Source organism: Juglans regia, chromosome 15 (assembly GCF_001411555.2).
Source record: "Juglans regia cultivar Chandler chromosome 15, Walnut 2.0, whole genome shotgun sequence".
Classification (NCBI taxonomy): domain Eukaryota; kingdom Viridiplantae; phylum Streptophyta; class Magnoliopsida; order Fagales; family Juglandaceae; genus Juglans; species Juglans regia.
The window spans coordinates 17515616-17572070 of record NC_049915.1 but is presented as its reverse complement, the minus strand read 5'-3'; the positions used below and the strand labels follow the sequence as shown (position 1 = coordinate 17572070).

Sequence of the window (56455 nt, the reverse complement as noted above, 5' to 3'; positions counted from 1 at the left end):
TGGGCACAAGATCATCCACCGTGACCTCAAACCCTCTAATCTCTTGGTGAACGACGCGATGGAGGTGAAGATCGCCGATTTTGGAGTCAGCAAGATCATGTGCCGTACGTTGGACGCGTGCAACTCCTACGTCGGCACCTGCGCCTACATGAGCCCCGAACGGTTCGACCCGGATACCTACGGCGGGAACTATAACGGCTACGCCGGTGACATATGGAGCTTGGGGCTGACCTTGTTGGAGCTGTATTTGGGTCATTTCCCGTTCCTTCCGCCGGGTCAGAGGCCCGACTGGGCGGCCCTGATGTGCGCGATCTGTTTCGGAGAGCCGCCGAGCTTGCCGGAGCAAGCGTCAGAGGAGTTCCGGAGCTTCGTTCAATGTTGCTTGCAAAAGGAGTCCAGTAAGCGGTGGACGGCAGCTCAGCTTTTGACCCACCCCTTTGTTTGTAAAGATCAGAGATGAGTTTCCGGATCTGACAATTTTGGACTCCGGCTTCTAGTTTTATTGCAGCCGGCTCTCTGTATATTATTTCAAACTCTTGGAAGCTTCTGTTGCTTTTAGCACTAGTGAAGGAAACTACTTTCTAGTTCTACAGCAATAAGCTGTTTTACAAGAAGTGATACTATATTTCCAGTAATTATTTCAGTTTTAAATTCATCTAAATTTATTATTATAATTTTTTTATATTTTAATATAAATATAATAAATAATTTAATTTTTTTAAATTTTAAAATAATAATAATATTAAAAAATTATATTTTAATAATATTTTACTATCTCAATTCAATTCAGTTCAATATCTAAATGCAGTCTAAATACCCAAATCTCGCATGATCTCTAGAAAAAAAATAAGTAAATATGAAATTTATATGATAAAAATTAATTTTTTAATAGTAAACTTTACTTTTTTTTTAAATGATTGTGCGGCGTTTACACATTTTACGACTGTATCTAGTATTACTCATTTAAATCTTTATAAATTTATGATTAATTATAAAACCTAGAATATAAGATGAATATACAAAATATTTCTCATAATATTTATAACTTAAGCGAATATGAAAGAAAAATATTCACTTAAATACCTAAAATTAACATAGAAATTAGTCTACAAAATGGAAATATGTATTTATCATTATATATATATCACTTCCTATATAAGAATTTGTGTCCACATTATCCCTTGATATTCAAACGAAAGTGGCTAAAAGCTATATTATTCATAAATGAGAAATGCTATAGAGTATCATTTTTGTCATGATCCTTTTATCATCCTCTAATGTATTATGTAATATTAAATGATATAAAACTGTTTATCATTCATTACTTATCATTCAATCAGTGAATGTCAAATAAGAAGATGATAATTAAGAGGATTGTGGATAGAATTTTTCTGCATAAATTGATAAGAATCTTTTAAGTACAAGTACTAGGTGAAATGTAGCCTTAAGTTGACATATATTTTCTCAAAACTACACTATTTGATTAAAAAATAGAAACCGCGCGCACTACAAGAAAACTGTTTATTTGTGACCATTTAATTTCAGCGAAATGACTATTTACAGTCAAAATGAGTCTGTTTTGATCACAAATAACTTTTTCACCGCAATTAAATGGTCACAAAAGTCCATTTTTCTTGTAGCGCTAATTTCACAAAATCTAGCCCTTCACTTTGAAAATAATAATGAAAAATTATAAAATTTTTATATAAATAATGTTAGATATAATCATAGGGTTTGCAAGTCTCGCACACTTTTTTTTAAAAATTAAAGTGAGATCTATTATTAAAATTTGAGTTTTTTTTACGAAAGTCTCATATTTATTTATTTTTTAAAAAAAAAAATATACGAGACTTGCATACTAAAAAAATATATAAATTATTTCTCATTTTACATAATCTCATGCTTTTCAACTTTCTAGTAAGTGAAATTGAGAGCTCGCAAAATTCCTAGCCTGGAGATGATGACGATTCTGGCCGTTCAATTTCTTGAAAGTAAAACTGATCTGTAGTCTTCAAGGAGATCTACGGTGGCTGATTCATGTCATGAATTGAAAAAATGCCACGAGTATGTTACACGTAGGACTCTTATATATAGAAAGTGGATACATATACATACATACATAAAAAGGCGATACTCTTTACGTACCCTTTACAGAAAAATGAAAAGATCTCAATCCTCTGCACAAAAAGGCAAATCATGTGTCCAAATCAGTATGGGGATGGATGCATGAACCTTCACAAAATGGTTGCATTCATGCATGCATGCTGACATCATGGGTAATCTTCTTAATTTCATTTATATTGAAAGTCATTTTTTCTGTCTATAAACATGTGATCGATTCCATCTATGTGCTATTTTTTTAATAAGTAATATAGCATGACGTGATATATGGGTTTTTTTTATTTTTATTTTTTATTTTCCCTAAATAAAATCCAAAACAAATTATATAGTAACTTGATCAAACCAAAGAGCATGATTTGGACATTTCCCCACCATATTTGAATATCAAAAACTTTCAATGCATTTCAAACTAATGTGTGTGCAACTCCATTACTCATTCGGTTAACATGCTCAATGCTAACTTCTTGGAAATAATTCATTAGACTTTTTGCCTCTATAACTAAGTTCCCATTAGCTGAGAAAGTATCATGGGCAACTTGTAATTTATGTACCATAAGCAAACAATCACTACAAGAAAATTGGTTATTTGCAATCGGTTATTTCCAACAAAGTGATTATATCTAACTTAAATGAGTCTGTTTTCGTTATAAATAGTCATTTTCGTCGTATAAAAATGGTCATAAATACCCATTTTTCTTGTAGTGAATCAGACTCAATGATCAGTTTAAGAATACCAAGAGGAATGCAAAGCTGCAACCCTTTTGGCACTGCAAGTAACTCGACTGTTGCATATTCATTCACTTCAGTTTTTGAAATAGTTGTTGTTACCACATTTTCATAGCTATCTCTTAAAATCAGTCCAATTCTAATTTTTCTTATATCCGAGAAAATAGCTTCATCAACATTAAGCTTCAAATAACCCCTTAATGGAGAGTGCCATCTACATATCTTCCTCACCTCAGCAGTAATTGATAAGCTTAAATCTGAATAAGACTTATACAGAGACATTACCAAGTTAGCTGGTGCAAAAGGAGTAATAAGCTCTTTCTCCATTTTTATCTTATTCCTCCAATACCAAACACCCCAACATAGCACAAAAAGAAGAGTAAAATCTACATCATTTCCTCTAGTCAAAACAAATCTCACATTTTTCATAATTAAAACACTTATCAAGTTTAAAAAGCAATACCATTGGAGTAAATCTTTGCCAGACTACTTGAAGCTAAGGACAAAAAAATAAGGCATGGTTAATATCTTCTTTAGTTTTTATTAAAAATCTTATCAATCTCAAACATATAGACTGATATGTTTAATTTTAAGTGAATTTCTATTTAATTGATTAATAGAAGTCTCTAATTAAGTGATTAAATAAAGACAATTAGCATTACTTCATGTAATTTAATTAGTAATAGAGAAGTGTTTTGGCATAAATAAATTTTATAAAAATAAACACACAAACTTATATAATTTGATGTAATAAGTTAAATTATTACTTCTATTAATGTGTATTACATAAAAAAATAGATCAATTTCAGTTTATAAGTTTATTTCTATGAAATCTTTTCGTAGATATTGCACTTTTATTATTAATATACCATAAATATGATTTTCTTTTTTATTTGTTGCCAAAAGATGACGTTTCGTGCATGACATTGATCTCATGAAACATTTTCAAAAGAAATATATATATATATATATATATATATATATATATATATATAAACAAAATTTTCAATGAATTGAACTGATCCATTTGACTTGTTTATTTAGCCACGAGCAAAAGGTGACCTTTGATTTTAATTTTTAGGTTTTGTAAAATAAGTCAAGTTTGTACATAGGTTATATATTTGACTCAATGATTTGGTATGTCACCACTTTCCGGTATTTAATTTGGTGGAGAATAAACTACCACCTTCATTTATCTCTATGGAATATATTTTTATAAGTTTCCTTTAGATTTTTTTTTTTTTTTTATTTTCATAAAATCTTTTTTTAATTTTTAAATATTCAATTTCATTTTCATGTTTTAGTTTTGAACAATGCTATCCGTACGCACAAAAACTTAAATATCTACGTGGCTTTTTCACATTTACACCACTTTCATTTTAAAAAATAAAATATAAAACAAAGAAACAGTGAAAGACCACGTGGATATGTAAGTTTTTTATACGTTTTTTGTGCATATAATTAGCATTTCTCTTTAGTTTTATTTTCTTATTATGATTTTTTTTTAATATTTAGAATTCATTTTTTATTATGTAAAATCTTAGAAACGGATATTAATTAGTTATATCCAGAAGCAAAAAGTAACTCAAGTTGTCCTAGCATACGGATATATGACTTTATATTCTCAATCGACATAAAATTCTTAGGGCTTGTTTGGATTGAGAAATGATCTCATCTAATTTTATTATTATAATTTTTTTAAATTTTTACATAAAATATAATAAATAATTCAATTTTTTCAAATTTTAAAAGAATAAATCTTCACAACCTCCTCATACATACTCCACACTCTACATTTTTTTTTAAATTTTTATTATTTTTTTCTTTTATCAAATATTTATTATATGAATAATAAATAGAAAATTTGAAATAATTTATAAAAAATAAACTCAAAAAAAATATTATAAAATTTAAAAATTTTAAAAAATGTGAAGTGTAGTGTGGTGAAGGTTGTGTAGCAAATAAAACTCATTTCAAAATAATAATAATATTAAAAAATAATATTCTAACAATATTTTATTCAACTCATCTAAAACCATCTCATCTCATCTCACTATTTAAACGAGCCTAAAGTTACTTATATAAGTATTAGATTTAACGGCATGATATCATATGATAAATTGAATGTATTATATATCTGTATTCCTACACTACCTAGTAATTATTCTATAAATTTAAACATGTAAAAATATTATCTAATTACTCACCAAGAAAAAGAGAATGAAAATAGTGTCTATTTTGGATTGGATTAAATTGTACAATTCTTCGAAAACTATGAGTCTATGACATACATTTATAACCATATTATATATATATATATATATATAACTATATTTTAAATCGATTACCCATTACATTATAGTTGTAATTCAGGTAATAATTGCATTTGGAATGATTAGAGGTTATTTTAATGTGACAACCTTGCCACCTTAATTTTTACACCTTTGGTTGCATTTTATAACAACTTATTTTCAATTAGATTATTATATCCTAAATTAAATCAAAACACCCTAAATTTAAAAGGAAAAATACTTTTTCTCCGGATCTCAAAGTTCTCCCAAGAAAATCCTCTTGCGCTTTTGTCTTATGATCTTTAGGAGGATGGATGACTTCTCTCCAATCCTCTTCACTCTCTGTTATATATATTATAGATTATGATATTAAATATATAAATTTATTAAATGTGGATTATTACTTATTTACATGAACCACTATCTCAAAAAGATGTATTAGTTCAGTGGTAATGAAGTGTTGTTTCAAATAAAAGAGAGTAGGAGTTCAAAATTCTACAAGTGTAATTTGATTTATTTTGTGAAGTGTTTGATTTGAACAAACATAATGTTTGGGCCAGTTAAGTCTTGCACGTGGGCCAAAGAGTCACAACACTTGAAGTGCTTGCACATATGCCGAAAAGGTATTTTGAAAGGATGCAATACTTCAAAAATATATTTAATTGACAAGAAACTTATAAAGATTTGAACTAGTGCCCTCCCTTCCCCAAGGGAGGTGCCTGTTGACCACTAGGCTAGACACATCATACATTTTGATCTTTAAGTGAAATATCATGATTTTTAAACCAGTAATTGGCAGTTGAAAAGTCACAAGTTAAGAATTGTGATATTTCACATGGTATCACTTCATTCTCTATAATAAGGGATGAGACCCACAAATTTATTCATTCCATTCTCTCATATTTTCAATCACTTACACAATTTTATAGAGAAATTATGAAAGAAAAACTTTAGAATTGCTATTTGCAGTTAGTGATTTTGTTGTTTTCTGGAGGTGAATTGTTTGTAACCCGGTAGCAAACTCTTTCAAGTGGAGGCAATTATCACCTTAAAGATAGTGTTCTACACGCTTCAAAGTTATACTTATTTTTCAGATTACTGTATCGACACAATTTTTCTTCAACACTCTCTACCCTTTCTTTCTCTCGTTCTTTTTTTTTTTCCTCTCTCTCTCTTCCCTCTTTATTTATTTCTAAGTTTTGTTGGATTTAGAAATTAAAGGCTCGTTTGGACACTTTGAGTATAGCAAAATGTTATGAATAATAGTAAAATTGTTTGAGTTAAGACAATGCTTTATTGAATTTTAAGAAATAAAAGAGAAAAAATTGAATAAAATATTATAAAATTAAAAAATTGTTTAAATATTATTTTTATTTTAAAGTTTGTAAAAGTTTATTGACATTTGTGTTTTGTTTTGAAATTTGTAGAAGTTATATTAATTGTTGTGTTTAGATAATTATTAGTTAATGATTAATTAAAAAAATTAAAAATTAAAAAGTAAAAATTAAAAAATATTTTATATTTAAGTGATATTTAAGTTTTTTTTTTTTTAAATATTGATAATATTTTATATCTCACCTCGGTCTCAGTGTCCAAACATCCCTAAATATACATAGTGGAATGAAAATCTTCAACCTATGCTACCGGATCCTTCCGTAACAGATGATCTAAAATAACTGTTTCAATAACTGTCTTCGTGAAAACTCGATCTATTTTTGTTGTAAGGTCAACAAACTATAATAATTGACCAATTCTAAGCTCCATGTTTTGATTTAATTTTCTTTTGGCTGTAAGCAATTATTCTCAAGTGTTTGTTGAGTCACTCCTCCTTAATTCCTTTTCTTTAATCTTATTATTAATTGTAATAATTATTTTAAATAATAAATAAAGAAATTTATTCCTATTGGACCAAACTAGTTATCCGAAATGGTACGATACTCCTTGAAACAAATCCACGTCACTTCCTTGTGTCTGTTATTCACGGCAACATTTGTAAATAGAAATTAAAAAAAAAAACAAATATTATCTAAATTATGATATTAAATATTGTAATTTGTATCGTCCAAGAATTACGTAAACGCATTAAGGGAATCTCAAGTCATATCTGTCTATAAATAAAAAAAAAAAAGGAAATTAATTATTAAAAAGTAAGAAAATCTTATTCCGAAAAGTTAAATGTTATTTAAAATAAATTACATAAAAAATAAATTCATAGATTAACATGACTTCATATAATACGTTAAGACTTCATTTGGATTATTGAATGAGTTCAACTCATCTCAAATGAGTTTTGTTTTAGACATATCCTAACATCTAAACATACAGCTTTCAAATCACTAAACAATGAGTAATGCTATACATACAACACATTGTACAACATATTACACAACACATTATACAATAATGTTATAAAATGAGGGTATTTTTGTAAAATGATGTTATTTTGTAAAATATATCAAAAAATATTGTGTGAAAATTATTTTTCCTAAATAATACTTAACTCAAAACTTCTTTACACGTGGAACTTATAATATTTTTTTAACTCAATACTCATTTACATATGAAACTTGTACTTTTTTTAATTTTTCATAAATACATATAAACTCATCTTAATATCTAAATACATATAAACTCAATAAATTTCACTCTACCATCTTAACTCACTATTATTTATAAATAACTCAAATAAACTCATCAAACCAAAACTAAATCTAATTTATTCTGCGTAACATATCAAATAATTTATGAATTTAGATAAAATATTTCTCTTTTCAAAAGATGTGAATCCATACGCCACGTATTCTTGTCCACCGTTACGAAGTCTCACAATCTCCATCATTCTCAATTATAAAATAAAATATTAAGAGAATCTGTGGGAATCGGATCCCATATCTGCATCTGCATGTGCATTGTGCAATATAATCAATCTTCTAAAATTCTTATTAAAATTTTCAGATATTTCGGCTTTTGATTAATCAAAGCCCAAATGCTACTACATGACGCAAACGACCCCCACGATTCCACGTTTCTCTCAGATCGCAAAGAATATTATCTTACAGCGCAGATTCAGCTAGCTTCCGTCTCTTCTTACTTCCGTGTTTTCACCGGCTTCAGCCCAAGACTTCTGTGAGAGCTTTTGATCCATGGCGTCCCTTAGTTTGACTCAGATCAGGAGCAAGAACTCGATGGCTGACTTCGCCAGGCCTCGTCCGAGGACCACCTGGGCTCGTCCGAATAGAGTTGGTTTGAAGGTGTTTGCGTCTTCAGAGGCTCGGGCAGAGCCCGATCTTAGTGTGACTGTCAATGGGTTGCGCATGCCCAACCCGTTCGTTATTGGGTCTGGCCCTCCGGGGACTAACTACACCGTCATGAAGAGAGCCTTTGATGAGGGATGGGGTGCTGTGATTGCCAAAACTGTAAGTTCTTCTTTTTCTACGCTCCGTATCGGCTATGTTTTGTCTGGTTGCCGAGACGTTGCAAGAAAAAAAAAAAAAAGCTGTGACGTCTCTTTCTCTCTGGATGCTGATATGATATCGAGTATAAAGTACTTGAATTTGGGATAATCTTAATGTTTTTAGTTACTTCTTTAGAAGTTGTTATTAGACTTTCTGCAAATTCTCAAATTAGTTAATAATAGCATCGTCAAGAGCTGCTTTTATCGTGTTGGCACGTATTCAATGTTCTCTGATATTCACAGCTCACAGAGTTTGGTGCTGTAATCAACCATGAAAAGTATCCTCGCGGACCCTGAAATTGATTCTTTTGGATAAATTATGTAACTTGTAATCCCATAAGTTGAAACTTTTTCCTTTTCCCAATTTCAACAGTCAATGCTTTGGCTAGAGTTATGTTCTGTATTCAATTTCATCGTAAGAGTTCTGCACCGCCTTTATTTTAAAAGTAACACATTGAAATGGAACCCGAACCAGGAGTTTATCCTCCTTGCATTCTCCCATTGCTGGCTTAATATGGAACCTGAACCAGGAGATTAATTTCTGGATCTTGAGCTCTGCTCAATCACTGGGATCTCTTTCTTAACAATCGTCAAAAGTACAAGTTCGATTCTGTGATTAGGGGTTACACGGGGTGAAGATTTTCCCTTAGGTTTCTAACAAGTTGTAGTTGGAGTTTCAAAAGGCCAAAGTTAACTTATGGGGATGCATAAGTAACGATTGCAGTGGTGACCATAATGTAGGGGAGGATTATAGATGTAATTGAAGAGGACTTGGATATTTAGAGGCATTTAAGGCTAAAGATCATTTGAAGTCTCAAAAAACCCGGGGAAAATCGTACAGCACAATATTAAATATTAGGTGCTTTGCACAGGACACAGCCTACTAGCCTGTAATTATCTACCTAGTGTATGCTGCTTTAAGCCTTTAGGCGATGCTCTCTTCAATATTCTCCTCTTTTAAGGATGTTTAATCCAATATAGTCAATATCTAGAAAATAACTACTTTTTAACTTACAGACATTAAGGTGATGATAATAAGCTAATATTTGGATTTCATGGATTAAAAAAAAAAAACAAACTAGTCTTAGGATATCCTTTTAGCCATGTGCTATGAAGACTGATCGATGGCACCAGTAATTAGTCATCTTTTCAAGAGAAGCACACTCCAAAAAACATGGAAGTCCGAACATTACTTGGTTAGTGTTGTTGTCAAAGGACTGTTGTTGTCAATGGACTTTGTGGTCTATGAAATAGAAGAAAACATGACCCTAACGCGAGTGGAATTATGAAAAGTGCTATTCATGGCATTTGCAGAATAGTTTAGATGGGTACAACTCATATAAATTAAAGAAGCCTGGTGAAAGTATTTGGTTGGGTGATATATTCTCAAATGTTTTATCAGTATATGTTGTAACTTGATGCCAAAACGTCAAAAGCTTTATGAGAATTTGTATGTGTTTAGGGAAACTCTCAAGTATAGTGGCAATGATGCCTTTACTTTTTATTATATATATGCATAATTTTTTTTTGTTACCGGATCTGAACTGTGCTGTTTTCCTCCATTGGGAAATTTAGCCCTAAATCTTAATTGTTTTGCTAGGTATCACTAGATGCTGCCAAAGTTATAAATGTGACCCCTCGGTATGCGCGACTACGAGCAGGTGCAAATGGCTCTACCAAAGGGCAAATTATTGGATGGGAGAACATAGAACTCATAAGTGATCGTCCTCTTGAAACAATGTTGAAAGAATTCAAGAAATTAAAAGAAGAGTATCCAGACAGGATTCTCATTGCTTCAATTATGGAGGAGTATGATAAAGCTGCTTGGGAGGAACTTATCGATAGAGTTGAGCAAACTGGAATTGTAAGCTACAGTCATTGCCTAAATTCTTTCTGTGACACAAACTTCTTTTGGCAGAAGCTTTTGTCATCTAAGATTTCTGACATTTTCCTTTAGGATGCCATAGAGATCAATTTCTCATGTCCCCATGGTATGCCAGAGCGCAAAATGGGTGCTGCTGTTGGGCAGGATTGTGCACTTTTAGAAGAGGTTTCTGGGTGGATTAATGCAAAAGCTACAGTTCCTGTTTGGGCAAAGATGACTCCTAACATCACTGATATAACACAGGTTGTATTGCCATTTTCCCCCCTAGATTATTCCATAAGGTTTATGTGTGAAGTAGGTAATATGTGATGCATGAGGCACATGTTACGCATAACAAATTTGAATGACATTCTGCAAATTTGTGGTCCCATATCTTTGGCCTGTATTGCTCTCTCTAAATTATGCCAGACTAACATTTTGCTTGACCCATGCATTGCTAGCACTGATACTAGAATTTTTGTGGTTCCATATCTTTAGTGATTGAAGCTGCAAGTGCTTGGATAAGGAAAGTTTATCGAGTTGGATGACTCAATGACGAGAAATTTTTTAGAAATGACTAGAACTAGTGTGAATCATGTCAAGTCAACAGCAATGGTGTATTAGCTGGGTCATTTGATCTGCATTTGGTACTTTCCGTACATTTGGTAGGAGATAATAATTGTTTTCTTATGTAACCAATAACTAGTCTGCGTACTGTTTTACATCTTTGATTAAAGTGGGTAAGCTTTTGAAAGAGCCCTTCTTTAGAAGTACCTTTTGTATAAATAAAGAAGTACCTTTAGTATAAATAATGTAGCGTTGGTGGGATGGACTTTTGGCATTTCAGCCAGTGTTTTTCTATTCCGTTTTGGAAATTTTCCCTGAGTCACACAATCTTGTGGGATTCAGTGATTCATTAATGATAAGGGTTGTAGAGATAATGACTTAGTCCAATCTCAAAACTTCAATGACATTTCAGAGGATGGGGGATGAAGCATCATTCTTCACATTCTTCCTTGGTCTTTTTTAAGAGCTGATCTAGATAAATGAATCAATCAAAATGTAGTACTAAAGAACTTACTTTTTTTTTTTCTTTCCATTTTCTCTCTCCCTTTTCCTCTGGATGCCTGTCAAAAAATATGTTTTCTTTACTTTCATGTACAGTAATATGTTGGTTGGTTTCTTACTCTGGTGATAATAATCATTTCTGTATATAGCCAGCTAGGGTGGCTCTAACATCAGGATGCGAGGGGATATCTGCTATTAACACAATCATGAGTGTAATGGGAATAAATCTTGACAACTTACGTCCAGAGCCTTGTGTTGAGGGGTTTGTAATCTTGAATCAATATGGCACTTTTGCATTTACTTATCATTCATGGGAAATTCATATGCTTAAATTTTGTTAACAGATACTCAACTCCAGGGGGCTACTCTTCAAAGGCAGTCCATCCTATTGCTCTTGCAAAAGTGATGAATATTGCAAAAATGATGAAGTCAGAATTTGGTGATAAAGACTTGTCGCTTTCTGGTATTGGAGGTGTTGAGACTGGTGGAGATGCTGCAGAGTTTATTCTTCTTGGAGCAAATACGGTTCAGGTACAAGGAAATAGCTTATTGTTTCTATACAGAAAAATTTCATTGCATCCAATGACCACGTGTTTGGAAAATCAAATTAACGCCATAATTGGGATAAAAAGATCTCTCAATTTGGCTTGATGCTCATAGTGCAATTAATTTACTATGCCAATGATTTTTTTCCATATCTATTTTAGACTTGCAAAGACGTAGTGGTTCCTTTCTTTTTTGGGTCATACTTGAAAACTGACATTAGTTTTTTGTTTTGTTTTGAGATTTGTCTTCTGCTCATGTGCAAATTGATATATAGGTCAGGTTCATAAATTCCTGACCCACCAGTTACTGTCTGGGGCCACTCCAGAGAGGAGTGTTAGAAGTGAAGTTATTTTACAATGAATCATGTTCCCATGACCATAGGCCTTTTCCTTGGAAATTATTTGGCAAAATAAGGCTTCCTGAGTAATTTTTTTTTTTTTAGTATGGACAACCACCTTAGGGAAGTTTCTTACCTTGGATAACTTAAGAAAGCGACAAGTTGTAGTAGTTGATTGGTGCTGCTTCATCGAGTGGTGGATCTCTTTGCCTGTTTGAAAGGGTTGTTTGGTAGTGATTGGTGTGCTTTATTGTGGACTCTCTCGATCTTTTTACAATTCTTTGTAGGTGTATCTCTTGTATACTCATTGTGTATTTGGGAGCACCCTTTTTTCTTTAATAAAATTTGTTTCTCTTCTCAAAAATGTTTGTAGGTCTGTACTGGGGTTATGATGCATGGGTATGGCCTTGTGAAGAAACTAAGTGATGAGCTGAAGGATTTTATGAAAGCACACAATTTCTCTTCAATAGAGGATTTCAGGGGGTATCTGCTTTACTTGAGAAAAACTTTTCATGAATGAAAATTGTAAACAGAATAAATGAGTTCTTGATTGTGGAAATATGTATTCATTTCATTTTTGTTTTGTTTTTGGGTGGTTTCCAGGGTTTCTCTTCAGTACTTCACAACTCATACGGATTTGGTACAAAGGCAACAAGAAGCAATTCAACAGAGGAAAGCTATAAGAAAGGGTTTAAAATCTGACAAAGACTGGACGGGAGATGGCTTTGTGAAAGAGAGTGAGAGCATGGTTTCTAATTGAGTACTTGTACAACAGTTAGCTCTGTATGACTAAAAATAAAATGGTGCATTCCTCTCACTTCCTGCTGGCAAGTTGCTAGTCGTGTAAAAGAACTTTTCTCAGATGTGTTAATAGTTCAAAAGCATATAATGAAATGAAGATTGTGCAAGAGTTACATGACATATGTAAGTATCAGTCCAGTGTTGAAGTAAAAAACATTACTAAATGCAGTTACATGTCATATAACTCTTGACATATGAAAAAAAATAGAAAATTTAGATTCTTCAATTATAAATCTCGAGTTGCAACGATTGAACGATGAAATTTGGTCATTGAAACTGAAATGTTTGAACAATGAGAAAACCTTTAGAGTTATTTTGGATACAGTTCCAGAATGTGCAATTGTTGTACACATTTAAAAAAAAAAAAAAAAAAAAGATTTTCTCACGAAAGTTTTGTATTTGTTAACTTTTTTTTAAAAGAAGTATGCGAGACTTATATGTCTTAAAAATGGGTTCAATGTCTTAAAAATGGGTTCAATCTGAACTCTTTGCTGCCTCGGGGGCGTGGCTTCTGCTACTGCCATCTCTGTTTCCTGATCTTCTTCCTCCTTCAACTGTACTCAATAGGAGGTTGAATCGAAACAATATCAAGAAACTCAAAGGTCATCTTCTAGAGGTAGATGCCTTTCAAGTGGTCGATGATATTGAAGGTACTAAAGTACAATAGAACAGTACAAGAATGCTAGTAGCTGACATAAAAAAAAAAAAAATTCTTCTCGTCAGTCACTATTCACTATCCCAAACCCCACACCTTATGGAAAACACCCTCACACCCAATGAAAAGAAAAAATTATAGGTGTGAAGTGTGAAAATGAATAGTAACTGATGCATAAAATTCCTTTAAAAGAAATGTTTGTAATCTATACTTCAACATGTTAACAGGGAATCAAATTTAGTGGCTCAGGTACTACCAAAAAATGCTTTAGGAATATCTGAGGATATTATTAATATGGAAGGACCTGCTTGTATTCACTCCTTGTATTCACTCCTTGTATTCCTTATTTCTTAAAAAAAAAAAAAAATTTATGTCTCCTTCTCGTGGGGTAGGGGAGACTCAGTGGCGGACCTAAACAGGGGGGGCCATGGCCCCCCCAAAGTTTGAAAAAAAAAATGTATTAGTCTTTTTATGATTTAATATGATTATATTATCTCATATTGTGTTGGTTTTCTCTCTAAAACATTATCTTAACCTCCTCTACAAAATTATTTTGATCTTATAAATTATTTTGACTCAAAAATAGAATAAAAAATATTTTATTATAATTTTAACTTTGCTCGGCCCCCCCTATAACAAATTTCTGGTTCCGCCGCTAGGGAGACTTGCTCATGGATATAGAGAAAACAGAGCCTTGAATCTTACTAAAATATATAATGAGGTTTTATCAATGCTTACATTTAAAGATTTTTCATTTATTTAGTATGTAACTGTTGAGAATAATTCTTGCTTCCATCCATATAGTTGACTACTTTATAAAGAATGAGACTTTAAGTAAGGATATGTAGTCAATAAATGAGGAGAAAATTTAAGAAATGATAAAAGGTCCTATTGCATGCCTAAACAGTGGCAGCAGCTTCTTGTGCCTATGCAAATGACAAATACAAGTTCTGATAGTGAATCATATGTCAAATGAATGAAATTATGTTTTGGAATTAGTGATTTTCAATTGGATGATTATAGTGATGCCAACATTGGAGGCGACGTAGCTTATAAAAAAGGGAAATGATATTCCCGCCGAGACACCGAGTTTGTTTTTTTACTTAATAATTAAGAAAGTCTTTAATGAGCTTGTGACTTTTTTTTTGAAAATGTTTTAAAGGGATTAAAAAAATGTTTAAAAAAAAAATACAATTTGCATTGTCGATACAATGCAGGGTCACCTTTCTCAATGGCCGTAGCATTGTCCTATAGAAAATCTACAAGTGATTATACATATTCGCATTTAGGTAAATTGTTGTTTCTTGATTAAGTAAGAAATAGAGTTGTGTTGCAAAGTTTACAATAGAAATTGGGTACATTACGTGTGGCATAGCAGTGAGTAACATGGTCTAGACTAAACATTTTATTAACAACATGGTATTGGGTGTATTTGCCAGATGCATTAATGTGTTTTGTGACAACAAGTTTATTGTTGAGTTATGAAAAAGTGGAGCACAAAACTTAGAAAATATATTGAGATGATGGCCATTCCATGCATGGTTAAGAAAGCGGATTAAAGAATAAAGCTACAGCCATCGACAAAAGCTGTCACCGACGGTGGCTATCGATTGAATTTTTTTTTGTTACTTAGTCATTAAGAAAATAATTTTTAATAATATTATAATTTTTTTTAAAATATTTAAAAATATAAAAACATATATAAAAAAATTAAATAAAAAAACCTTTTGGCCTTATCGGTGAAATGTCTCGGTGGATGTAGCACCACTCCTGTTTAAATGAATCATTTGTTGCTCAATTTATTATTCAATTTATTCTTGTGCATGGGATATCACAATTTACTCATAACTCTTCAATTCTTTTATAATTCTTTTATAATTTATTTTACAACTAACACATGTTATCGTACTAATTCATTAATAACAAAAAAAGAAAATTAATTTACAACTAACTTATAATTCTATATAAAATGGAGAACTGTTTTGATTTAAAAGTGACATGATTGTATTAGTTAATTATAAAAATTGAAGTTGATAATGATTTGTACGTGTATCATTAAAAATAACTTCAATTTTACACTACCAACATTCATTTAAAATGGAGTTGTAAAAATATGTACCGATCTTCTTTATGAATGAAATCTATTTGATTATAAAAGAAAAAAAAAATGGAGTTGTAAAATAGTAATAAGTTTATCATTTTCTTTACTTTTTGTTGCGGTTTTTTTTTTTTTTTTTTCCTTATCAAGCATGTTATAAAGTAAAAACAGAATTACAAGAGTTTAAGATAGATCTTTTTCATTGTCAATATACAGAAAATATCTAGGGAACTTATCTAGGGGTAGGCATCCAAAAACAAGATTGGTTGCTACCCATTGCGCCACTGAGTGCGCACATCGATTTTGAGATCGATGAATTTTGACTAGTTTCCATCCTTGATGATGAAGGAAGATTTGTTGAATGTCTGCAATAATGTGGGAGACTTGCCAGAACAGTGAGGAGTCAAGATTTTCTACAACTATGATGACATTTTGGGCGTCGCCTTCAATATTTGCTAGATTCTGATGAATTGTCATTTTGGAAGCAAGCAATGCTGCTGAAGCTTCAGCTATTAGTGGGTTTGAAGTTTGAATTTTTTCAGTTCTGATTTCCAGAATATCCCCTTCATGGTTCCTCCGTACCATTGATGCCACTGATAAATTATTTTTGACTACTGTGTCGAAGGAGAAGCTATGAAAATTTAGAGGAGGCGGCTTCCAATTTTCTTCTTGCCAGTTTTGCTTCTTTTCGCATGCTTCTTTGTAATCTTCATAAATTTGACACTGTTGACTATTTGCTTTTCCCAGAGATATGGTGGTGTCATTATGGACAATATCATTTCGTTGCCTTCAAATAAAGTCCATGATAATTACAGCAAATAGTTGGACGTGATTTTTTTCCTTGTCTCGCAGTCTCAATGTTTGTTCCGGATATATGATCATTATTATCCCGTCTGAGATGAAGCTGATGGGCAAGTTTGCTAGATTTAATGACCAGTTGCTTTGTTGCCATAGCATCCGGATTATTGGGAACTCTAAGAAAAGATATAGCAAAGTTTCTTCTGCTTGGTTGCGTATTGGGCATTTTGTTGATTCAAATTGAGGGACAATTGTGCTGATCCTTGTTTTGGTAGGGAGGATGTTCTAGAGTAGCTTACAAAGTAGTAGCTTGTGCCGGTCATGGATTCTAAGGCTCTAGAGAGGCTTGAAAAGCTCCATTATTATGTCTTGTGGTTTCAGAGCCCTGGTTGTTGAGTGTTACATGATAAAAGTTGTTTTGACCGAAAATGTTTCGCTGTGATTTGGTGTCTAGATGATTTTGTCTTGCCCCTGTAAAATTGTTGGCTATGGAATTTTTTGTATTTCTGTGACGCTTTCTTGATCAAAGAGACTTTGCATTTTTGTCGTGTCCTATGATCGTGGGTTGTTAACAATTATTTCTGAAAATGTGATAGAATTGTAGATTTGATCCATACCCTGGATCGGCTTTGGTTTGAAATTCTCCATGGAAGGAATCCATGATTCTGACCATATATTGACCGAGAGTCCATTAAGAATTTGGTAGTATCTTCCTTTTTTGATAATGTTTCTAGTCTTAAGAAAACCTTTCCACATGCTGGAATCTCACAGTTTTGGGATGGCGTTCCACAAATTTGTATTTTGAAGGTATTTTTCCTTGAGGGTCGAATACCATAGACCATTATGTCCTTCGCTTAGTTCCCATCCAGTTTTTGCTAGTAACGCTTGATTCATTTTCTCCATCAATCTGAGTCCAAGTCTGCCTAATTTTGTTTTGGTAGGCATATGGATTTCCATGATTTTAAAGTCATATTGTGGGCTTTGTCTTTTGGGAATCCCCACAGAAAATTCTTGAAGCTTGTGTCAAGAGCTTTGCATACTAATTTTGGGAGTTGAAAGGAGCATATGTGATAGAATGAGATGATGTTTGTCACTAATCTGATCAACATTGTTTTTCTTGCCTGTGATAATAGCTTCAATTTCCAACCTTCCAGTTTTTTCCTCACTTTGCTTAACATTTCTTTATAGCTCTCTTTTTTATTTTTGTTAAAAGAGGTTGGCAGGCCCAAATATTTCATTCTTGTTGAGGATGCTTTGTAAAGGAGCCACTGAGATACAGATGCTTTGATTGTTGGGCTTGTATTTCTTGTGATGAAAATGGAGGATTTGTTCATATTAACTTTTTGCCCCATCCATTCCTGATGCTAAACTTTCTGAGATAACTTGAGCGTTTCTTTTCGTGGCTTTTGCAAAGATAATTGTATTGTCCACAAAATGTAGATGTGAAATGGGTGGGCTATTTTTGCTGATTTTTACTCCCTCGAGTGTGTTTTGTGCTTAAGCTTTTAACAGTATTCCCGAGAGTGTCTCTATGACTAGTATGAAAAGAAAGGGCGAGAGAGGTCTCCTTGTCTGAGTCCTCCTTGGGCTTTGAAGGATCCTTGTGGAGAGTCATTTATGAGGATGGACAATGTTGTCGTTGTTACACATGCTTAGCCTTCATTGGTTGAATCCCAATGCTCTCATTACCATGAAAAGAAAATCTCATTCCACTAGATCGAAAGCATTTTCCATGTCCAGCTTAATGGTCATTAATCCCTTTTTTCTTGTTTTCCTTTTGAGATGGTGGAATAGCTCATGCACAATGATGATATTTTCTTTTATGTTGCGGCTCGAGACAAAAGTTGTCTAAAGGGGAGAGATAATATTTGGTAACAGAAGTTTTAATCGGTTTGCCAGTATTTTCGTGATAATTTTGTAGCTTCCATTTGTGAGGCTTGTTGGGCGGTATTGGCTTGGGGTATTCGAATTTGGAATTTTTGGGATGAGAGCTATGTTGGTGTGATTCAGCTGCTTCAGGAGTTTACCGTTTCTGAAAAAATTTTGAATTGCCTGGACCACCTCTTTGTCTACGATCACCCAATAATGCTTGTAGAAAAGTGCCATCATGCCATCTGGGCCTGGTGCTTTGTGGCTTGGGATTTTTCTTAGTGCACTTAAAATTTCTTCTTCGCTTGGTATCGCATTGAGCTCTTCATTGTCATGATCCAAAATTTGCTTATCAAAAGGATTTTCAAGCTGCTCCGAGATTTACGGGTAGGAAAAGGTATATATTGATCTGAAATGATTTATAAATAAAGATTCAATAATGAGAGAGTCCATTGTCCAGTTACCTAGTCCCAATTTGATGGAGTCAATGGCATTTATTCTCCTTCGAATTGTTGTTGTGAGATGGTAGAATTTTGTGTTGAGATTCGTAGAGATGAGCCCGGTGATCCGTGATTTTTGACGCCACAGTGTTTCTTCATTTTCTCTTTGTTTGTGCAGTCTAAGCTGCAAGGCTCTTTCTTTTTCCTGATTGTAAGGTGTCATTTGGCAAATTTGAATTTCATGCAACTTTCTTTCTAGATATTATATATTCTTCTAGATATGCCCAAAGTGTGTTTTATTCCATCATTTGAGTGCTTATTTGGTTGTTTTGATTTTCTTGCAGAGAATATAGGTCGGATTGCCTTGATAGCTTGTGTCCTATGCTTCTTTTATTATTTGATGGCTAAGTGGTTCTCTGATCTAGAATTCTTCAAATTTGAAAGAGGTTTTGTGGTGTGCAGCAATAGTGGATGATGATCTGATGCTGATAAGACTAAGTGTTGCATCTTTGCATCCGAGAAGAATAGCCTCCATTCTTGGTTTGCTATTACTCGGTCTAGCCATTCTCTTAGAAGGGCTTTCCCATATCTGTTATTTGATCATGTGAATTTCGGACCCGTGAAGCCAATGTCAATGAGGTCATTCTGTTCATTAGAGCTTTAAGACATTTGCTTTGGTTGATGTTAGTTGGGTGCCCACCTTGATTCTCAGATTTATCAATGAGATCATTAAAACACCCATACAAACCCAAGGGCCGCTTGGTATGTTGAGTCTAGATGTTTCTAAAAATTCTCTTTGTAGTTCCATTGGGCTGGTGCATTCACATAAGTAATTAACCATGGTTGATAAGGAGGATCCGAGTATACTGAAAAAATTGCATTCATATTAATTTGTATTGGTTCCAATTCTACTCCCGGACGCCACAAAAGTAAGAGACCCCCTTTTTTACAAGCTGCTAGAAAATGAACAAAATGGTGGAAACCTAAACTATTTACAATAGATATGGTACGTTCATCAGTCACCAAGGTTTCCGACAAAAAGATTACATTCGGATTATAGGTCCTAATATTAGTTTTTAAGTTTCAGATTGCCTTGGGTCGGACTAGTCCCTGGCAATTCCAAGCCAGTGTCTTCATTCTGCTGGAGGGTTTTGGAGTTTGCCTCATTAGCTTGCTTGGACTTTCTAGGAGGAAGTGGTGATGGTCTACCATAATGGGATATTCTGGCTTTTCTTTTGAATTTTTTTTCTTTCCCCTTGAAGCTTGATTGCATTTCCAGTAGCATGAGAGCCAGTATTGGCTCTTCCATTTGCAGTGCATTGGCTGATAATTCATTTGTTATTTGCTTTTATATTTTTACCAGGGGTTGCGGTTTTCTCTTGGGGGGTTGTGCAGAGTTTACATTCATTGGTCTTTTGGATGGAAGGTGGCTTCAGTGGGGTGTCAAGGGCTGAGCAGGTGAATCAGTGATTGAAGGTGGTGTGGTTGTAATGGACTTGAGTGACACCTGTGAAGGATTGGCTATAATGGATTCAAGTGCTGGGGTGACTTGGTGGGCTTTTGGAGGCCTTGCTATTTTCTTTGGGCTCAGTTGGATGGGTGATCGTGTAGGTAGCTACAATCTGGGGTGTCTTGATGTTTGGTGGCATTTTCTTGTCTTGGGCTTTTGATATTTTGATGGGCTCAATATGTGTTATTGTTTGGTTGGGCTTTGTGGAGAAATGACTGGATTGTGGTGAATGGTTAGCTTGACTTTTTGGGATTTGATTTGGTGGGCTTTGTGAAAAAATGTCTATGGGCCTGGTAGAGAAAATATTTTTCTCTTACTTTTCAATGAAAATGGGCCTCTGTGCAATTAAAATGGGGGAGTGAGATATGGGCTCACCTAGTTGGGCTGATGAGTTTGAGGCCCCGTGTTTGACCATCTGCATTTTATAGCTCTGCATAGCCGAATAAATTTGTCTCCACTATGCCTTCCAGGGTGTGTGTGTTTTAGTCGACAGAGAAGTGATCTCTGGTGTGACTCATGCAAGCTTCTGCGTCTTCACTGTTATTCCTTTTGCTGATTTTTCTTCCGATCCCACTGAGAATAGTGATAGTTGGCTGCAAGTTGGAGTAAATTGATTAGAGGCAGCAAGTAGCTCAATAATGGAAATATTTATTTTAGCTGGTGAGGAATTGAATGATGTTGTTTCACTGTAGTTGAATAGTGATTGGAGTGCTAGGAGACGTCACTCGAATGGAGCTTTCTCCATGTTGCTGGGCAATCGGTACTGGTGGAAAAACCACAGGAGTTTTGAATTTTTCTCTGCAAGTGGGCTTCGTTCTCCTCGGGTAAGCATTTATTAGTTGACAAATGCTATCTGATAGCTTTTGTGATGCTTTGTATTTGAGAGTTGGACTTCTTGAATTTCTTTTCCTTTGTTGTTTCTATTGTGGGTCATGGTTGGTTGTATTACATGGTTTGAATATTCTGCATCTATATCGTGTCTTCCTTTTGTTTGTTGAAATGCCTGGGAGAAGTTTCCATTGTTATATTTGGCTTTTAGCCAAGGCCCATAGTTAAGCTTTTTTGGGATTGTTTTTAGATAGTTGTACAATATTTGGGAATGACCTAACCTTCCACATGCATAGCAAAAATCGGATAGGCATTCATATTTTATGGAGACCCATATTTCATGATTTCCATACCTTAGTGACATCTATTTCAATTTTCATCCTAATAATTTTCTGTAAGCTATCACGTAGACTGTATCTTCTTCAACTTTAATCAAGTTGCCTAAGGCTTTCCCAATGTTTGGTGCATTTCTTAGTGTCATATGATTGAGGGGGAGTCCGTGTATCTGCACATTGAACAATGCTTGTTTTAGGTTGATTTCTTGTAGTGTCGCTCTTGGGGGACATGATGTGAGATGAGAAGGTGTCATTTGAAGTTCTATGGAGCTTTATTCAGGACTCTTAGGTTGTCCTGTGGGGTTTGGAATGTAAATATGAATATGTTTGTTTCAAGATCCTCTATCAGAAATTTTTGGATGAAATTCCATGTTGCTTTGATACTGGAGTGGATTGCAAATTTGTTAAGAGGCCTGTCTGCTACCAATCTTCCTACTAGAACTATGTCTGATATGGCTTTTGCTGATTCTGGTGCAGGTTTTAGATTTAAGTCTTGTCAAGAGAGAGCTTTAGTTTGTGTGATGAGTGAGTCCATATCCATTCAATGCTTCTCCAGTTGTTGTTATTTTTTGTATTTGGTTCTTAGGTTTCAGTTTGTGAAGGAAGGTTTGTTGTTTTTGTTGGTGGGAAGGGAAGCACTACAGTGTGCAGAGAGACTCTAGTGAGAGAGTGGCCATTTTTTGTTGCTGCCTTTTCATTTCGTATGCATTCGTACAAGGGAAGCCTACATATTTTGTATTCAAAGAGTTCCATTCTCTCCAGAAAATTTACGAAGACTTTCAAGGAAATGTGTTATCAATTGTATGAGAAATGATATTTACAGTTCAGAAATGTGCAAGTGCCGTGCAATCTTTTTGCAGAAAGTGAGTAAATACGAGATCTACACTGATAAAAAATATCAATAAATCTCATTCTTTTTTAAAAGAATTGTACGATATTTGCGCACTTTATGATTATATTTAGTAGTATTACTCTAATTATATATATATATATATAAATATATGTAGTTTCACCGATTTGGGTTCCATTTCGTAGGGAGTTAGTCATCCACCAACATAAAAGGTCGGCCACATTGCACTTCAAATGCAATATTCCTGCATGGTAATCAATTACCGCATCCTGGTAGTTAGAAAAAAAAAACGTGAAAAATAATGTTATATATAATATGATGTGTAAGATCTAATTTATAATAAAAATAATTTTAAAATTTAATTGACCATATAAAACACATAGCTATGTAAAACTATTTATATGATATTCTATATACCAAACATTTTTTTTAATTTTTAATTTTATTTTTAAAAAGTCTTGTCAAGAATTTTTTATTTTTATTTTTTTTAACATCAAAGTCTGGCCAAGACTTTGACTTCTAAAACCCTAGAGTTAGGTTCTTGTATGGTAAAGTTTTTTCTCCTCACCAACCTTCTTCCCTGTACTTTCTTTTTATATCTATTTATTCCCCATGAAATGACCTCAAGCTTTTGTGCTGTTCTAACATAAGAGTACCCGAACGATAGAGATCAGAGATCATGAGACTTACATTGTGGTTTCTTTTAGGAGGCTTGTGTGTTTTTCTGCTCTTTCATCCATCCTATTCCCGGTAGGTATAATATATATATATATATATATATATGTTTAAACTCATTAATTAATTAGCAAATATTATTGTAATTAGTTAATTACTTCATGGCTTTCCTCTCAAACATTGTGTTTTATTTTGTACATACAGCATCATAATTGAAACAGAACTCATGCCTAGGTCGCGAGGACAACAATATCGTGGTTGGTCGCCTCTGAGAATGAAAAGCTATGGTCGCGAGGGTGCGGGTAATGAGCCAAGATCACCCGCTCCGCCACCACCTGTCGAAGCCAGAGCAAAAAGTCTATGAACAATATTACTGATTAATTTGCAAGGGAGATCTAGCCTCATTGTACAACTTAATTTGTAGCGATGTAATTTTTTTCTTGTAGTGATATGCATGCATATGAAATTAACTTAATTTGCTTCTTTTATTGGTCTATTTCGTTGATTTTGCTTTGTAGCGGGTGAAGTAATACTACTCATTATCTCCTTATCATTCCATGATGTGATATTATATTATTCGAGACTATCATCTAATATCACATCATGGGATGATGAGAAAAGAGATGATAAATATATTTTTTTTCTTATATTTATCGTTTTAGGAATTTGATTTTCAATATTTACCTTATGTCATAATTCTCGGACCTATGGTTGCATGGTAGTCAATCCTTAAATTAAGTTTCTTCATCTCCTTCTTTTCTTAATTTCTATTATCTATGTGTTCTATTATTTGTTTCAATTTTTAAGAAATCCTCGACTTGCAATTAGTCGGTGTAGATTATGCATTCTCTACATGATGGTTTGCAAATATAATTTTATTTATTTATACATATATATATATATTAAAGAGCTGGTAGACACACACATAACTGTCCCGTCCCAAGTTTATTAATAAGCACTCATTTATGGCGGAGGAACACTGTGGTAACATCATTATACTTGGAGGCTTATAGGATAAAACGCTATAAACTAACCCAAAACCAGGTGTCAAAATAAGCCAAAACCAAAATAGATTCTAACAACCTAAGCCAAACGCAGCTTACCAATTACGTGAAATACCAACGCACCCAAGTGTAATTATATATATACATATATATATATATATATATATATATATATATATTATATGCACGAAGAGAACACAAGGATTGTGAATTGATACCTAATTTAATTAACTAACTTCCTTCGGGTGGAAGTCAAACCGCAATACATTGATAACGATATCGATCCAAGTTTTCTCCACCACTTTTGCGTCATTAATAATTTTTTAAATTGTTATTTCAAATATAACATATGAATTTATGAGATTGAACTGATACAATTTAGAATTATGAAGAGTACTAGTACTAGTGTTGCTATAAATTTGTTGACAAGATCAAAGCATACACCTTATCTATACTTATTGATCAATACGCGTCGCATACTCACCTTGCCCATGCATGATACATGGAAATTGTACATAACCGCATAAAAGTTATGCTACTTACAAATCAGTGTATAAACACGCCTTTGTTGTCGGATCATGTGAACATAAAAAATTCAAAATCTAAATATTTTTTTTTATAATAACCCAATTCAAGACTCAACATACTAGTTTGTTCGAGAATTCGCTTTATATTTGCTTGGTTAAGGCTAGCTCGTTTATGCACAACTTGATTTGTACTTAGCTTGAGTCGATTCAAGCTTGATCATATATCTATGGATATATATATATATATATATACATATTTATTATATGTGTTTATAATTTATTACTGTATATTAAAATTCTTTCATACGTATATGCATATGGATTGTATGTATTGTTTTTTTTGTAGATAGTTTTATAACGTTTATTTTCCTTTTTATGTTTTTTTAGAAATAATTAATAATGGACTATAACCACACTGTTCATAAAAAAGTTCCTAACTCCTTTTTTTGCAAAATCTTTCCTTTATCTATTTTTTTAATTGCAAATCATTGTACATAATTAAACCCGCGCGTTCAATTAATAGTAGTTATAATATCACCATAATTGCGATTAGTAAAATCAATTATACCACCAGTATTGCTTCTTGTAATTTTTGACTGGAGTAATTAGAAAGTCCTACTACGAACTTTGACTGATGGCAATCATTTCTATTCAAAACCTTACTTAGAAATCCATATTTTTAACTTATTCTACTAAGCATATACAAATATCATCTACGTGAAATATCATATATGTGATAACATTTATAAATGAATATGTAACATCTAACTTGGTTATTTATGCTTAGATTTTAAGTTTTTCGAAAATTATAGATTAATTAGTATACCTAAGTACTTATTAGTCATGTAGCAGAATAGATTTTGAAACCTAAAGTGACAATATTAAGTACGAAACATTTTTATTATTGTAACAGCCTGCTAGAAATTTCATGATAGAATTTCTATAGGTTTTAAGGACCTTGTGAAAATACAGTAAGTTTTCATGATGCAATCAATCACGTATGTTTTAATCTGTCAGCATGGTCAGAGCTATCATTTACTTTGGTGCCAGAAGCGCGATTTTATTTATTTGAGATAGTTAGAAGTGTTAGTTTAAGATATGATTTGCGCCATTAGACTCAGTTGATTATTTAGGATTTCACGGCTCAATAATTCCATTTTTAGTTTTCGGATGTAATCTTGTCTGCAAATGCATTTTGCTTATTTCGAGACATTTTGGAATTAAAATTCAATAAAAAAAATTGCACACTTAGATTTGTATGACTATTTAGATTTTTACAGTGTAAAATTTATTTCTCACTTTCTCGAAGTGAATAGTAACCTCAATAATAGCATTCGGTGTAGTGTTTTCAAAATCACAGTGTGAAATGTTTAAATTAGGTTAGAGAAGTTTTATTTGGACACTTGGCAAGATCTTAGCCACACTTGGTGAATAGTATTAGAAACTTGGCAACATGAGGAACCATTAGATAGATTTGTGAAGGAAATCAAGGTGTGAGATCATACCACCTAAGCAAAATCCTACTTTCTATCTGATCAACCAAATTGTGCCGAACCAAAGATGATTTCAACCCTAAACCTTTGGAATCCATTTGAAACCCCAAAAGTTTGGTTGAAACCGAAACCCTAAACGGTTTCCTCAAACCCTAAAGTTGGCTTCCAAATCATTTTTTATCTGATTTCTAGCATTGTGTTTAATCACTTGATTAAATCACTTCCACATGCCATCAATTCATCAAATTCTTGCTATGACATCATTATCCAACCTTTTAAACCTTGAAATTTGATTGGGCCAAGAAAAATTGGATTTAAGTTTGATAGCATCTCAAACTCTAACCAAACCCCCTTTAAACCCCAAATTGAAGCCCACTTGGTTAAGGCCCACGAATTTTGCCACATTGACAAAGCTTCTTAAGGAAGTTCCTCCCCACATGCCAGGTCATCCTCTGCCCTTGGCAGCACCCAAATAGTGCCTTGATGTGAGAGGGAAGTCCACCTCACCACCCTCTATACGTCACGACAGCAACAATCATTCTCCCTCACTATTCTTCACTTTTTGTGATATAGGCATCTCCAATCAAAGGGTCATTCAAGCCCATACCTCCCCCCTCCAAAAGTCTAGAGTCATGCCAGACACCCTTCATTTCATTTCATCACTTTTCCACCTCGTTCTTAGAGAGAAACCCTTAACAGCTCTCTTGGGCAGATTTTTGAGTCGTTTTGCATGGTAATTTTAGACCCCTTATAAGTATTTTCTCGCGATTACTCTTTCATGAAAGTTTTTCTTATTTGAGTTTAGTTTCCGTGGATTCTTATTTGTTTCATTTCTTGGTCATTTGATTGGTCAACATTTGTTTTAACTATAAAAAGGTCATTCTGGGCGTAAATCTGGACAGTATTATATTTTGGAGTTTTTGACCAAGTTAATGGACATATCTTCGTCCGAAATTTTTATGGAGTGTTTTAAACATTTGTATATGAATGTTAATTGAGGATTTGTTGCATGACTAAAGATTTTGATGAAAGACTTTCTTAGATCTAGAAATTTAAAAACTGGAAGATGAAAAATAGTTTCTGTTTTGAGAAAATTTGAATATTTCGTGGTTTAATCTGACTTCAATGCCTTTGATATTTTTATATGCATGTTTGGATGCGAGTTTGAAGATTTTTGGTATTATTTTCAAAGATATGAATTTTTATGCAAGAGGATAGTCGGTTAGGCCAAAGGATTGGTGTTTTTAACTATATCCAAGTTTTGGGTTGTTTTTAGCCATGTGATTTTAAGTTTAATGGTCGGATTTTATTTAGGACTCATTTTTTAAACCATGTGATTTTTTTTTATGATCTAATCTTTTTAAGCCATGGATCAAGTGATTGAGTTACTAGGCTCTCTCTCTCTCTCTCTCTCTCTCTCTCTCTCTCTCTCTCTCTCTCTCTCTCTCTCTCTCTCTCTCTCTCTCTCTCTCTCTCTCTCTCTCTCTCTCTCTCAATAAGCTTCATCTTGAGCAAAGCCTATACAAACGGCACAAGCTTGAGCTATACTACAGTCGAGTAGCTCAAAGCTCGGCTCAATTCGACTATGCTCAGTTACAATTTCGTGCGGAGGAATTATAAGATTTGTTTGGATGTTAAGAGTATCTTAGATGATTTAGTTTATCTGTGAATAGTAATGAGTTAAGATGTTTGAGTGGATTTTGTGGGTCCTATTGAATTGTGTTTGTATGTATAAACTTAGTTGATATATATTTAACCTTTTTATGAAAAATTGAAAAGGTAGGGCTTCTATCAATAATTAGTTTCTTGTTATAGTGGTTGAATAATTATTTTATTTATATGTTTTACAAATAAAAGTCTCATTAGTGAATAGTGCTGAGTTTAGATGAAAAAAGTGAGCTTATTTCACATGAAGTAAATTATGTGTTTGGATGGAAAGTATATTCATCCGTATAAAGATAATTTGAGATAGTCTTACCATCCATATGCAACCTAAGTCTAAAAACACACAAACTCAATTCTAGCTCTCGTTTTCCTCTTGTTTTATCTCTCGCCTCTGTAAGCAAATCGCCGCTTCCAGGAGTTTGCTCGGTTCGTTGGGGGGAGGAGGTTTGAAGCTTTGGCTTCACCCACCTCCCTCCCTTGCTAGCCTTAGTCTCTGCTTTAGGTTTTTTTTCCCTGGCTTTTATGTTAGTTTTTCACCGGTGGCATCGAAACTAGGTGATCTGCTGCTTTCCAGTGAGCAAAGTCTGACACGCGCCCCGCCATCAGCCTCCCCAGGCGCCGATCTTCAAGACAGCAGAAGAAATCTGCCCATTCGAGTGGCGCATAAACCTCATGCGCAGTCTATACCGATCTGATCAGCGGAGTCAGATCTTCCTATTTTGTCCTTTCAACCCTCTCCAGGTGTGGCGCGTGTACTGCACGCACCGCCACAAACAGTGGTGGCCCCTCACTCGGGATTCGTCTCAATTTTTGATTGCTACACTATGTTCCCGCTTTCTCTAACCGAAGATCAAGTGAAAGTGGATGTGAAGGTTCCTTCCAGCCAGTCCAAACCAACACGTTGCAACACACCTCTTTGTACTGTGGCTTCTAGCTGCAGGTTAATAGTCTGTTCATCAAACTATTCAAAAACCGTCTTTAAGCGGTCTCCCCTAGTGGGAATTGGGTGGGAGTCAATTTTTTTTAGCTCTGATCACCCCATTTGTTATCTTATTTTTGTGTTGTAATGTGTATTGGCTTTGGGAAGACTGTAGATGACTCCCACCCCATTGAATTTATGTCTTGTATCTGTTAGTTTATTTATAAATATTTACTTGCCAAGAAAAAAAATAAAAATGCAACCTAAGTCTTTATTGGTTTGGATGCTCTGAATTGAGCTCCAACACGCCAATGCAATTATGCATGTGTTGTCGGTCAATGATTAAATATATATGGGATGGAAATAAAAATGTGAAATTGTATTTGTATCTTTTGTCAAAACTTGATAGTTTAGAGTATAAATTGTCGAGTTTGATAATTTATTATCAATTGAAAATTCTGAGTTGTAAATTGTCCAATCACTTGCTATATATGGGATGTGGACTTCGAAGTTTCTAGAAAGTGTTAATTTGAGCTCTCATTACAAGTCATAATTAAGTTGTTTACTCATTTTAAAATGATACAATTTAAATCCTCTTGCTTTCTCACTAATTTAATAGAAAACATGTCCCATTGAAATAGCTAATGCCGCAATATATGATAAAATTGTTCCATTATCAAGTCATATAACGCATAATCTACATCACTTAAATGATAAGATTTATTTCATAAGTAACACACAATTGAGATTTATGTGTCAAATCAAATTATGCCATATAAACATTTACTATGTGAGCTTTACACATCGGCTTAAAATCGAGACTTTCGATTTTTTCAAATTCGATCTGTTTTTCCAATTTACCATTTACAGGTGTGGCACTACATAAGTTTAGTATTATAATTTTTTTAACATTAAATTTAATTTTTATAATTTATTATTTATTATTAACAATTACTATTTCATTATTGTCTAATTATACTAGTATAAGTAATGTCTAATTTATTGGTGAAATTAACTTATCAAAAGTAAGTTTATATTAATAACTTAATATTAATGTTCATTTTAAGATAAAATTTTATGTTATATTAATTTATATGTTATATCAAATGTTATATTAATTTTATGTTATAAGATTAATACACAATGAATAATAAGATTAAAATTTCATGTTATATTACTTATCAATTTAGCATATAATATATATAATATAATATAACAAATTATATAAAAATGTTTATATATAATATAAAAAATTAAAAATATATATCGGTTTGATTCGGTTCAAATGGATTTTTAAAATATGAAAACCGGTACTAAACCGGTTTAGGACCGATTTCGATTCTTAAGAACTGATATCAGACTGGACCAATTACAAACCGGACCGAACCCGATGTAATCGATTTTCAAATATTTTTTTACACCCTAAATACATGTGTTGGAGAGGTAAGTATTAGGGCGGCTAATTTTTTCATTCAAAATTATAAGTTAGAGTTGAGAACCTAATTCATTCAGCGAACGAATTGGTTAGTGTTGATTCATATACAACGTAAAAATCAATTTGACACAATTCAAATTGGATATTCTACCTTCGAAATTGTTAATTTTTATTACAATTTATGAACATAATACAGATATAATACAAGAATTGGTGGATTAAGGCTGAGAAATTTAACTCAATTAACCAAACAAGTGGCATTAAGATTGCTTTTACACATAACATAAATTTAACTTGACATGATCTAAACTCGGAAAGAAATTGCCATCCCTAGGCTTGGAAAGTATGATCGAGAAAAACTTATATAAAAACTTATAAAAATTAAGACTAATAGTCATTTCCTTAACTATAAATAAAAAATAAATAAAAAAAATCGATCACTTCTATGGATAAGAATTCTCATTCTAACTTTTTCCTAATTAATTATATAACAAAAAAGATTAAGGGCATGTTTAGACATTATAAAACTTCTCATAATTTCATTCACATACATCCCTCAAATACAACACTTTTCAATTTCAAAATTTTAATTTATTTATCTAATCATCACTTAATTATTATTCAAACACAAAAATCAATACAATTTTTATAAATTTTAAAATAAAAATATATTAAAAATATATTTAAATAATTTTTAAATTTCTATAATATTTTCATTTAATTTTTCTTTCTACTTTTCTTAAGAATTAAACTATTTAACTCAAATTATTTTACTAATATTTCACGAAATTACGAGATCCTGCAAGTGTCAAACATGCACAAAACCACTTCCTCCATCTTCGGCCAGGAAGTCGTTGTCACTTGTCACTTCCAAATAAGGCCAAAAGCTTAAGCGCTTAAAAGTACAACTATCGTACGTCTCTGCATGGTGCTGAATCCGAGCCTGATCATTTAACTAGTCTTCCTCTTTTTTATCGCTAAATCGCCTGTTGGGTGCAACATCTTTCTCTCATTTGTTCTTCTTGTTATTGCTGTGAAAATGTCTCCGCTTTCAGATCTTGTCAACCTCAATCTCTCCGAGACCACTGAGAAGGTGATCGCCGAGTACATATGGTGAGCATTCTCAGATCTTAATGTCTCTTTCTCATTGCTTTTTTGTTCATTTTAAATTTCTTTCAATGTAAATGAAGAATCACCTTGATAGATAGTGCCTTTTTCATTGAAGTTGGAGTAGTACCTTTCTGTTTCTGGGTACATCCCATTGTTGTGATATGGCTGTGTTTTTCTTGGAGCTTTTTCTGCTATGCATGATTCGATTACCTGCTGCATTCTTGTTTCATGATAGGGTATCATTCACTGATATCTGTCGTTCTGTTACTGCGTCTCTCGCTATACATCTCTCACTGATCATATGATTAGTATTATTTTTCAGCTCTCTCTCTCTCTTAGTTTTTTTTTTCTTTTTACAATGATCTCTTGGTCGAACCGATTATCTTTGTAATATATTTTTTCTCTGTTTTATGTTTTTCTGTTCTCGTGTTAAAATTGATCCGGTAATCAGTCTATTAATTTATGAACAGGATCGGTGGGTCTGGTATGGACATTAGAAGCAAAGCCAGGGTAACGTCTCTTCTTCTGTTCGTTTCTTTTTCTTTTTTGGTATTTATATAATAATGTTTTTTATGTTATGGCTTATGGTTAGTTTTTTTTTCAATAATTATTTTCGATGGAACAGACTCTTCCTGGACCAGTTAGTGATCCTGCAAAACTTCCAAAGTGGAACTATGATGGTTCTAGCACAGGCCAAGCTCCTGGGGATGACAGTGAAGTCATCTTACAGTATAATGGACCACACACTCTCTCTTTCTCTAATAATTATTTATTTCTCTATTCCTTTTGACAATTGGGCTTTTTTTTTTTTTTTTTGTATTAAAATAGTCCCCAAGCGATTTTCAGGGATCCATTCAGGAGGGGCCATAACATTCTTGTAAGTATTTTTCACTTAATTAATGTGAACTTTGGTTTAACTTATTGAACAGACAGATTTTTTGTTATTGTCCATTACCAGTAAAATTAAGCTGTTTAATTATTATCGAATTTAACTCCATAGGTTATATGTGATGCCTATACCCCGGCCGGAGAACCTATTTCAACAAATAAGAGATACAATGCTGCAAAAGTTTTTAGCCATCCTGATGTTGTTGCTGAAGAACCTTGGTATGTTCTAACTTTTGGGGTTTCGAGTATTTCTGTGACAAGTTCTATCCTTTTCTTGTTTATAAATCTTTTTTGTTTGTATATTTATCCTCGAATATGCATATAGTTTCTCTCAAGTTTAACGTAAACAAACAGGTATGGTATAGAGCAGGAGTACACCTTGTTGCAAAAAGATGTAAAATGGCCAATGGGGTGGCCTCGCGGTGGTTATCCAGGACCACAGGTGACATATATTTCTCTTTGCCAATTTACAGTTTTTTGATTGTATGTTATTCGTTGTTTGACTACCTGATTAAGTCTCCAGTTTTTCTGGATTTCCCTGTTCCAAAATTCTGTTGAAATTAGAAATCCTGGCCTCTAGTTTGTCATCCTCAGTGTTTTATGTATCTCCTTACCCTAACTTGGTTACAGAAGTATCGGAATTGAGCAGGTCCTTAGGGTCTGGTTTCATTTATTTCAAGCCAGGAACGTCCTCTATAAAACATCTCGTGTATCCTTCAATGTGGCACTTCTAGCATTTAGTATTCTGAGCAACATGACCACATTTTTTATGGAATAGTCATGTTTGATACAAGAGCAGCATGCTGTTAATACTATATTTCATCTGGATTTGAGTGACCTTGATTCTAGTTGACTACTTTATGCTCATTTTCTCTGTTCATACAAGTCTTCTCCACGCTGTTTATGCACGGTGTAAGTGGAAGTGTGTGTTTGATTACAGGGTCCGTACTACTGCGGTGTTGGTGCTGATAAGGCCTTTGGCCGTGATATTGTGGATTCTCATTACAAAGCCTGTCTTTATGCTGGCATCAACATCAGTGGCGTCAATGGAGAAGTGATGCCGGGACAGGTAAAAGAAATTAATTTCTTGTTCGGTTTTTCTTTCGACTTCTGCTGTTTTGATCTTTGCCGATTTTCTCAGCTTCTATTTATGTGTTTAGTTCCAAACACTTACTGTCTTAACCTATTTTGTAGTGGGAATTCCAAGTTGGCCCCGTCGCTGGTATCTCTGCAGGAGATGAGCTCTGGGTTGCTCGTTATATTCTAGAGGTTATATAATCTAGTTTTCCTAACTGTTGAAATCTTAAAATGTGATGGTGATCGCTTTTTATTCAAACTTCATGGAAAAAACAATTTTCCTCAAGACACGTTTTCTGTATTGCCAGAGGATTACAGAGATAGCTGGAGTAACCCTTACCTTTGATCCCAAACCTATTGAGGTTAGATTGTCTCCGGTCTCTCATTGTGGGAATTACTTTGGTTTGTAAAAATTGTTTTGTGTATTAACTTTGACAAATCATTATCACCAGGGCGACTGGAATGGGGCTGGTGCTCACACTAACTATAGGTAAAGTACAAGATCTAGCATTAATAAATATTTGTTGTCAATATGTTCCCAATGGCTTGATGGAGTTGTGTAATAATATGGTTTGCAATAATGTTAATTTGCTTGAAGTTGTGTATATAATTGTGATATCTCTCTCTTGTTTTACTTTTGGTGAATTCAGCACCAAGTCCATGAGAACTGATGGAGGGTATGAAGTCATCAAAAAAGCTATTGAAAAGCTCGGATTGAAGCACAAAGAACACATTGCAGCTTATGGGGAGGGCAACGACCGCCGACTCACCGGAAAGCATGAAACGGCAGACATCAAAAACTTCTTATGGGTAAAAAGTTCCACCTCCATGTTTTAACTAATGGAATAGTTAGAAGAGAAGCATTCTTGAGTTTCTGGGGGGGGCATGTGATGTGAGGATTTCCCAACCAGAGTGATGATTTGCGATTCATGCACCTGTATTCTCATTCTGTATGGAATTATACATATGAATCAATTTCTAAAAGCTTTTAAACAAGAAACTGTTATCTTTTAGAGTGCTTTATTTCATAATTTAACACTATGCTGAATCCTTTTGCATCTGGTTATGGACAGGGAGTGGCAAACCGAGGAGCATCTGTTAGAGTCGGTAGAGAGACAGAGAGAAATGGGAAAGGTTATTTCGAGGACAGGAGGCCTGCTTCTAACATGGATCCATATGTGGTGACCTCCATGATTGCAGAGACCACCATCCTCTGGCAACCATGAGAACATTATTCAAACCATTACCTCGTGGTTGATCCTTTATCTTTGTCCCCAATGTTTGGCATTGCCATCTTTAAAAGGACCAGCATTACCAAGCTGTGCCCCCCTTTTTGTTCCATTTAGTATTTGCCTCTTCTTCTTGCCTGTGTTTGGACAAGAACAATGCATAAATGGGCAAATAATAATTGCGATCTTGACGTATTAGCCTAATAGTTATTGGCCATTGTTTCTGTTTGGTATCTTTGTTTTCTTATGTGAATAACTTGGAACTGAAACTGTCAATATGTTTTGGTGTCTTATGCGGATGCATGTATCCTACTCCTTGCTTGTTCTATGTAACTAAGATTTGAAGCCTTAAACGTAGATCGGATGGAAGAGAGCTTCCCTATGGGGTAGCCAGTTGACGCTTGACGCTTAGCATTTAGAACTCCTAGGTCTATACAAAGATATTATAAAAGTGAACTTAGTGGTTGGACTTATTTTACAATATGTGGGAACTTTGAGTTTATGACAGGTGTTGAAAGCAACTTTGTTTGTTATGGCAAACAGAGCCACGTTATCTTTGTCCTGGACCATGAATCTTCCATCATTCAACCTACGTATCTTTGTGGATAATGATGGCAGCACCACCTTCTTTTATCTTCTCTCTCTCTCTCTCTCTCTCTCTCTCTGTGATTCAACAATTTCTGCCCGATTGAGTCACGCATCCACCCACTAACAGATTGGCTTGAAACGTCATCATCTCATTCCGACGTGACATCAACATGCATAGACGTGTCATCCCAAGTAATCTTCTTCTTCTTTCATTTATTGTTCACTACTGATGCATGCTGAGCTCTGACATCCTTTGAAAGCCTTGACTCGAGAGAATTGCAATATTTATTTATTAGCCAGATTTTGCATTTAGTTGGCTTAATACACCAACTTTTAGAAGGATCTGTCTGATAGAAAAAGCTTCGATTCTTGCCTTTCATGGCGATTCAATGAGGTCTATGAGACTACGATCTACTCTTCAAAACTGCATGTTTGATCCAACAAGGCGAAACTGTGTTACACAGTTTGGTGTTTGTGGTTGAGAAGATACGCGGCCTGTGTTAAAAATATCACTGTATTTTTTAGGAATATTCTTTATGTGTATTTGCATTACTTTACATGTCAGAAGTTTGTTAGGATTCTTCTATTATTTTGCTCTCTGTCATGCCGAGGTAAGGTCTCAATTGTATAAAGCAGCCACTAAGGCCTCATTGTATTCAATCAATTCAGTGAATAAAGATTCTTCCATACAACTGTCTTTCCATTTTTTTCATGCTATCAGAGAACTCTTGAGAAAAGAGTTTTCCTTTCCTTCATTTTACTTTTTCTCGGTTGCCAAACAGCATTCATGGCTAACCCCAACGATCCTAACCCTCAATCAGTCACGAATGTTGATCATCCTTCAAACCCATATTATCTTCATTGTTCAGAAAGTCAAGGTGCCATGCTTGTTTCTCAACCCCTCTTTGTTTCAAGGGATAACTATCACAACTGGCGTAAATCCATGCTCATTGCCTTAGAGGCCAAAAACAAACATGTCTTCCTTGATGGCTCCATTTCTCGTCCCTCTGATAATGATCCTCTTTTTGGTTTGTGGTGCTGCTGCAACAAGATAATTTTTTCTTGGATTCTCAATGTTGTCTGCAAAGAGATAGCCAATGGCGTGCTTTACATAGCCAATGCTCAGGAGGTTTAGGATGATCTGCTTGATCGTTTTTCTCAAGCAAATTTTCCATGCATTTTTCAACTGCAAAGGCAGATTTTTAGCCTTTCTTAAGGTTCCCTTTCAGTTTTTGCTTGTTTCACTCTTCTCAAAGGCCTATGGGATGAGCTTAGCAACTATAAACCCCTACCTGTTTGCACCTGTGGTGCTCTCAAAGAAGTCATTGCTGCTCAGCACTCTGAGTATGTCATGCAATTCCTTGTTGGCCTCAATGAATCCTTTGCTGCTATTCGAGCCCAAATTCTCTTCATGATAACCCTTCCACCCATAAACCAGTTTTTTCCCTAGTCCACCAAGAAGAAAGATGGTGTGAAATCCTCCCTACTAACCCTATAGAACCCATGGCCCTTTTGTCTCGCCAAGACCCTAGTCGATCCACAAGACAAGCTCCTTCTCGTGGAAAGGACAGACCACTCTGCAGTCACTGTGGCTTCTTAGGCCATATTGTTGAACGCTGCTACAAGCTGCATGGATACCCACCTGGTTTCAAGTCTGAAAATAAAGCATATGCAGCTAACGTGTCTGCTACTTCAGGTTTTGTTCATGCTACTTCTGATTTTCTATTTAACCTTCATGTTTCTCCACCCGTGGCAGCACCTGCTATGTCCTTCACCCCAAAGCAATACCAGCAGCTTATCTCCCTGCTTAATTCCACCTTTGTGAAGCCAACAAGTTTTCCTGCTCAGTCTGCTAACTTAGCCTTCTCTCACAGCCTCTTAGGTACAACATGTTTTTCTTCTTCCCACTATGTGTCTTGCCCCTCCACCACTTGGATAATTGATACTGGTGCCTCGAATCATATGATCAATGATCTTTCTCTATTTACCTCTACTGTCCCTTGCTGTTCCATTGTTAAACTCCTAAATAACACCTCTATTTATGTTTCTCACAAAGGCACAGTTCAGCTTTCCCCTAATTTGATTTTACTCAATGTCCTTTGTGTTCCCATGATTTTCATTTTAACTTAATTTCTGCTAGCAAGCTAAGCATTGATTCTCACTTTTGCCTCGTTTTTTTGCCTGATTCCTCCTTGATACAGGACCTTAATAGCAAGAAGATGATTGGAGTGGGTGAAGAAAATGATGGCTTTTACTTTTACAAGCAGACTGCCTTGAATAACTCTATCTCTAGTATTCCTGTTGCTGCTTCTTGTTTTGATTTATGACATTGTCGACTTGGGCATGTTTCTGCCTCTAGGATGAGTTTATTACATAAACAAGATTCTAGCATTTCATGTTTAGACTCTTTTCATTGTACTACTTGTCCTCTGGCAAAATAGAAATGTTTACCTTTCAATATTAGCAATTCCATTGCATCTCACCCTTTCGATTTAATCCATATTGACATTTGGGGACCCCTTTCTGTTCCCACTCACTCTGGTTTTAAATACTTCCTTACAATTGTTGATGATTGCACTAGATGCACTTGGACTTGATGAAACACAAGTATGATACTAGATCCATTTTAGAATCCTATTTTGCTCTTGTATCTACTTAGTTTGGTTGTGCTATTAAAAATATACGTATTGATAATGACCTAGAGTTCCTAATGACTGAATTTTACAAATCAAAAGGATGCATCCATCAGAGATCTTGCATTGAAACCCCTCAACAGAATGTTAGGGTAGAAAGAAAGCACCAACACCTCTTAAACATTGCTAGAGCTCTCAAATTTCAATATGGGGTTCCACTCTCTTTTTGGGGTGACTGTGTTATGACTGCAACTTACCTAATCAATAGGATTCCCTCTCCTGTCATAGGTAACATCTCACCATATACTGCTCTCTATAAACATAGTCCATCCCTTAGTCATCGTAGAGTTTTTGGATCCCTCTGCTATGCCACAACACCTTTTACTCATAGACATAAATTCTCACCCCGTGCTAATCAATGCATTTTCATTGGATACCCTTATGCTACAAAAGGTTACAAGTTGTTTGAACTTGCCACTAAAAGTGTCTTTGTTTCTAGGGATGTAATTTTTCATGAGAATATTTTTCCCTTCCTCACTTTTGTTTTGCCACCCCAATGCACTGATAATTCCTCACTTGTTCTCCCCATTTCATTGCCTGATATAAATCTTGACAATACTTCCTTTTCTTATACTGATTTTGTTCCTTCACAGTCTTTTATTGATATTTCTCACCATGAACCTCCTCCTTCCCCTTCCATACCTCCTCCAATACCTACTCGTACCTCTACTAGAAGCAGAAGGATTCCTGGCTACCTGTCTGACTTCCATCACCAGCTCCTTCCATCTCAGACCTCACTCCAACATTCCTCTGCTGCAATTGGTCCTCTATAGGCAGGTAATCCTCATCCTTTAGCTTCCACTCTCTCTAATCATCAACTCTCACCTCCACATAGAGCTTTCATTTTAAATTTACCTACCATTCATGAACCCAAATCTTTTGATGAGGCCATGAGTTACCCTCACTGGAGAGAGGCTATGGTAGTTGAGATAGCAGTCTTAGAAGCTAATCAGACATGGCAATTGACCACTCTACTTGCTGGTAAGACCCCTATTGGATGCAAGTGGGTTTACAAAGTAAAACTCAAGTTAGTTGGGTCAATTGAGAGGTATAAGGCCAGATTAGTGGCCAAAGGTTATACCCAACTAGAAGGATTCAATTACTCTGAAACATTTTCACATGTTGTTAAAATGATATATGTTAGGACTGTTTTAGCACTTGCTTCAATTTTTAATTGGCATCTCATTCAACTAGATGTCAATAATGCATTTCTGTATGGTGAACTTCATGAGGTAATCTATATGAGTCTGCCTTCAGGGTTTGCTAAACAGGGGGAGAAACAGGCATTATGCAAACTACTTAAGTCTCTTTATGGCTTGAAACAAGCCTCGAGACAGTGATTTAGCAATTTTTCAAAAACATTAGTCACTTATGGTTTTATTCAATCTGCTGTAGACCATTCACTTTTCACTAAAGTCATGAGTCCCTCATTCATAGCCTTACTTGTGTATGTAGATGATATCCTAATAGCCTCTAATGACATAAACGAAGTTGAGAAACTTAAACTGTTTTTGAATAATAAGTTTACATTAAAGGACTTAGGATCCTTAAAGTATTTTTTGGGCATTGAGATAACCAGATAAGCAGAGGGTATCACACTCAACCAAAGAAAATATGCCTTGGAAATACTTGAAGGTTGTGGAATGTTGGGAAGTAAATTGCAAAAATTTCCCATGGAGCAAAATTTGAAACTTAGGCTACGTTTGGTTCCCAAACTTAGCTGAGTTGCCTCTGCTTTTAGAATGAGTTCAACGTCCAAACACACAGTTCGAGCCATTTTCAGTTGAGTTCAAATGTGAACTCAGTGTGGGCCCCACATATGTGCTGCTTTCTTCCATTGCACAGATGCAATTCTTGCATTAATGGATAGGCCCCACTTGAAGGATGACATCGCATTGGGATTTTAGACTACAAGTAGTCCGTTGTGAAAATTTTACAATTTTTCTCTTTTTTGTTACGGGTTTAGCACCAATTTTGTGGGGGATATGTTTGACATATGAACAGTATCAGAGTGATGGGACCCAATATTTTTATATATTCTCATAAATATATAAAAACTCAACTTAACAGTCAAATACACTTAAAACTCATCTTAAATGGTGATATGAACCCGTTGAGAATGAAATCCCCTGAACCCACAATCAATTTGAAAATTCTCCAAGAAAGTCAAAATCAAGTCAACGGATGGAGAACCTAGACCCGATGAGAACTTGTTTCAAGAATCTAGATTATATTAAAATCTAGATCCGTCGAAGAACCCGTCTCAAGAACCCAGATTACAAAGAAGGAACGCCACAAAGGTTGTGATTTACCTTTGATAAGTTCAAGAGTTCAATCAAGAACAAGAGGAGAAAACTCAACTCACAAATAAAATTCAATATTGTCTAACCCTTCAAATGAGGTTACAAATAGTTTTTAAACCCAAACCTAATCAAAATCCTAGCCAAAATAAAGCTCATTTTACCCAAAATGACCCTTGATGAACAGTACCGGTTACAGTACGTGCGGCTACAGTAACACTACAGTAACGCTACAGTAAATTAATGAAACCCTAGTTCCTAAAAAATAAATTTCCAAATGAGCCATTGGCCAAAATACAAGACTTTCCCAAAAAACTTAGTTCATAAGAAATAAGACATGTGGGCCAAGTATCTTCAAGCCTATTTATTCTAAACTAATAAAATAAATCATTTAACCAAATTGGAAGCCTCCAATAACAATAGGCCATATCTCTAAGTCATGTCTTCCACAACTTGAATCAAGTGGATCAAAACTGGTTCTCCTTCTTTCAAACCCATCTTGAGTGTTAGGCTCTTGCTGGCTTCATCCCAAATGGATTGCACCAATCTTTACATTGTTTCCTTGATCTTCTTGGCCCTTGATCTTGTAATTGGTCCATCTGGAACTTGCAAATGATCTTTAAGAGTAGGCCCATCTTGGTTCCTATCATTCCCCCTCTACTCAAAAGGATTCGACCTTGAATCTTCACCTACATCAAAAGGAGAAAGATCAGAAATATTGAAAGTAGCAGAAACTTTATACTCACCTAGAAGATCCACTTTATATACATTGTCATTAATTTTCTCAAACATTTGGAAAGGTCTATCTCCTCGAGGATGCAACTTAGTCCTTTCATGGGTTGTGAATCTTTCTTTGCGCATGTGAACCCAAACCTAACCTCCTGGTTCAAAGATGACACGCCTTCGTCCTTTATTGGTTTGTGAAGCAGCCCTTTCATTCTTTTGGACAATTTGAAGCCGTATCCTCTCATGAAGTGACTTCACCAACTCCGCCTTCTTTTGTTCGTCCAGGCTACTCCTGCCATCAACATGTAAAGGCATCAAATCCAAAGGAGTAAGTGGATTAAATCCATAAACAATTTCAAAATGAGAATATGAAGTAGTAGTATGCATCGTCCTATTATATGCAAACTCTATAAATGGCAAACAATCCTCCTAAATTTTTAAATTCTTATGAACAACAATGCGTAAAAGCTGAGTTAAAGTCATATTAACTACTTCAGTCTGACCATCAGTCTGTCGATGACAAGTAGTGGAAAATAAGAGCTTAGTACCCAATTTCCCCCATAACACCTTCCAAAAGTAGCTAATGAATTTAACATCCCAATCAGAAACAATGCTCCAAGGTACACCATGGAGTCGCACTATCTCCTAGAAAAACAAGTTAGTTATGTTTGTGCCATCATCTGTTTTATGGCATGGAATGAAATGTGTCATCTTACTGAATATATCCACAAGCACAAAAATGAATCTCTACTCCTTTTTGTCCTAGGCAGCCCCAAAACAAAATCCATAGATATGTCTACCCATGACTCACTAGGAACGGGTAAGGGTGTATACAACCCATGTGGCAAAACCTTAGATTTGTCTTTTCTACATGTAATGCACCTTCCACAAACACGATTAACATCTCTCTTCATTTTAGGCCAAAAGAAATGTTCATGCAAAATGTCTAAAGTTTTCTTGACACCAAAGTGTCCCATTAATCCCCCACCATGTGCCTCACACATCAATAACTCACGCATAGAACAACTTGGCACACAAAATTTGCTTTCTTTAAACAAATAACTATCACACTTGTAAAACTTACCAAATGCCGCCTTCTCACATACCATATACACATTAGAAAAATCAGCGTCATCGGCATACATGTCTTTCACATATTCAAACCCAAGCATTTTAGCACTCATAGAAGTAAGAAGTACATACCTCCAGGATAGAGCATCAGCAACAATGTTCTCCTTACCTTGTTTGTAACGGATGACATAGGAAAATGTCTCAATGTATTCCATCCATCTAGCATGTCTTTTATTCAACTTACCTTGACCCTTGAGATGCTTCAATGATTCATGATAGATTACAAATTCTCTAGGCCACAAGTAGTGCTGCCAAGTCTCTAATGCACGAACAAGAGCATAAAGTTCTTTGTCATAAGTAGGGTACTTCAGGGACGCCCCACTTAGCTTTTCATTGAAGAATACTATGGGCTGCCTATCCTGCATCAAAACAGCTCCAATCCCTATTCCTGAGACATCACATTCAATCTCAAAAGTTTTGTTAAAATTAGGTAATGCTAACATAGGTGCAGAGCACAACCTTTCTTTAATAGTGGCAAAAGCATTCTCTTGATTAGCCCCCCAATGAAACCCAACATTCTTTTTAATTACCTCAGTGAGTGGTGCAGCAATGGTGCTAAAGTCATTAACAAAACACTGATAAAAGCTAGCTAAGCCATGAAAGCTTCTTACCTCAATGATGCTTTTTGGCGTTGGCCACTCCTTAATGGCCTTGGCTTTCTCTTCATCCACCTCAATACCTTTTGTAGTAACAACATAACCAAGAAAAATAATTTTTTCCATACAAAATGTACATTTCTTGAAATTAGCATACATCTTTTCACATCTTAACACGTCAAATACATATCTCAAATGCTCAATATGTTCATTTAAGTCATTGTTGTACACTAAGATATCATCAAAGTACACAACCACAAACTTGCCTATGAATGCACGTAGGACATGGTTCATTAATCTCATGAAAATATTGGGCGCATTTGTAAGTCCAAATGGCATAACCAACCATTCATAAAAGCACATACTTAGTTTTAAAAGCAGTTTTCCATTCATCACCCTCTTTCATTCTAATTTGATAATACCCACTTTTAAGATCAATTTTACTGAAAATATATGAGCCATGTAATTCATCAAGCATATCATCCAATCTAGGAATTGCATGGCGATACTTTACCGTGATATTGTTGACCGCCCTGCAATCAACGCACATCCTCCACGTCCCATCCTTCTTTGGCACTAGTAGCACTGATATTGCACAAGGGCTCATGCTCTCCCTCACATACCCCTTGCTCATCAAATCTTCAACTTGCCTCTGAAGCTCCTTTGTCTCCTCTGGATTACTCCTATAGGCTGGTCGGTTTGGAATAGCAGTCCCGGTTTGGCATCTCCGCCGGAAATACATCATCAAACTCCTGCAATAAAGAAACAGCCAAACTAGGAAGAGACTGGTTAGTTTCATCAAAAGTAAGATAAGACTCTTTATGGACAAGAAATATCATAGGGCGATCTGTGAAGAAAGCCCTCTTAACCTCACTCTCTCTTGCATAGAAACTCACTTTTGCCTTTCATTTTCTCTTGGCAGACTCTCTTTCTTTTTTTTTTCTTGTGACTCCACTCTTTTTTCTTTACTCTCAGCCACCTCTCTACTTTCTTTTTCACTCTTTCTTTTATGCTCAATCACTTTTTCACTCTTTCTTTTTTAATCGCTCTCATTTTCACTCTTTCTCTTTTGATCACTATCATTTTCACTTTTTCTTTTTTGAGTTACCTCACTTTTCAATTTCAATTGGTCCTCATAGACTTGGCTTGGAGTTAAAGGAGCAAGCTTAATTGTTTTGCCCTCCTTTTCAAAGTTGTACATGTTCTTGAACCAATCATACGTCACTCTCCTATCATACTGCCACGGCCTCCCCAACAAAATATGGCCCGCATGCATAGGCACAACATTATAAAGCACTACATCCTAATACTTTCCAATAAAAAAAGTAACTAACACTTATTTATCCACCCTAACCTCTCCACAATCATTCAGCCACTACAATTTGTATGGTCTAGAGTGTTTTAAGGTTGATAAATTCAATTTCTCAACTAAAGTAGTGCTAGCCACATTAATACAACTCCCCCCATCAATGATCATACTATATACCTTATTGTTGACATGGCATCTAGTATGGAAAATGTTCTCTCTCTATTGCTCTGCATCATCCACCTTAATGTGTGCATTGAGAGCACGTCTGGCAACAAGAGACTCACCTGTCACAGGGTATACCACTCCATCATCATCACTAGCATCAACCAACTCGGGCATCTCATCACTATCATCCTCACTCTCAGTCATCACCTCCCCATTGTCACGCATAATCATCACCATCCTATTTGGACATTGAGAATCAATGTGTCTTGAACCCAAACACTTAAAACATTTAATATTTCTATTCCATGAAGGTTGGGATTCTACCTTGGGTTTGTTGCTAGTTCCCTCATCTTTTCTCTTAGGTGGTTCAGTCTTTCTCTTTACTTTAGCTGGATCATTCCTATCCCATTTTGATTTCCAAGTAGTACTAGAAACCGAAGTGTACCTTGCTGTCCATTTTCTCTTTAATTGACTCTCCACCTTTATAGCCATGTGCACCATGTCCCCTATTTCCACATAATACTGCAATTCAAATACATTGGCTATGTCCCTATTCAAACCACTCAAAAATCTAGCCATGGTGGCCTCTCGATCCTCCTCTACATTAGCCTGAATCATCGCCACCTCCATCTCCTTATGGTAATCCTCCACACTCCTAGACCCTTGTGTAAAATTTTGTAATTTCTGGTAAAGGTCTCTATAGTAATGGCTAGGAACAAATCTCAGCCTCATGAGAGCTTTCAACTCTCCCCATGTCTCTATAGGCCTATCATAATTCCTCCTCTTATTGGTCACTAATTGATCCCACCAAATAATAGCATAATCAGTGAACTCAATTACCGCCAACTTTACTTTATTCTCTTCAGAGTAATTATGGGAATCAAACACCAACTCTATTTTTTTCTCCTATTCTAGATAAACCTCAGGGTTAGTTCTACCTTGGAAAGATGGTATTTTCATTTTGATGCTACCAAGGTCTCTATCTACACCATCTCGACCCCTTAGATTCCCCTCAAGTCCTCTTTCATACCTAACTCTTCTATTTCTACCCGACCCAATGTCAGATGCTAAGTCTTCCTCATCCTCATCATCTCCTTCATTCTCATACTCATTCTTAACTCTATGCTCACGTCGCCTCCTATCCCTCCCACCTTGTAGATTTCTAATCGCTACATTTTAATGATCCATCATATCCCTCACTTTACCCAACACAAGGTTCAACCGCTCAAACTGTTGTTGCACGGCTTGCAATACAAATGATGAGTTATATGCTCTCTCCCTTGGTGATGCGCTACTCCGATGAGACATTATAAGGTGCTACACAAAAGAATGTTAGTGGCAAAAAAAAGTAAACCTCACACACTCCCTTACGTGTTTACACTCGAATAATGATACTCCACTCGTGTTTCACCCTTAGTTGGCTTTTTTTCAGATAATAGTCTCACACTTTCTTGTCTTTTACCTCAAGAGTTTTCCCACTCAACTTTTTTAAGAACTAATTGACTCAATCAAGACAAAGCAACCTTGGTTTATCCTAACTAATAATTAGGTCCAAGAAACAAGAACAAAAGAAACACGGAAGGAATGAAAAAAAATAGCACGTGAATCAAGAAAATTATACGAATGAAACAGTAACTATAAGACAAGATACCAATTAGAATAATATATGCATCTCCTTTGATGATAAGGCTCAAGAAAAAATCTCGGATTTTTTTTTCCCTTTTCCTTTCTTTTCTTTTCACCAACTGATTTGATCATAATCAAGAATAAGCTGTTGAGAAAAACAATAACTCAAAAACCCTAGGGCAAGTGATATACGACAACCCCTAGAACAAGAGATTTCAGCCAACACAAACTCTAAGACAATGAATTTCAGCAACCCTAACAATAGTGAAGAAATCTGCCAGCCACCACTATTTTTTTTTTATTTTTTTGTAATCAATCCTAGAACAATGAAACCCTAAAATTAAATATGCAAGAAATAAAAGATAGAATCAGACTTGATTGGAAACCTTGCTCTGAATACTAAATGATATGAATCCGTGGGAATGAAATCCCTTGAACCCACAATCAATTTGAAAACTCTCCAAAAAAGCCAAAATCAAGTCAACGGATGGAGAACCTAGACCCGATGAGAACTTGTTTCAAGAACCTAAATTATATTAAAATCTAGACCTGTTGAAGAACCCGTCTCAAGAACTTAGATTACAAAGGAGGAACGACACAAAGGTTGTGATTTATCTTTGATAAGTTCAAGAGTTCAATCAAGAACAAGAGGAGAAAACTCAACTCATAAATAAAATTTAATATTGTTTAACCCTTCAAATGAAGCTACAAAGAGTTTTTAAACCCAAATCTAATAAAAATCCTAGCCAAAATAAAGCTCATTTTACCCAAAATGACCCTTGATGAACAGTACCGACTACAGTACGTGCGGCTACAGTAAATTAATGAAACCCTAGTTCTTAAAAAATAACTTTTCAAATAAGCCATTGGCCAAAATAAAAGGCATTCGCAAAAAACTTAATTCATAAGAAATAAAACATGTAGGCTAAGCATCTTCAAGCCTACTTATTCTAAACTAATAAAATAAATCATTTAACCAAATTGGAAGCCTCCAATAACAATAGGATATATCTCTAAGTCATGTCTTCCACAACTTGAATCAAGTGGATCAAAACTGGTTCTCCTTCTTTCAGACCCATCTTGAGTGTTGGGCTCTTGCTGGCTACATCTCAAATGGATTGCACTAATCCTTGCATTACTTCATTGATCTTCTTGGCCCTTGATCTTGTAATTGGCCCATCTGGAACTTGCAAAGAATCTTTAAAAGTAGGCCCACCTTGGTTCCTATCAAATGGGACCCACAAAACTCACTCAACCATCTTAACTCACTACTATTCATAAAGAATTCAAGTCAGCTCAACATCCAAACACAGCCTTAGTAGAACAGAAGGGAATTTACTAGAAGATGCAACTTCATACAGGAGGCTAATTGGTCGATTGATATACCTTACCATCACAAGACTAGACATCTCATATGCAATGCAAGTCCTTTCTCAGTTCATGGACAAACTTAGGCACACGCATCTTGTAGCAGCACATAGAGTACTACAGTACATCAAAGGCACACTTGGACAAGGTCTATTTCTATCCTCAAAATCAAAGTTGCATTTAAAGGTGTTTGCATTTTTAGATTGGGCAGGCTGTGTAGACACAAGGAGAAGTGTCACTGGCTTTTGCATCTTTCTCAGGGAGTCATTGATTTTTTGGAGGTCCAAGAAATAGTCAACAACAACATGGAGCTAGCAGATATCTTCACAAAGGCTCTAGGACAACAATAGTTTGAAGTTTTGATTTCCAAGATGAAACTATTAAACATACATAATTCATCTTGAGGGGGAGTGTTAAAAATATCACTGTATTTTTTAAGAATATTCTTTATGTGTATTTGCATTACTTTACATGTCAGAAGTTTGTTAGGATTCTTCTGTTATTTTGCTCTCTGTCATGTCGAGGTAAGGCCTCAATTGTATAAAGTAGTCATTAAGGCCTCATTGTATTCATTCAATGCAGCGAAGAAAGATTCTTCCATACAGCTGTCTTTCGATTTTTGTCAGCCTGGATGGAAGCTTTATTGGTAGGAAAGGCAAGATTCATTTCTAACAGCAAATGATTCTTGTTGGATTGAGGCGTTTAAGGTTCATAAATAGCTGTATGGTGATCCTTGTTTTAGTCCAACTACTTTGGTGTTCCCATCATGTCCTGTAACGTCCCGATCTCGAAGGTCCAAAACTCTTGTTACTTGATAATTAACTTTAATATTTCTAATATATTCTCCATATCCAATATATATTTTCAAATACTCCAAATCAAACATAAAATTCTCTAATATGATTAACTACACATACTAATCCATCAGATTATCAATATAGTAGCCCAAATAAAATATATCAACTTCTCCACGTGTCCCAATTAACGTAATAAAATGAAATAGAGTTTATAATCATCTAAACATATGGAAATCCATTTACTGAATAAATAAATCCACCAACAGTACTAGTACCCTGAGGTACTCAACTATTATCCTCATCTAATCTTGTCCATGTACTCTATTATTGATCCTTAGTTGAACCATCAAAGACATTTGAAATATTGTGAAGATAAATAGATGAATTATCAATAACTTACTAAGCAGAGAACATATACTAGTATGTAAACATGAAGATTTACAAAGTTCAGAATGTAGAACAAAACATTTACTTTCAAAATACCGAATCAAAACATATTATAAAATATCAGAATGAAACTTTCAGAAAACATTCTTAATCCAAAAATCATTTGGCATGTCATAAATTGAGACATTGTCTTCATATCATATCGAAGCATCATAGCTAGACAGTGACCATGTTCAACCCTCATTATAGAGTTATAAACCACCATTATCCCTATAGCGGGGTTGTATGCCACTATTATACTCGTGGCAGGTCGTATACTACTGTTATACCTGTGGTAGGGCCGCATATTACTGTTATACCAGTGGCAGGGCCTTAACAGAAATAGAACATAAATAACATCGAAAGTAGATCATAATCAGATATAGAATAAAAAAATGCATGCCAAGGTTTTTCAAATGACACATCGTATCAAAACAGAATACTGAATAGTTTTAGATCATTTCGCATATTCAAAATAATTGAATCAGAGCATCTTCATTTAATCAAAGCAAAAATTTTTAAATCTCATTTTTGCTCTTTTCCACAGTTTAGAAATAGAATGCTAAAATAAACTCATGTCTACATCAATCATGACAGAAAATATTTCATTCTTATATAGATTTCATGAGTATGCAAAACACATATCTGAGGTTGTTTTCATATTTCTTTTTTTAAAAAAATACATCTTTTCACAATCAACCTCAGTCCTTTTCCTTTTATGCAAAATCTAGTATAGGAATCTCGCTTATCTGACTCTTCAACTTTTTTGAAAATCCTCACAACAGTGTTAAGCAAAAATGATCGTCACCTAAACATAAATAAACACACTATAAATTAATACAATTAATCTATCACATCTAAGATAAATTAATACAACATAACTAAACAACTCAATGACAATAAATTTCGTGATTCCAATTCCTCCAACCCGATGGCTACTCAACTCCCATCCAAAAAAAGTATGACTTCCCAAACCTCGCCCATTTGAGGCATTCACACATATCCCACCACTGCACACAACGTCAAATCACATTACAAATTTTATCCTAACACTTCGCACGACACATCTTACCATGTTGCCAATACCCATTTTATCTCAACACTTCGCCAGACATAACCACCACATCACCACTATACATTTTATTCCAACATTTCACATGAGCACTCGACCACTACACAAATTCACAATCCAATGCCACAAATCCATTCCCACACTTCACATAAAAATACCAATCACAACCACATAGCCCAAAAATCACAAGTCCAACACAAACATGAATAAAACTATTGCAAACTAACACCAATCGTTCATGTCACAATGGTACCATGAAAAATACCAAAACGAAAACTCGAAAATACTATACCTAATTTTGTGCGATGGTCCATCAAATTTAGAGCGAAACAATGTTATTAAAGGCATTGGAGACATCCTTGGCAGCACTTCGAAATAGAGACTATGAAAGCCACAACCTTCACTGGTCAAATGAGTTACCCTACAACACAGAGAGAGCAAAATGAGCGATGGAGAGAGAAAACAAAGAGAACCGAAAAAGAGGGCTTGGGTTGAGAGAGATTAAACAGAGAAATCAAAGAGAGTAACATATTGGAGGGGGAATAAATGCCAGGTTGGTGGCACACGACGGCTCTATCTTCATGATTATAACCAGGGGTTGGCTGGGTTATGGGAGTGAAGCCATGTGACCATGTGGTGCGACTATGGGAGGCAAAGGAACTAGCCGTGTGTGGGGGCTAGTGGAGGGTTGGGTGGTGTGGCTTACAAGTGCAGAGAGGGAGAGATTAACAAAGAGATCATGATGAGGGAGAGAGAGAGAGGGATAGAGAGAGAGAGAGAGAGAGAGAGAGCTTATTGGCATCGTGGTGTAGGGCTTGACCTGTTACGTTTCCCAATTGTGCTTGATGGATTCTAGCACTTCAGGAGGTCAGCACCTCCAAGAATAATAGGAAAGAAATGGGCTCGATGCCTTCTATTGAAGATAGTAGGAATTTAAATAATACAAATCCCATAATAACTACTCAGATCCACTACTCACTAATTAACTATAACTAACCCACTAATTACTAAACTGACTCCATACGACCTATTAACATATGACTTAGTCAACAGATGATAAAATAAAGACGTAGTCTAAACAGATAAAAGAAATATCAAGAAGCATCTGGAATGCATTAGCACGTGCAGATCTCCTTAACCTTCAAATGCATTCAACGGCCTAGGATGGACCAATCAAGAGGGGCTCGTGACAGATGGCAGCGCTCAGTGGGTGCGATACGACAGCTAGAGACTGGGAATCAAAGGAGTGGGACGCGGAGGAAAGGGGTGGTGATTGATGCATGGGCTTGGTACTATGGGCTAGGGCGGTGTGAAGACCTGCATGAAAATAGGGGGGAAATAGGGTATCCGGGGTTGGGGGAAAAGAAAAAGGAAGATAGACAAGTTAAGGGTCTGAGTGAAACGGTGCGTTTTGCATTTTTTTTCTGGGCTAGGTTTGGCAATGGCCGGGGTATTACATTCCCTATACCTTCGTTCAATAAAATAACTAAGAACATTAAATAAATAAATAAATAAATAAATAAAAATTGCATAGCTGTACCTGTTGCAAAAAAATACTTTTCCATGGGTTTTAACGTAGTTGCAACAGTGGAATACCTGCTCGATCCATTGCTAAAAGATCCCTAGCCTCTTGTGGCAGTGACGAATGGCACAGAAACTCATGAGTTCACCCCATTTGCTCTTTGCTTGGCTAGCCAACCCCCAACTTGGTTGGCTTCTCTGACATGTGAGATGGTTATATCAAAACAAGACACTGGTATTTTAATTCTCTTGAATCCAACCAATCCCTGACTTCAGTCAGATAACTACTAATTAATGGGATATAAACCCGAAAGCGAGTTTGGGTACCCGGCTATCTACCATATCCATATTCAATTTCTTCCATAAGCTGAGATCATTCAGATAACTATTATCAAAGGAAAATAGGATACAAAAAGGAAAGAACTATGTATGTCACAAAAACCATTTTGTAGTGGAATCCATCATATCAGAAGTGTCTTTATTGATATATATTGTGGTTTGAAGTGTTGGAGTCTCCCGCCCAACAATTCTCGACAAGCTTTTGGTGCTGATAGGTATATTCTTTGTTGCAGAATCTCTCACTCCGAGTAGCGTGGCATGTACTATAAACTGTAACAACAGTATCCAAGATGAGATGGGTTACAAACTTTGCATCAAGCTTTTTAACCTTTTTGTTTGAATGTAACAACAGTTTGGTGGTGTTGCCAAACTGTTGTTTTCATGGGAAATGAATCAGACTGCAGATTTCTTTGTCAAAGATAACGCCAATGGCACCTCGAAGGAATCTTTGGATCAGCATAGTATTCCTCTAGAGGTAAAAAGGCTTCTCCACATTCGAGATGGGTTTTTCATTTCTTATTTGATTTGTAAATGAGTTCTGTCATGTACGGTGCAGATGAGAGCAGGATCCAATGGCTGGTGGGGACCATTGTCAAACCTTTGTTTTTTTTTTTTTTTTCCTTTTTGGAAAGAAAAAGAACAGTTTCACCCCTGCTTTGTTTTAAAAAGATAACAAAATACATATTATCCATCAATTACTATTTATTTTTATATTCTATATTTATAATTTTTTTTTATAACGTATAAGGATATTTTTTATAGAACATAAAAATGTTTTTGATAAAATAACGACCGATAAAAGAAGAATTTTTCTTAAACAAAATATCCTTCGACCTCCAAAAATCTAAAAAGCTGTGGGCGTATTTCAGTAGGCATTCAGGTGAATAGGTTGATCCTCCCATTGGGTCTCTATTGATTAAATCCTATTCTCTTTCACCCTACCAAACCATTGAGGCGCTAGAATACAAAACTCTAACTATTCATTAGAAAAAATCTTTGAATATACAGTATATAATTACTGTTTGAAATGTTGATACCAAACCCATATGATCAAATAGTATAATGAACAAAGAGGACAAGGAAGTTTTAACCTTTTGTCATCGTTCTCGAATATCCGGATCCAGACTATAGGACAATTTGAAAGAAGCTTAAAGACAAATGAAAAGAGGATGAAACATCAGTTTCAAACCATGCAGAAAACAGAGTGTGGGACAATTACAAGACATCCTTTCTTTTCTTCTTGGTTAAGAGAAAAATAGCAGCAGCAATGAGCTTAGGCTTCTGCTGCAGATAGTTCAGATCTCATATCAATTATTTTTCTTTATAATTTTACTTATGCATTCTTCTGGTTTAGAACCCAACTTTTTAGTTCAGCAATATCAGAACCAAAGCAATATTAATTGATTACCATCTTAATCATCATTATCTTGTGAATTGGCTGTAGTTCTTGCCAAAGGATCCGATTCCTTTCTTAATCATCTAAACCTGGTGAACTTATTCCATATTCCATCCCTCATGATCTGTGCATATACGAAGGAATGAAAAATGACAGGAAGAACTGATTGATATGAATAAACAGAACCGAGAAATTATTGGAAATCAAGGACAGTGAAATCCATCATGCTCAAGACTAGTCAGTTTATATTACAAAAACTACCATGTCATGTATATCGAAAAAGGTATATACAATAGAAACAGGGAAAAAAAAAAAAAAACAGAGAAAACAAGGGAGAAAAAGAACAGAGAAAACAGAGAAACCCTGTGTCTCTGTTTACAGAGATGGCATAAAGACAACCCATCTTCACTTTTCAGCACCTTAGTTCAATATCCTAAGAATAATCACCCATAAAGGTTCAGCAAGATAATCCCAAGGGTGAGCGAGAAAGCTGCCGTTGGATCTCCCGGAGCACCAGTCTCATCTCCGGCTGCTCCTGAGACCAGTCTATGATTTTCTCGGATTCCTGCTTAATCTTTCGGACTTGGCTATGCACCGGAAAACCCTTCTGCTCGATCCCATCTTTCTTTTCGCTCGTCTTGTTATGGCGGCTGCTGCTGCTGCTGCTGTTGTTCTTCACGTTCTCCATCTTCTCCGGGCTAACAGAAACTCGGCAAAACTCTCTAAGATATATTAGGCCCGTCTCCTTTGTATGTCTATCTAAACCAATCGACCTATATCTGTCTCTGCAACTGCTAAAACTAATAAGAACCAATAAGAACAGCTGTGTGCGCCAATATATATAGAAGAGAGAGAGAGAGAGAGAGAGAGAGAGAGGATGATTCAACGTTAAGACGTAAGAGGGCAGGAAAGCGAAGTTTGGTAGGAAAGAACCACCTTTGGATCTACTTGAGACGACTGTTTTGGACCTTGTTCATGAAATATTTAGAAATAATTGTGAGTGGTAAGATCACTGCAGAGATCATGGATATGATGTTCCTGTACTCTTGCTTGCCGTCTGATATGGTAGAGATCATGCCCATTGATTAGGTGGGTCTCCACCAAAAGGGCATGAACATTAAAAAAAAAAAAAAAAAAAAAGATGATTTTTTATCACCATACTATTAAAATTTAAATACCCTTTTCCCATGTCTTTGCTTTAAAGCTAATCCAAAAATCTTAAATATAATTAACTGAAATCAATCTATTTTTGGCAATTAATAATCTTTGCAGTTGATGGGATGATTTTCTTTATGATATCTTTGGAATTTTTGGTTTTTAAAGTGTGAACACTGTAATGAACATCTTGAAAGTCATATTTTGAAAGCTTGAAATGGTATGGTGTGTGGCCACGAGGATTACCAAAAGCTGATCCTGCGGGGCAAAAGATGGACTGAATCTTGTATTTTTTTTTTCTCCTTATCATGGTTGATAGAATAAATCACCTTAAATGCGACATCGCCATGCGTAATTAATTAAAAATGACAAGATTTAGGATGAAAAATAATATTACTTATAAAAACCTTCGACATATGTAGAATATAAGGTTTGTTTGGATTTAGAATTAAAATGAAATAAAAATTGAATAAAATATTATTAAGAATATTATTTTTTAATATTATTATTATTTTAAAATTTGAAAAAGTTAAATTATTTATTATATTTTATGTGAAAATTTAAAAAAATTATAATAATGAGATAAGTTAAGATCACTTCTTAATCCACACAAGATCTTACACCCAACATATCATAACAACCTTCAACATGCGTAAGCATATAAATGTATGGGTAGTGATAGAATTACTACTCATTTACCATCCCTTTACTACTTATAGTATATTTATTTTTTTATCATTTTCTTTTAAATATTTTTTTAACATTCTTAATCAGTAAGAAAAAATTAAAAAAATATAGAATTTTATTAATATTTACTTTCTTAATCATTAAGTAAAAAATTAAATTAAAAAAATTAAATACAAAAAGAGTAGTAAATAAATAGTGGGAAAATAATAACCCTATCATTTTCCTAAATGTATTGATATTTTGACAGATTTCATAATAAATAGTATGTTTACAAATCAACATATAAATAGCAAAACACATCAACAAATTAGGCCATTACTCAATCCTAATTGTTAGGTTCAAACCAAAATAATCAAATAGAAGTGCTAAAGATACAATTGATAATCTTAAAAATTTGTTTATATGTATATATATTTATAAATAATTAAAAATTATTAGGCAGTTGATTTCTTGAAAAATTCATTTACGGTGGAGATGGGAAAAGGGTCTTCTTACCAAGTCAAGCCCTCGTTTTTCAAGATTAATGTTTACTATGTGCAGGGTTTCAAACATGGTAAGAGCCAAACCTTAAAAAAACAGTGCGGACTCGAAACAGTCAAAGATGAGATAATATCTTGGTCCTTGTTCCTATCCACAGTGCTTACGTTGCTTGCTTGACGTGTGGCATTTGGCTCAAAACCAACAGCCGCATGATTAATGCGGTGGTAGTTGAGGTAGTTAAGTTTGTTCCTCCTTCTTCTTCTTCTTCTTCCTCTTCTTCTTCCTCCTCCCTGTTTTATTTATTTATTTGGTCATCCATTCCCATTTATCTATCAACTTCAAGATTCCCATTGAAATGGATAAACCCAAAAAGGGGCATAGCTATTTGAAAGTTTTTAGTCAACAGATGGCACATTCACATTGGTCTAATTATGGGTCATATTGGAATGTTTCAAACCTTAGAAAAATCAAAATTTGCTCATTCTACCACGACGATCATCCTACGATAACTAATAGCTCATTCTACAATCAACTATCGCGATGATCATTTTACGATAATTGTTGGCTTGTACTTACAAGAAAATGATTTGTACAGTCTTATGATGTGTAAAGCTTGCGCATTTTTTTAAAAAAAAAATAGATAAATTTGAGACTCACATGAAAAATCTATTTTTTAATAAAGGTCTTACTATTTTTTTAAAGAGAATGTACGAAACTTATACACAATTACAGTAATATCTTATAAAAATGCATGATACCAGTTTTTCACAACAAAAATAATGAGTCTGACTAGGTATAGGCGTTGTGGCGCACCGATCCGTAAACAAACCTAACATGGCAGTCAGCTTTAATTATTCAGAGAAAGATGAAACCGGCCGTTTCTCATTCTTCTTCTTCTTCTTTTGTTTTTTTATTTATTTTTTTTATAAAAAAAAATGCACTGTTTCAATTAAGGAAAAATCTAATTGTAAGTGATTTTACGCACTAATACGCGCACCCATTCAATATGATTGGTCAGAAAGTATATTTTATTAAAAACAGTACTAATTTGAATTTAGAATATGAATGCAACAATTTTAATACGCATATTGGTATGCAAACTTACTTGTACATAACAAAACTCTTCAATTAAATCTCATCTTCCCATATTTTCATTTCAATTTTGTCTCCTCCCCTTCATCAACACACACCATTTCATTAAACCAAGCCGTGCGTATGGGTGCTCGAATTCGCCTTCAACAAGAATTTTTCAAATAATGTAGAAATAACTATTTTACAATTTTTACGCGTTAAAGATAATGGTACGAATTATTGAATATAACTTAAATGTCAACTTAATTAATTTGTATTGCTTAAGACAAAAAAACTTATTTATTTATTCTTAATTTCCAAAATCACAATATTGGAGATAACTTATTATCGAAGAAAAAAAAAATTGCTGCCGACTGACCAATTAATGAATAGAAA

At 34.7% G+C, this 56455-nt stretch overlaps 5 protein-coding genes across 6 annotated transcripts in view; 4 read left to right on the top strand and 1 right to left on the bottom strand.

Annotated features, from left to right (window-relative positions):
* LOC108993253 (mitogen-activated protein kinase kinase 9-like) overlaps positions 1-671 on the top strand; it is a 1332-nt gene extending 661 nt beyond the window's left edge. The window contains exon 1 of the mRNA XM_018968108.2: positions 1-671. This exon is cut by the window's left edge and continues 661 nt beyond it. Within this exon, the coding sequence (XP_018823653.1) occupies positions 1-460 (460 nt within the window). The 3' untranslated portion in view covers positions 461-671.
* Positions 672-8068: 7397 nt separating this feature from the next.
* Positions 8069-13328, top strand: LOC108993229 (dihydropyrimidine dehydrogenase (NADP(+)), chloroplastic-like). Its single transcript, XM_018968066.2, has 7 exons — positions 8069-8554; positions 10193-10456; positions 10550-10720; positions 11674-11786; positions 11869-12055; positions 12781-12890; positions 13011-13328. Exons 1-7 carry the CDS (start codon positions 8282-8284, stop codon positions 13165-13167), a joined length of 1275 nt encoding a protein of 424 aa, XP_018823611.1. The 5' UTR covers positions 8069-8281; the 3' UTR covers positions 13168-13328.
* A 17830-nt stretch (positions 13329-31158) lies between these two features.
* Positions 31159-34817, top strand: LOC108993245 (glutamine synthetase nodule isozyme-like). The gene is made up of 12 exons (XM_018968095.2): positions 31159-31422; positions 31890-31929; positions 32045-32148; positions 32248-32296; positions 32420-32526; positions 32662-32749; positions 33248-33376; positions 33502-33576; positions 33693-33746; positions 33837-33874; positions 34035-34194; positions 34458-34817. Exons 1-12 carry the CDS (start codon positions 31349-31351, stop codon positions 34608-34610), a joined length of 1071 nt encoding a protein of 356 aa, XP_018823640.1. The 5' UTR covers positions 31159-31348; the 3' UTR covers positions 34611-34817.
* Positions 34818-35426: 609 nt separating this feature from the next.
* Positions 35427-37678, top strand: LOC108993246. Of its 2 annotated transcripts, none has more exons than XR_004798443.1 (2): positions 35427-36897; positions 37403-37678. XR_004798443.1 is itself a non-coding variant. In XM_018968096.2 (2 exons), exons 1-2 carry the CDS (start codon positions 36705-36707, stop codon positions 37408-37410), a joined length of 387 nt encoding a protein of 128 aa, XP_018823641.1. In that variant the 5' UTR covers positions 35441-36704; the 3' UTR covers positions 37411-37678. The 2 variants fall into 2 exon arrangements, 1 of the variants encoding a protein (XP_018823641.1); XM_018968096.2 differs by having other exon boundaries at positions 35441-37083.
* A 15201-nt stretch (positions 37679-52879) lies between these two features.
* LOC108993039 lies at positions 52880-53571 on the bottom strand. Its single transcript, XM_018967804.2, has one exon. The coding sequence runs from the start codon at positions 53352-53354 to the stop codon at positions 53124-53126; it is 231 nt and encodes a 76-aa protein (XP_018823349.1). The 5' UTR covers positions 53355-53571; the 3' UTR covers positions 52880-53123.
* Between the last annotated feature and the right edge of the window lie 2884 nt (positions 53572-56455).

Coding starts and splice junctions, on each gene's coding strand:
- LOC108993246 (XM_018968096.2), top strand. CDS start 36,705: ATGGCCCTTTTGTCTCGCCAAGACCCTAGTCGATCCACAAGACAAGCT.
- LOC108993039 (XM_018967804.2), bottom strand. CDS start 53,354: ATGGAGAACGTGAAGAACAACAGCAGCAGCAGCAGCAGCCGCCATAAC.
- LOC108993229 (XM_018968066.2), top strand. CDS start 8,282: ATGGCGTCCCTTAGTTTGACTCAGATCAGGAGCAAGAACTCGATGGCT. Junction 8,555..10,192: donor GTGCTGTGATTGCCAAAACT/GTAAGTTCTTCT, acceptor TTGTTTTGCTAG/GTATCACTAGATGCTGCCAA. Junction 10,457..10,549: donor GAGTTGAGCAAACTGGAATT/GTAAGCTACAGT, acceptor ATTTTCCTTTAG/GATGCCATAGAGATCAATTT.
- LOC108993245 (XM_018968095.2), top strand. CDS start 31,349: ATGTCTCCGCTTTCAGATCTTGTCAACCTCAATCTCTCCGAGACCACT. Junction 33,875..34,034: donor GGTGCTCACACTAACTATAG/GTAAAGTACAAG, acceptor TGGTGAATTCAG/CACCAAGTCCATGAGAACTG. Junction 34,195..34,457: donor ACATCAAAAACTTCTTATGG/GTAAAAAGTTCC, acceptor GGTTATGGACAG/GGAGTGGCAAACCGAGGAGC.